The sequence below is a fragment of the Chiloscyllium plagiosum genome, unplaced genomic scaffold, assembly GCF_037043375.1.
Source record: "Chiloscyllium plagiosum isolate Xiang-an unplaced genomic scaffold, Cpla_swu_hap1 HiC_scaffold_17, whole genome shotgun sequence".
NCBI lineage: Eukaryota > Metazoa > Chordata > Chondrichthyes > Orectolobiformes > Hemiscylliidae > Chiloscyllium > Chiloscyllium plagiosum.
Window position 1 is genome coordinate 77,681,246 of NW_028270155.1, and position 72,089 is coordinate 77,753,334.

Genomic DNA, 72,089 nt, shown 5'->3' on the forward strand with positions numbered 1-72,089 from the left:
ATTCAAGAACCAGCTACTGCAGGTCTTTGGTCAGTATATACCTAACAGGTAGGGAGGTAGTTTTCGAGAGAGGGAGCCATAGATTATTAAAGTCGTTGAAGCTCTTGTCAATTGGAAGAAGAAGGCTTGTGGGAGGCTGAGGCGTGAAGGCTCAGTTAGGGGGCTTGAGAATTATAAGTTAGCCAGAAAAGATCTAAAGATATGGCTAAGAAGAGCCAGGAGGGGACATGAGAAGTTGTTGGCAGATAGGATCAAGGAAAATCCGAAAAGGCCTTCTATAGGTACATCAGGAATCACTGTTCGACCAGTATTGCAATACACACAGGCATAAAGCTGCAGTTTCAAACTTGGAGCATCCATGACACACATTTACAACATAAATGAACTCAAGATTTTTGTACAAATTAATACAACATCTTTTCACAAATTAATGCACAAATGAATGCAAGTTTATTCCACAAGATCTTGAACAAGCGAACACAAGATGTCTGCATAAATGAACACTAAATTAGTACCCAACTGATTTTTGCACAAATTTAATGAAACTAAAACAAACACATGAAGTCAGCAAGCTTAATGGGTGTAAGATTTATACAAATGATGATAAATGCATTAAACAATTGAACACAAGACTCTTATACAAATGAACATAAATGTATCACAAAATTGAGCAGAAGCATATGATAGAATTGAACAGAAGAAGATTATTAAACAAACGTACTTCATTCCTAGCAACATATCAAGAAATATTACAAGGCTGTTCCACTTTTTCATCAACAGTTCGTCTCACAATGCTGGGAATCCTGATCAGGTGGGCCAATGGGCTGAGAAGTGGCAGGTGGAGTTTAATTTAGAAAAATGTTAAGTGCTGCATTTTGGAAAAGCAAACCTTAGCAGGACTTCTACACTTAATGGTAAGGCCCTATGGAGTGTTGCTGAACAAAGGGACCTTGGAGTGCAGGTTCATAGCTCCTTGAAAGTAGAATCGCAGGTAGATAGGATAGTGAAGAAGGCGTTTGGTATGTTTTCCTTTATTGGTTAGAGTATTGGGTAGAGTAATTGGGAGGTCATGTTGCGGCTGTACAGGACATTGATTAGGCCACTTTTGGAATATTGCATGCAATTCTGGTCTCCTTCCTATCGGAAAGATGTTGTGAAACTTGAAAGAGTTCAGAAAAGATTGACAAGGATGTTGCCAGGGTTGGATGATTTGAGCTATAGGGAGAGGTTGGATAGGCTAGGGGTGTTTTCCCTGGAGCGTCGGAGGCTGAGGGGTGACCTTATAGACGTTTATAAAATCATGAGGGGCATGGAGAGGGTAGTAGACAGACTATTTTCCCTGGGATAGTGGAGTCCAGAACTAAAGGGCATATGTTTAGGGTGAGAGGGGAAAGATATAAAAAAGACCTAAGGGGCAACTTTATCACACAGAGGATGGTACGTGTGTGGAATGAGCTGTCAGAAGAAGTGGTGGAGGCTAGTACAATTGCAATATTTAAAAGACATCTGGATGGGTATATGAATAGGAAGGGTTTGGATGGATATGGGCCAGATGCTGGCAGGTGGGACTAGATTGGGTTGGGATATCTGGTCAGCATGGATGGGTTGGACCGAAGGGTCTGTTTCGTGCTGTAACTCTCTGTGACTCTATGATTGTAAGTAGCTGCTCGATACAAATTGTGTTAAAGATGTTTAAACTCAAGGTGGTTTCAATTACGGCACACACACCACCAACAGCAATCTCCCCATGCTGGACTCTGTAAATATCATTCCCCCACACTCAGACAATCATAGAATGATCCCCCTCGACTGGGATCTGTAAATTATACATACACACTATGGCTGAATTCACTCTGTCTTGGTTCCTATTCTAAGTTTGTTCATATCATGTGTAGTGAAGGAATTGGCTGAAGAATTGTACCTGTGACGGGGAACTGTGGAGGTGGCTGAGATGTCTCATCCAGTCATTTCTGATTGAAGATTGTTGTAATAGGGGTAGATCATGCTGAAGAAGTGAGGAGGCTACAGAAGGACTTTGACAGGCTAGGAGAGTGGGCAATGCAATGGCAGATGGAATACAATGTGGGAAATTGTGATGTTGTGCACTTTGGCAAGAAGAATAGAGGCTTAGGTTACTTTACAAACGGGTAAAGGTTTTGGAATTCTGAAGCATAAAGGGTCTTGGAAGTTCTCATTCAAGGTTCTTTTAATGCTAACATGCAGGTTCAGGCAGTTGGAAGACAAATGCAATGTTAGCACTCATTTCAAAAAAGCTAGAATACAAGAGCAGTGATGTGCTGCTAAGGCTGCTTAAGGCTCTGGTCAGACTGTAGAGGGAATATTGTGTGCTGTTTGGGTTGCATAATCTAAGGAAGGATGTGCTGGTATATGAGGGAGTCCAGAGGAGAATTACAAGAATGATGCTTGCTATATGAGGAGCAGTTGAGGACTCTGGGTCTGTATTCGATGGAGTTTAGAATGATGAGCGAGGATCTAATTCAAATTGACGGTACACTGTCAGGCCTGGATAGAGTGAACATGGAGAAGATGTTTCTATGAGTACATAATGTGTCACATTATGTTCTGACATTTTTATGTTTCTTAATAAATGAAACGTGTTTTATAAAATTACATTTGTTTATTTTCTTACATGTCTTCTTCTTAAGTCACTAATACTATGTTGAAATTTTGAAATTCCTTCACAGCTGCTCACCAAATAATTTCCGTCCACAGATGCTGCCAGGTCTGCTGCAATTCTCTGAGCAATTTCTGTTTTTCTTTTGCTTTTAACAAATAATTCACTAGTTTTCCTTCAGCAGAATGAAACTCAATTCCTGAAGGCAGAAAAATTGTCATTAAATGCAAAAGAGCAGGAGCACCACTTCCCCATTTTCCTTGTTCCAGGACTGGGAAAGCAAAATCTAAACTGCAAATTGCATTTAAAATCCACTGCAAGCTACAGTGGGTGGCATGGTGGCACAGTTGTTAGCACTGCTGCCGCACAGTGCCAGAGGCCTGGGTTCAATTCAAGTCTGTGTGGAGTTTGCGCATTCTCCCTGTGTCTGCATGGGTTTCCTCCCACGGTCCAAAAATGTGCAGGTTAGGTGAATTGGCTATGCGAAATTGCCCATAGTGTTAGGTGAAGGAGTAAATGTAGGGGAATGGGTCTAGGTGGGTTGCGCTTCGGCGGGTCAGTGTGGACTTGTTGGGCCCAAGAGCCTGTTTCATACTGTAAGTAATCTAATAACAAGCAAATTACATTTCTACAAAGTAATATATTTCTACAGATCAACTGAAATGATTCAATAATCAGAATCCAATATGCCATGTTCTTAACATATTAAATACTTTAATTCGTATTTATTCAATACACTCCTAGCTCAAAATTAACATTTTGTTTTATTCATAATGACACAGGTGTTTCTGACAAAACCTGAAGTTTTTCGTCTATCACTAATTCAATCACTTAGTTGGATTTTTTTTTAGCCCAACCCATTGGTCTAAGTCTGGAGTCACACATAGATGACCAGGTTGGAACATGTGATACAGAACAATCATTACAAGAATCAATGATGCCTTTATGCCCATCCTTATTGAGATTAACTTTCAGTTGTAGATCTTACAAATTAAATTTAGGTTCCATAAGCTGCCAATTATGGATAATGAATCCATGGTCACTCACACGAATTTGGTTTTCTTGATTAAAAGAGACATGACCACTATGTCCTCATATATTTTACTTTTCTGATGATAGGTCAGATGTATGAAAGAGTTACACTGTTTTTCTTTACAAAGGTGTTACATAACCTCTGAGCATTTCCCCTCCCACAATCGCTTTATCATTTTCTGCTCTTATTTAAGTTTTTAAACATCTACAATGTTCTGTATTCCAACTGATATAAGTTAAAATTTATGTTAGTACAGGAGATAAATTTGTCTCATGATTTCACAATAAAGACATCAGGTCAGGATCTGCAGTCGGCATTGGAAGAAAGATTGTTGGCCTGTCTCAACAGGAGATGTTCTCAGGTTTTCGGACCAGATTATTTTCTTTTACAATATATCTGTTTTATCTATTAGTTATGTGATGTCAAGTTGATTTCCTGTTTATACAACCAACTGGGGACATAAATGCATTTTGTATACACTTTTACTTGTAAAATGTATAAATCTCAACATACAGCGTGAACAACTAGCTGGAGCAATCTAATTTTTATTTTCTGAAAAATAAAATACTATAGATTGATTTATGAATAATGCAAAAAATTTTAATGATTAAAGATGGGCTATTCATTTACTCAATCACATTAACACTTGTCTGGACAATAATTATCCAAAGACAGCCCAGAACTATATTGTTGATTGTTGATAAGGAGATAACAAGAACATAAAGCAAAATCGTGGTCAGCAAAATAGAAATTAGCGAGCTTAAGTTGCATTTCCTCAATTCTTTAACTTCTCTCTATGATTGGTTGAACCATTTGCAATGAACCTGACAGTTTTGAGTTCATAGCCCCTCCAGAAGTAATGTTCCAGCCAATGAGTAACCAAGAAATCTAAACATGGACAATTCAAGGGAAGCATTTTTTGGTCACTTAATTATATTTTGGCTTATGTTAATGCTTGTTTGGTTCACTTTTAAATTCCATATTCAATTTTTGAAATGAATAATAACAATGGCAGTTACAATGAATGTATAATCTGATATTGAATCCTGGAGGTAAAGTGAGAAGACATATTCAAAGCAATAAGGTAAAAACATAATTGCAATCTGAGACTATTTCCTAAATTCACTTTACATTCTGCAGGTCTGTAAAGTACACTACATTGTGATTTTAAATGAAATTACATTCACCAAGCTATTAGTGGGTGACTGTATTCAAGGCATATACCAAAGGATATGGTGAAGCTAAAAGAATTAAGAGACATGGAGATCATGTGTGAACATGTTGTTTCACTGTATCATGGGAAGGCAGATGGGAAAGTGAAGTTGAGACTATAACCAGATCAGTATGATCTTCACAAAGAGTGAATCAGTCTCAAACACCAAAAGGACGATTACTATTCCTAAATTCTGTATGCTTCTGGTCCTAGCATACCTGCTTTCTCTCCAAAGAAACTTATTTTACATCCATCCCCTGCATCCCTTTTATCTCAATAAGTCATAAGCTTCAAGTTTATAATTGAGGTTGCCATCTTGACAGAACACTGTGGGTTATGGAAGGTCAACATCTTCCCTAATCTAAAGTAGGCATTAATTTTCAGGTTTCCTGAAATCACATAAAGTTATCTGGCCAGACCTTTACCTGTAGTATTTGGAACCCTGTGGTGTCATTATGATCTGCTTCAATTATTTTTTTTTTGGAGCCGTTTTGTGTGTAGGACTAAGGAAAATCCGAAGGCAATCTATGCTTATGTGAGGAACAAGAGGATGAGTAGAGTGAGGGTAGGCCGATCATGGATAGTAGAGGGAACTTGCCCTGGCGTCGGAGGAGGTAGGGGAGGTCCTTGATTAATACTTTGCATCAGTATTCACCACTGAGAAGGACCTTGATGTTTCTGAGGACAGTGTGAAACAGACTGATATGTGAGAACAGGTTGGTATTAGTAAGGAGAATGTGCTGAAAATTTTGAAAATCGTGAGGATAGAGAAATCCCCTTGGCCTGACGGGATATACTCTTGGTTACTACAGGAAGTGAGGGAAGAGATTGCTGCATACTTGGTGATGATCTTTGCTTCCTCACTGTCCACTGAAGTAGTGCCAGATGATTGGAGGGTGGCAAATGTTATTCCCTTGTTGAAGAAAAAGAATAGGGATAATCCGAGGAATTACAGACCAGTCAGTCTTATGTCTGTGGTGGGCAAAGCATTGGAGAGGATTCTGAGAGACAAGATTTAAGATTACTTGGAAAACCATAGTTTGATTGGAGATAATCAGCATAGCTTTGTGAGGGACAGGTCATGCCTCACAAAACTTACTGAATTTTTTGAAGGTGTGACAAAACACATTGTTGAAGATCGAGTAGTGGAGGTAGTATACATAGATTTTAGCAAGGCAATTGATAACGTTCCCCATGGCAGGCTCATTCAGAAATAAGGAGACATGGGTTACAGGGAAATCTGGCTGCCTGGATACAGAATTGGCTGGCTCATAGAAGACAGAGGGTGGTGGTAGTTGGAAATTTTTCAGCCTGGAGCTTGGTGACCACTGGTGATCCACAGGGATCGGCTCTGGAACCTCTGCTCTTTGCGATTTTTATAAATGACTTGGATGAGGAAGTGGAAGGGTGGATTAGTAAGTTTGTCGATGACACAAAGGTTGGTGGTGTTGAGGATGGTGTGGAGGGCTGTTGTAGGTTGCAACAAGACATTGACATGATGCAGAACTGGGCTGATAAATGGCAGATGGAGTTCAACCTGGAAAAGTATGAAGTCATTCACTTTGCAAGATGGAATCTGAATGCAGAATACAGGATTCTTGGCAGTGTGGAGGAACAGAGGAATCTTGTGGTCCATGTCCATAGATCCTTCAAAGTTGCCACCCGAGTTGACATGTGGGACTTTATCAAGAACCACATATAATACATTAAAAGTCTTGCCCTCAGCTACACATCTGGTCACCTCCATAGAACACAGAACATGGAACATAGAACATAGAATATTACAACACAGTACAGACCCTTCGGCCCTTCATTTTGTGTCGACCTGTGAAACCAATCTAAAGCCCACGTAACAGACACTATTCCATTATCATCCATATGTTTATCAATGGCCTGTTTCAGGCAGGGAATTCCATGTCTTTACTATTCTATGAGTAAAGAACCTACCTCTGACACCTGTCCTATATCTATCACCCCTCAACTTAAAACTATGCCCCCTTGTGCTTGCCAACACCATCCAAGGAAAACACTCTCACTGTTCACCCCATATGGCTTTATTATGTCGCCACTCAATCTTCTTCTCTCTATCAAAAATAGTCTCAATTCCATCAGATTTTCCTCATAAGACCTTCCCTCCATTCCAGGCAACATCCTGGTAAAACCCCTCTGCACCCTTTTCAATGCTTCCACATCCTTCCTATAATGTGGCGACCAGAACAGTACGCAATACTCCAAGTGCACTCGCACCAGAGTTTTGTGTAGCAATGTGACCTCCTGGCTTCGAAACTCAATCCTTCTACCAATAAAAGCTAACACACCACATGCCTTATCATATCAACCTGGGTGGCAACTTTCAGGGATATATGGACATGGACACCACTTTGAAAATTTCAATCAAGTTGGTCAGACATGACCTCCCCTTCACAAAACCATGCAGGTTGTTCTTGATTAATCGCTGTCTCTCCAGTTGACATTAGTCCTTTCACTGAGAATGGCTCCCATTAGTTTTCCCACACTAAGGTCAGACTGACAGGTCTGTAGTTTCACAGTTTGCTCCTTTCTTGAGTAATGGTGGATTAAACTACTGCAGACGCTGGAATCTGTACTGAAAACCAAAATTGCTGGAAATCACAGGGGCTCAGGGCGCATCCATGGAGAGAGAGCAGCTAACAGTTCGAATTTTGATGACTCTTCATCAGAGCTGGTGTGAAGTGTGGAGAGGGCAGCATAAGTGCAATATTGGGGGAAGAGAGGATAGATTGCTGGAAGAGAAAGAATGTTGATAGTGCAGATTAAGTGCTGGGAATGTCAGAATGGCAGAACAATAATGTATCTAACTTCCAAACTGGAAAGAACAGACAATGTCTGGGGTGGGGGTGGGGGTGGGGCGGCAGTGAAGAGAGGCAATGGCAACTGAGAATGCAGCAAGGAAAGAATCATAGAATCCCTACAGTTTGGAAACAGGCCATTTGGCCCAACAAGCCCACAAAGAGTAACCCACACAGACTCATTCCATTCCCCAATTACTCTACATTTATCTCTGACGAATGCACCAAGCCTATATATCCCTCAACACTATGGGCAATTTAGCACAGCCAATTCACCAAACCTGCACATCTTTGGGTTGTGGGAGAAAACAGGAGCACCCAGAGGAAACCCACGCAGACACAGGGAGAATGCGCACACTCCATACTGGCAGTTGCCCAAGGCTGGAATTGAACATGGGTCCCTGGTACTATGAGGCAGCAGTGCTAACTACTGAGCCACTGTGCCCCCACAGTTAAAAGAAAGGGAAGGAATGGGAGTGGGTTTGTGATCAGAAGGTGTTAAGTTCAATATTAAGTCCTGAAGGTTGTAAAGTGCCTAGTCTGGAGATGAGATGTTGTTCCTCCAGTTTGCATTGTGATTTGCTGGAGCATTGTAGTCTGCCAACGACAGAAAAGTAAGCATGCAAGGGGAGTGCTATGTTAAAATGACTGGCTACAGGATGATCGAAGTCATACTTGCACACGATCCAGAGGTGTACTTCAAAGCTGTCACCCAGTCTTCTTTTGGTTTGCCCAATGTAGCGTATGCCACATTGGGTGCAGTGAATGCAATAGACCAGATTGCAGGAGCGAAAGGTGAAATGCTGCTTCACCTAGAAAGACTGCTTAGGCACTTGAATGATGAGCAGGGAGGAGGTAAAGGGACAAATGTTGCACGTTTGGTGGCTATGGGAAGGTAAAAACAATGACTGCAGATGCTGGAAACCAGATTCTGGATTAGAGTGGTGCTGGAAAAGCGGGTCAGGCAGCATCTGAGGAACAGGAAAGTCGACGTTTTGGGCAAAAGCCATTCATCAGATTACATGGGAAGGTGCTGTGGGAAAGGGGTGATGTTGTTGGTGCTAGAGGGATGGGCGAAGGTGTACTGGAAGAAATTTTCCCTGTGAAATGCAGATGGGGGAATGAGGGGAAGATATGATGGGTGATTAGATTAGATTAGATTACTTACAGTGTGGAAACAGGCCCTTCGGCCCAACAAGTCCACACCGACCCGCCGAAGCGCACCCACCCAGACCCATTCCCCTACATTTACCCCTGCACCTAACACTACAGCCAATTCATCTAACCTGCACATCTTTGGAGTGTGGGAGGAAACCGGAGCACCCGGAGGAAACCCACGCAGACACGGGGAGAATGTGCAAACTCCACACAGTCGGTCGCCTGAGGCAGGAATTGAACCCGGGTCTCTGGCGCTGTGAGGCAGCAGTGCTAACCACTGTGCCACCGTGCCGCCCACACGGTGGTGGCATTCTGCTGGAGTTGTCTGAAATTGCAGAGGATGATCCTTTAAATGCGGAGTCTGGTGGAATGAAAAGTGAGAATGGGGGTGGGGTGGGGGTCCAATCACATTGTTCTGAATGTTAGAAAAGGGCAAGGTTGGAAGCAATACTGATAGGTCAGATGTGGCTGAGTGCCCTGTCATAGAGTCATAGAGTCATAGAGATGTACAGCACGGAAACAGACCCTTTGGTCCAACCAGTCCATGCCGACCAGATATCCCAACCCAATCTAGTCCCACCTGCCAGCACCCAGCCCATATCCGGCCGAACCCTTCCTATTCGTATACCCATCCAAATGACTCTTAAATGTTGCTATTGTACCAGCCTCCCCCACTTCCTCTGGCAGCTCATTCCATACACGTACCACCTTCTGTGTGAAAACGTTGCACCGTAGGTCTCTTTTATATATTTCCCCTCTAACCTATGCCCTCCAGTTCTGGATTCCTCCACCCCAGGGAAAATACTTTGTCTATTTACCCTATCCATGCCACTCATAATTTTGTAAACCTCTATAAGGTCACCCCTCAGCCTCCGACGCTCCAGGGAAAACAGCCCCAGCCTGTTCCGCCTTTCCCCATAGCTCAAATCCTCCAACCCTGGCAACATCCTTGTAAATCTTTTCTGAACCATTTCCAGTTTCGCAACATCTTTCCGATAGGAAGGGGACCAGAATTGCACGCCTAACCAATGTCCTGTAGAGCCGCAAAATGACCTCCCAACTCATGTACTCAATACTCTGACCAATAAAGGAAAGCATACCAAACACCTTCTTCGCTATCCTATCTACCTGCGACTCCACTTTCAAGGAGCTATGCACCTGCACTCCAAGGTCTCTTTGTTCAGCAACACTCCCTAGGACATTACCATTAAGTATATAAGTCCTGCTAAGATTTGCTTTCCCAAAATGCAGCACTTCGCATTTATCTGAATTAAACTCCATCTGCCACTTCTCAGCCCATCGGCCCATCTGGTCCAGATCCTGTTGCAATCTGAGGTAACCCTCTTCGCTGTCCACTACACCTCCAATTTTGGTGTCATCTGCAAACTTACGAACTGTACCTCTTATCCTCACATCCAAATCATTTATGTAAATGACAAAAGGTAGAGGACCCAGCACTGGTCACAGGCCTCCAGTCTGAAAAACAATCCTCCACCACCATCCTCTGTCTTCTACCTTTGAACCAGTTCTGTATCCAAATGGCTAGTTGTCCCTGTATTCCGTGAGATCTAACCTTGCCTATCAGTCTCCCATGGGGAATCTTGTCGAACGCCTTACTGAAGTCCATATAGATCACATCTACTGCTCTGTCCTCATCAACCTTCTTTGTTACTTCTTCAAAAAAAACTCAATCAAGTTTGGGAGAAATGATTTCCCACGCACAAAACCATGTTGATTATCCCTAATCCTGTCCCTCAGGATTCCCTCCAACATCTTGCCCACCACTGAGGTCAGGCTCCCTGGTCTATAGTTCCCTGGCTTGTCCTTACCACCTTTCTTAAACAGTCAACCACAGTGAGTGGGAACCCATGGTTATGGAAGAAGGAAGCTTTGTCAACAGCATTGTTTTGGAAGGTGGTATCATCTAAACAGATATGACAAGGCAAAGGGACTGGGAGAATGGGATGGAATAATGTTACCACAGTTTTTGTCTTCAGTCCTCCAGATTCTCTCCTGTGCCCACAGAGGAATTTATTTTTTTCCAATTTTGTTCAGTTACTGATGGGTCCTGGGGATCATGGATTATATTCTATTGATCTTTCTCCCTTATTTCCCAACATCACTCACTCTCCTGCCTCACCCTGACTCATAGTTACTAGTCTCATTTGTCCAAGCGTGCACGTACACAGCTTTCATTGTCTGGTGACATTTCATTCTGTACCACTGGTAGCTCCCGTCCCAGATCGAGAACTAATGGAGAAGAGTTTGATCTCTTCTCCTTACCCAAGATTTTGCCTTTTGGGAACCCAAAATTGATCTTCATCCAACAATAAACCACCAAGGCTTCATCTTCCAAATAAAAAAGGCTGAGCCAGTGCATTGTGCTGTTACAGAAATTATTTTTATGTCATCATAAAACCACAGGAGTGACTGTGAATTGTACCTATTTATGAAATGCCCCTTGTTGAACCACATGATTCACAATAATCCTCAACAAATGAAATTGTCCTGGTCTTATGACAGTTGTTTTATTATTCTAGCATATATGCGACGAGAAAATAGTTATAATTCGGATAGCATAATTTCTGTTTTCTTTATTGGACTTCTATGCATTTATTGGAGAAAGTGAGGACTGCAGATGCTGGAGACCAGAGTTGAAAAGTGTGGTGCTGGAAAAGCGCAGCAGGCCAGGCAGCATCCTGGCCTGCTGCGCTTTTCCAGTACCACACTTTTCTATGCATTTATCGTCTAGTACCATTCAAAGAGCTTTACAAATTGTCACTGTTTGTCATCAATTACAATTAACCCGACACATTACCAACTTGTAATTAAAAGGAAAGTGCACAAGAATGTTGGAAATATTTACAAATCAGAAGAGTCAGTGGATGGAGGAGCTGTAGGAATACTTCAAGTCTATTTATTGTTATCAGAACCGAGAAGGACTTCGCGATATAATATGTTTTTAAACAAAACCCAGGAAGGGGAAGAGTGAGGTGGTGTGTAGGGAGGGGCATTGGGGCGTGAGGAGTGATGGCAATCGGTATCTGTGGAGAATAGGAATTTTAAAAAGGTTAATTATATTACAATATGAACCACAGAAACATAGAAGATAGGAACAGGAGGAGGCCATTCAGCCCTCTGAGCCTGCTCCACCATTCATCATCATCATACTTGATCATCCAACCCTATAGCCTGATCCTGCTTTCACCCCAAATCTTTGATCCCATTTGCCTCAAGTGCTATATCTAGCTACTTTTTGAGTGTATTCAATGCTTTGGCATCAACTACTTCCTGTGGTAATGAATTCCACGGACTTACCACTCTTTGGTGAAGAAATGGCTTCATATCTCCATCATAAATGGTCCACTCCGAATCCTCAGACTGTGACTGTTAGTTGATGCACTGATCGTTGGGAACATTCTCCCTCCATTTACCCTGTGTATTCCTGTTAGAATTTTACAAATCTCTATTCGATCCCCCCTCACTCGTCTGAACTCCAGGGAAAACAATTCTAACTTAGTCAATGTCTCCTCATGCGTCAGTCCCACCATTCCTGGAATCAGCCTGTTAAACCTTCACTGCACTCCCTCAAGAACAAGACCATCTTTCCTCCGAAAAGAAGACCAAAACTGCACATAATATTCCAGGTGTGGCCTTTTCAAGACCCCATATAAGTACAACAACACATTCCTGCTCTTGTACATGAAATCTTTCACAATGAAGGCCAACATGGCATTTGCCTTCATTGCCACCTGCTGCACCTACATGCTTAACTTCAGCAAAACCTTCTTGTTTTGCTTCCAAAGTGAATAACCTCACAATTATCCAATTTGCACTGTCTCTGCCATTGGATTGCCCACTCACCCAACCCGTCCAGATCATGCTGAAGGATCTCTGCATCCTCATCACAGTTCACCCTCCCACCCAACTTAGTATCATCAGCAAACTTTGAGATGTTACATTTTGTTCCCCATCCAAATCATTAATAGATATTGTGAATAACACGGGTCCTAGCATCGAGCCCTGTGGCACCCCACCAGTTACTGCCTGCCAATTTGAAATGGACCCATTAACTCCTACTCTTTACTTCCCCTCTGACAACTAAATTTTCATCCATTTCAAAACACTTCACCTCATGCCATGTGCTTCAGTCGTACACAATATGCTCTTCTGCGGGACTTTGTCAAGTGCTTTCTGAAAGTCCAAGTATACCACATTGACTGGCTATACCTTGAAAACGCTACTAGTTGCAAGTTTGCAGGATTTCAATAGTGGCTCAGTGGTTGGTACTGCTGCCTCACAGCGCCAGGAACCTGGGTTCGATTCCAGTCCATGGTGACTGCGTGGAGTATGCAATTCTTCCTGTGTCTGCTTGGCTTTATTTCGTTTGCTCTGGTTTCATACAACAGTCCAAAGATGTGCAGGTTAGGTGAATTGGCCATGCTAGATTGCCCATAGTGTTCAGGATGTGTAGGTTGGGTGTATTAGTTACAGATAAATACAGGGTAGGGGATGTGTTTGGTTGGGTTACTCTTTGGAAGGTCATTTTGGATTTGTTGGGCTGAAGGGCCTGTTTCCACATTGTAGGGATTCAATTCTATTCTACTTGTCAAGAATGACTTCCCCTTCATAAATCCATGCTGACTCTGATGCTTTCCATTTGCTCTGCAATATAGTCCTTGATAATGGATTCTCAATTTTCCTCACTACTGATGTTAGGCTTACCGGTCTAGTCATAGTCATAGACTATAATTTCTTGGTTTCTCTCTACCTCACTTTTAGAATGTTAGACTAACATTAGCTACCTTCCAATCTGCAGTAATGTAGCAGAGTCTTCAGTCTTAAATTGCAATTTAAGCAAAGTTATGACATGAAAATAGCATTTGAAGAATATCATCACTATGATGAAAACAGCTATACATTCATTACTTTCCACAGAGAATAACCATACCACAACACACAAAAGCAGATAAATAATAAAGCAGGTGAATCTTTACTTTATGCACATACAGAACAAAATAAGTGTAAAGTTCCAAAAATAATTTTTTAAATCGAGACCAGAAAAAGATAAAATAAAACATATTGTGCCAGAATACTGTCCGAATGAAACGCTAGTTTTATACAGCAGCCTTTTCTTCAGGGTCATACCTACTGCACATACCTTCTGTGTCATAAGAAAGTCGGGTTCTTTTTCCATAAAATAAAATAAATGGATCTCAGATGGGGAAATACAAACTACTGAGTCACTCTTTTTATCTAACAACAAAGACTACTGTAACTTAAGTAGAATCAACTTTCAGATTAGTTGCATGTTAATCTTGGAATTTAGTCTTAGTCGGAAGACGCAGCTACAAGCTTTGCGAAATTCAGTCACGAAAAATCTCATTTATTTACAGCAAAATTTGAAGCAACAAACGAAAAATCTGATTTGAGCCTTGTATATTTTTTAATTATTTCACACTCCTACATTTCATTTTTTTTTGACCAGGTGAGAGATTTTTTTTGTCTATACACCCACATTTTGCCATTTGGTGCTGCAATGTCGTTGCTTGTTTTCAATTTACATTTCCGCGGATTAGTTTGTTTTAATTTTCTGTGTTTGCAATATTCTTCCCTGTCCGGGTTGCGCTAACAAAAATAAAAATATTTCAGTTAATGTTTACAGGTTTTGGATTTAATCTCAAATCGGGTAATGTAAGCTGCCTTTAGGATATCTGTACACATTATGCATACTGTATATCGATGGACAAGCATTTCCAAGTTACATTTGAAGTTGTACACAAAGGTAAGTAAAAGAACTATCCTTGGATTTCTGGCTTGTATTTTTAAAGAAAGCGTACAAAGTGCACCAGGATCAATGCACTGATTAGATTAGATTAGATTAGATTACAGTGTGGAAACAGGCCCTTCGGCTCAACAAGTCCACACCGACCCGCCGAAGCGCAACCCACACATATCCCTACCCCTACATTTACATTTTCCCCCTTACTTAACACTACAGGGAGGAAACCGGAGTACCCGGAGGAAACCCACGCAGACACGGGGAGAACGTGCAAACTCCACACAGTCAGTCACCTGAGGCGCGAACTGAACCCGGGCCTCTGGCGCTGAGGCAGCAGTGCTAACCACTCTGCCACCGTGCCGCCCATTGGTACAGTATAAAAGGAGACCATTGATGCCATTGTCTGGACTGACTTTCGGAATGAACAACTCGCTAAGTGCAGTTCTTCCACTTCCAGTAACATCACACATCTGTTTCACAACTTTCACTTTTTAGCTATTTTGTTCATAATGCAGATATTCTTTTTTGTACAATTGTCAGCGAACATCCCCACTTCTGACGTTATGACAGAGGGAAGGTCATTGATGAATCAGCTGTAGATTTTTGGGCCTCGGACACTACCCTGAGGGTCGCCTGCAGAGATGTCCTGGAGTTGAGATGACTGACCATCCACGACAATAACCATTTTCCTTTGTGCCAGGTATGACTCTAACCAATGGAGTGTTTGCCCCCAATACCATTGATTCCAGTATGGCCAGGGCTCCTTGATGACATAATTGGTCAAATGCGGCCTTGATATCAAGGGATGTCACTCTCACCTCACCTCTGGAATTCAGCTCTTCTGCCGATGTTTAAACCAAGGCTGTAATGAGATCAGGAGCTGAGTGACCCTGGTGAAACCCAAACTGGGCAATACTGAGCAGGTTTTTGCTGAGTAGGTGTTGCTTGATAGCATTGTTGATGACCCCTTACTTCACTTAACTGCTGATGGAGAATAAACTAATTGGGCGGCAATTGGCCAGGTTGGATTTGTCCTGATTTTTGTGTACAGGACATACGTGGCAATTTTCCACATTGTCGGGTAGATGCCAGTGTTGTAACTGTACTGGAAGAGCTTGGCTAGGGGAGTGGCATGTCTTCAGTGTTGTTGCCGGATGTTATCAAGGCCCCTCGCCTTTGCAGTATACAGTACCTCCAGCTGTTTCTTGATATCACATTGAGTGAATCGAATTGGCTGGAGATTGATAACTGTGATGCTGGGGACCACTGGTCGAGTCCGAGATGGATCATCCACTTGGCATTTATGACTGAAGATTGTTGTGAACGTGTAAGCCTTATCTTTTGCACTGATCTGCTGAGCTCCTTCATCATTGAGGATGGGGATATTTGTGCAGACTCCTCCTGCAATGAGTTGTTTAATTGTCCACCACAATTCATCCACCACTGGATGTCGAAGGACTGCAGAGCTTAGATTTGATCTGTTGATTATGGGCTTGTTTAGCTCTGTCTATCAAATGCTATTTATGCCAATTGACATGCAACTAGTCCAGTTTGGTAACTTCACTAGTTTGACACCTCATTTTCAGGTATGCCTGATGCTGCTCCTGGCATGCCCTACTGCACACTCCATTGAACCAGAGTTGATCCCCTAGCTTGATGGTAATGGTTGAGTGAGGCATATGCCAGGCCATGAGGTTGCAAACTGTGCTGGAGTACAGTTCTGCTGCTGTTGATGACCCACAATGCCTCATGGATGCCCAGTCTCGAGCTGCTAGATTGGTTCAGTGTCTGTCCCATTTAGCACGATGATAGTGTCACGCAGCATAATGGAGGTTATTCTCAATGTGAAGGTGGGACTTCATCTCCACAAGGACAGTGTGGTGGTCAATTTTACCTAATTGTCATGGACAGATCCTTCAGAGCTGGCAGGTTAGTAAGGATGAGGATAAGTGTGTTTTTTTTTCTTCTTGTTGGTTCCTTTCCTAATGCTGCAGAACCAGTCTAGCCATTATATCCTTTACAGCCCGACCAGCTTGATCAGTAATGCTGCTGCCAAGCCACTCTTGGTGGTGGACATTGACTTCCCCACCCAGAGTACATTTTGTGCCCTTGCAACCCTCAGTGCTTCCTCCAAATGTTGTTCAACATGGAGGAGTACTGATTTATCAGCCAAAGGAGGACAGTACATGATAACCAGTAAAAGGTTTCCTTGCCCATATTTAACCCGAAGCCATGAATCTTAATGGGGTCCTGAGTCAAGGATTCCCAGGGCAACTCCCTACCAATAGTATTCCAACCTCTGCTGGGACTGGAGGACAGGACATAGCCAGCAATGATACTGGTGGTGTCTGGGGTGTTATCTGTAGGGTATCATTCCATGAGTATGATTATGTCAGACTCTTGGTTGACTGATCTGTGTGACAGATCTCCCAATTTCAGCACGAGCTCCCAGATATTGGTAAGGAGTACTTTGCAATAAGCCTTAATGATTATTTATTTTAAAACAGGTCATTAAATTTGCAATTTTGCTAAAGTTATCACAAATTCATAGGTTTGTGTTGTGGTTCTGTTCACCGAGCTGGGAATTTGTGTTGCAGACGTTTCGTCCCCTGTCTAAGTGACATCCTCAGTGTTTGGAAGTCTCCTGAGAAGCGCTTCTGTGATGCTTCTTCCGGCAACAAACCACTCTAAATGCCGGAGGAAACATCACAGATGTTGCCAGATGTCACCTAGACAGGGGACGAAACGTCTGCAACACAAATTCCCAGCTCGGTGTACAGAACCACAACAACAAGCACCCGAGCTACAAATCTTCTCACAAACTTTGAACATCATAGGTTTTTTAAAATAGAATTGAAATTAAATTTTAACATTAAAGACAGTGAGGCAATGAACAGAAAAAATGTTTGAACTATGATATGGAGGTGCTGGTGTTTCATAGGACAAAGTATTTGTAAAAGATCAAAGTGTCATACACCTGATGCGATGCTTGTGTTTTAGCTGTTGTCTTTTGTCCGGTTCCAAGGTCAGTGGTCTGTCTGGTTTCATTTCTTTGTTATGACTTTCCAGTGATTGAGACAACTGAGTGACTTGCTATGCTATTTCAGAGGGCAGTTGGGAGTCAAACACATTGCTGTGGCTCTGGAGTCACATGTAGGCCAGACCAGGTATTGATGGCAAATTTCCTTCCCTAAAGAACATTAGTGAACCAGATGAGTTTTTTTTTCCTGACAATTGACAACTTCTTTCAAGTCACAGCCCCAAGATAACTTAAGATTTTATGAAACAAAAGTGACGTCTCAGGTCAGACAATGCAATAAAGATGTGAGGTTAGAGTCTGTCTGCATCCCAAACTTGAGTCAGACTGGTTCTATTTCCATACTAGGAATTTATAAAATATCACATGGACAGACTGCCTACAGATTATGTGTTTATTGAACAAAATAGAATGTATCTGAAGTTATCTCTGGACTGTGACATGAAAGAAGTTCTGGGATTTACACATTAATCAATCAAAACCTGCATCCCCATTCTAAGTGATTAAAGACGTACCAGCAATCTAGGTTTGCTCAATACATCACATCAGTTGTGTGACATTTTGATCTTTTACAAAACATTCTGTGTCCCAAGGTCTTGCCACATTAGTTACCTGACAAAGGAGCAGTGTTCCGAAAGCTTGTACTTCCAACTAAACCTGTTGGACTAAAACCTGGTGCTCTGGGATTTTTAACTTTGTCCACCCCAGTCCAACACCAGCACCGCCACATCATAGTTCCTCAAGATGAAACATGTTTCTGTTTGTTAAAATTTAATAGAAGTTCCATTTTAAAATCTATGAAGTTTTGATAACTTCAGTAAAATTGCAAATTTAAGGATCTGATTTAAAATAAATCATCCTTAAGGCACATTTGTCTGTGTTCTCTGGCTTGTATTCCTCATATTAATGTAAAATAAATTGCACTATAAAATTTAGGAAAATATCACAACTATTCCACATGATTTCAGCAAATTGTTCGCAGAAACTGGTCTATTTTCTATGGATCTAAGTAAAATATAACTCAAGCGTAAAATACCATGCCTCATTAATGTAAGCTCCATCAATTTGCTCGTGTACTTATTGGAAGTTTTGATTTCACAAAGTGTAATATTTGCTTCAAAAACAGAAATTGCTGGAAAGGCTCAGCAGGTCTGGCAGCATCCGTGGAAAAAAATCAGAATTTACATTTTGGGTTCAGTGACTCATTTGGGTTCAGTGACTTATTTGGTTCTCATTTCTCTTGTCTGATGTTGCTCGACCTGCTAAGCTTTTCCATCAATTTCTGTTTTTGTTTCTGGTTTCCAGCATCTGCAGTTCTTTTGTTTTTTATGAAATACCTGCTTGCTTGTTTTCGATATATCTCCTTATGAATTTGATGAGGAGATATATACCTGCTGCAGAATAATTGATTTTACACGGGGAATATTATGAAAATGCTTACAAGCAGGTTTTAAATAGAATCTAAGAACTCGGTAATTGTACATTCCCTGCGCAATCAAGACATCCACTAAAAAGTATTATTTATCGAGGGATTTTAAAATTATTATTAATTTTCTCTGTATCGATTTGGTTGAACGTTTGAAACATATTCCTTTCTTTAGAGTGGAGGTTAGGCTGAGAATTGATTTCTAAAAGAATATCGGGATAAAAGTGATAATTATGTCAACTAAAAGCATCAGGTCAGAAGTCACAAAACACCAGGTTACAGTCCAACATGTTTATTTGAAATCACAAGCTTTCGAAGTGCCGCCCCTTCGCAGATAAACTGTGAAGGAGCAGGGCTGCCACAGCTTGTGATTTCAATTAAACTTGACTGACGATAACCTGGTGTTGTGTGACTTCTGACCTTGTCCACTTGAGTCTATTACCGACACCTCCACATCATAAAAGCCACCATAAAGAGGTAGAAGTGTGCGCCATATGGTCAATGAAATAAAGGTGAATGATCAGGCTAGACTGGCGAAATGATGTTGGTGGTAAAAGTGATTTTTTTAAATAATGCTACGGTGGGCATCGTTTTGGATTCAGGGATAATAATTAAATGGTAACAAATATTGCCAATGATGGTTTATCGCAGAAAACAAACCTTGGTGGCTAGAAGTAAATGAAAATATAGGTTAAGAATGCGGGGAAAGGTGGCATAGAAACAAATCCTCTGGCAAAGTCTGCTATTCAGAGAATTCGGAGTTAGGTGGATTAATTTGTGGAGGTGCAAGTGACAGGAAATGGCATGGGTGCAAATTCGGTTCCCCATTCAAAGCACCACACTGATATGACAGACTAAATGTGGGTCGATTGCCAAATTTGAGACAAGTTACAAAGTGAGTATCCGTGTGTTTAGTTTGGGAGTCACTTTGCGGTTACCACGCAGTTACAGTCTCTGTAGTTGGCGGGGCTTGCAATCTGCTGGAAGTTTCATATATTCTAAATTCTATAAGCTCAGCAATTTCGTTTATCCCAACTGTAAATCTTGTGATCGCCTCCAAACAAATGAAATTGTTCTTTACACGGCATCGAATTTGTGACCAACGAATGTCAAGCAAGAATGTTAGTCGATCATTTTCAGGGAGCTGACATTTTGTCTTCAGTGGAGTTTATGGATCTAAGAGCTACCGCATGGCAGATACGTTTAGTCAGAGAAAAAGTGAGGACTGCAGATGCTGGAGATCAGAGCTGAAAATGTGTTGCTGGAAAAGTGCAGCAGGTCAGGCAGCATCCAAGGAACAGGAGAATCGACGTTTCGGGCATAAGCCCTTCTTCAGGAATCTGATTCCTGAAGAAGGGCTTATGCTGAAACGTCGATTCTCCTGTTCCTTGGATGCTGCCTGACCTGCTGCACTTTTCCAGCAACACATTTTCAGATACGTTTAGTCACCCTAGTTTTTAATTTATCACAACTTCAGTGCCCAGGGTTTCAAATGTGCTTTAAAAAATACATAACAATCGCTTTGAGTATGTTATGAAAAGCCTGTTTAATCAGCATTTCCACAGACTATATTCTTAACTCAAAATTGAGCAATATATTTACAAATGGCAATTTCCTTTTGGGTCCTTCAGGACTCTCACTGATGATAAAGTCTTCACTTTGTAAACTTTGTAAAAGATTTTGTAAAAGACTTTGTCATGAATATCGCGAGTGCAATTTCGAGGTTCATGGATGAAAAACTATATTGTGATGACTGTGTAGTGGTCGACTGTGCCGAGTGCTGGAGGTGATGTTAAAGCCACACATCCTTAAAATTGCTGTTGATCGCAAATTGCGGATGGACTGCACATTTTGGCGAAACAACTGGGAGAGGCAATAAATTCTAAACGCATTATTCTGAGGCAAATAAGGTAGAACCTCGGGCAACTGTCTGTGTGGAGTTTGCACATTCTCCCCGTGTCTCCGTAGGGTTTCCCCGGGTGCTGCGGTTTCCTCCCACAGTCCAAAGATGTGCAAGTTAGGTGAATTGGCCATGCTAGATTGCCCATAGTGTTAGGTGCATTAGTCAGAGGGAAATGGGTCTGGGTGGGTTACTCTTCGGAGGGTCGGTGTGGACTTGTTGGGCCGAAGGGCCTATTTCTACACTGTTGGGAATGTAGTCTAATCTAATCTAACAAACCTCAAGATGCATATTCAGCTGTCTCTGCATTGTATAGTCGATCGTCTGTTGTTTGAGTAACTGTTTAGTTCTGGTGTAGTTTTTTTCTGCCATCTTAGTACCAAGTCAAAATGATATGCCTCGGATAAAAAGGAGATGCCGAGTATTTAAACAGCAAGACGATAGGGTGCTATTGTGATGTACCCGCCGACAATCATATTGAACAATAAAAGCAGAGTTATATGAAACGATTGAATATCACTCATTGGATCTCCATTGCAGTATTAAACCGAATTCTGGCTATCAGAGTTTAGCAATCGTGTCACAAGACCGTGAAGAAGATACAGAGAACATTTCCATGAATGCACGCCTTCAGGATTTAGGGAGATTGCAGAAGTTCGGGTTTTAATATGCTGGCGGAGGGAGGTTAGTGTACTCGAAAAGGAAACTGGAACTGCTTCATCTAAAGACCGCATATGTCGGCCAAAAGCATATGTTTACAATACTCTCAGGGCAAAAAGGAGAGAAAACCCATAAAACTACACACGGATTCTAGAAAAACTAAGAATTTGGATAGAAAATGTGGACAACAGACATTGAATATTTTCTTGAATTGTAGTCATTTATAAGTATAAATAACAAACTGCGGTAAAGGTCTAAACCACCGATCTCCAGCAATGAAACGGTTCTTGGATCCCGGTCTCAGTGTGCATTATTAAGGACATGGTTCCAGTAGGATTCTAAAACAGACAAGGTTGGGACCTCTTTCCCTGGAGATGAGGAGGTTGAGAGGTTATAAGTTTTTAAAAGCTTATAAAATAATGAGGGGTACAAATATGGTGAAGGGTCGTTGTCTTTTCCCGAGGATGGCTGATTTCAAGACTGTGGGGGGAGGGGGGCGCATTTTTAAGGTAAGAGGAGAGAGAATTTAAAAAGGCATGAGGGGCAATGCTTTTACACAGAAGTTGGTTCGCATGTGGAATAAACTTCCTGAGGAAGTGATGGACGTGGGGACTATTTCAACGTTTAAAACACATTTGGGGAAGTACATAAATGGGAAAGGTTTGGCGGGATTACGGACAAGAGCAGGCGGGCGCGACTAGTTTATTTTGGGATAATTTTCGGCATGGACTGGGTCGGACCTAAGGGCCCGTGCGGTATCATTCTATTGTATCACAGATTTGATGTGCGTTATTAATGATATGGTTCCAGTAGAATTCTTTTCCGGGCTGCCATTCGTTACGATGTGACTGACCGCGGCTGAACTTTGGAGGGGGCTGTGGGATACCATGCAGGTATAAACAGTTCTGGATCGGATTGCCTGTGTTTCTTCCAACCAGCTGGATGCTTCATATCGTCTGTTGCTCGAATGACTGTACTGATTCCTGTTGTAGTTTTACTGCCATCTTTGTACCAAGTAAAACTGGTATCCCTCGGGTAAAAGGGAGCTGTGGAGCATAAAACAGCAAGGGTCACGGATGGATCATTTCCAGGCTGCTGAGACAGAATATTCAGTGGAGTCGGTGGAACTAGGGGGAAGTGAACAGGAAGAAAAAGAAATTACCTCGACATCAGAAGAGGATTACAGCCCAATCTTCTGTTTCGGCCCATTGCTGGACAGTTACTGTCCAGTTGTGTGGAAGGTGCTCATGGTGGTGTGGGTTGGACAACGCGCGCTGTTGGTGCTGAGACTCGAACATAGAACAGTGTCAACGGGAATATTAACTCATCCCCGGACAAAGCGCGGGCAAGGAAATGTGGACCGCTGTTGTTACAGATCTCAGTTTTTCTGTTGGAAATAACTGTCGAGAGGCTCTGGAATTGGATTCATGATTTGCTATCGCCGGTGGTGCAATAAGGCAGCGGTGGAAACGACATAACAACAGAGGAGGTAAAGTAACTGATCCGTAACTGACCCGGAAGCCAACGGAGTCACTTACTTATTGCAAGGCAAAAGCATGTGGAATGTACAGGACGATGGCTCTAGCAGTTTTTAGATTTTAGAAATATCCGCTTTCAAAATTTTAATATTTACCCATTAAAATTACACCGGCAAAAAAATGAGCCCGGAGTGTGGTGCTGGAAAAGCACAGCAGGTCAGGCAGCATCCGAGGAGCAGGAGACTGGAAAAGAACAGCAGGTCAGGCAGCATTCCTGGTGAAGGGCATTTTGCCTGAAAAGTCGATTCTCCTGCCCTTTGGATACTGCCTGACCTGCTTTGCTTTTCCAGTCTCCTGCCCCTTGGATGGAGCCTGACCTGCTGTGCTTTTCCACTCTCCTGGGCCTCGAATACTGCCTGACCTGCTATGCTTTTCCAGAACCACACTCTTGATTCTAGATCCCAGCATCTGCAATCCTCGCTTTCGCCTAAAAAGATAAGCCCGTCAAGAAACGTAATCAACAAAAATGAACAGAAATTGCTGGAGAAACTCAACAGGTCTGGCAGCATCTGTGAAAAAGGCAGGATGGAAACTTGGGCACCAGGGAACCTTCTTTTCAACTATCAACTTTGAGCAAAGAAAATGTAAAAAATAAATCATCAAATATGATCAAATCTGTGTCACCCGCGACGGGCTATTGCTCTTAACCAATGTCGTTGAAATGTCGGAGCAAATTACTCCAGATACTGGAATCTGTACTGAAAGCAACAAATACTGGTGATCACAGCGGGTCAGGCAGCATCCATGGAGAGAGAGCGATTTAACGTTTGGATGACCCTTGATCAGAGCATGTATCTTTTCATCATATTGCAATAGTACTTGAGATTCCTGTTTATGTCCCACGGCTGTATAATTCAGGTAAAACTGCTGAGGCATCATTCTAAGCTATTGAGCACTGAACATGAAGTACAGCAGTCAGCGATGCAAGTTAAATGTGGGCATGTATCAGGAATTGTGGAGATGTCTCCAAGGAGCGCACGCACACCGGACCTGCTTGGACACTATGTCACTCAAAACAAACAGCAATGTTGCTGCCTCTCAACAACTCTCCCAACCGATCAAGGAAACCACTCAGTTCAAAGATAATTAAGGTTGGGCAAAAATGTTAACTTGCCATTGAAGAACGTACAACATCAAATACATTTTTAATAAATCCTGTCATGTCAGCTTTTCTAAGCACACTCTAGAATCGCTTAAGTTTTAATTTCATACATACCCCACACTGTTAAATTGGACCCTGTTCCGTTTCCAATCAATTTGCCTTGACGGACGAATGTGCAATAGTACATTCCTCTGTCCTGTGGCCAGTTACTTTTCGGTCACCTTGTTCCGCGTGTAGATAATGAGGATCACCTTGCTTCCACCAGGTTACCTTGACAGCTTGGCCAACTTCAAATAAAGTACTCAAGCAATGGAAGGACACATTTGCACCCACAGTTGTCGTCACGCTCCCTGGTAACTGGGTCACTTTATCCGAGATTACCTCAGAACCTACAGAAAGAGACAGTCACAAACAAACCAGCAAGATTAAATAAAAGAGTTAAAGAGTGGAGTTCAGTAATTGACTTAAACTGTCCAAAGAAGCATGAAGCATGATATATTAAATAAAGATTAAATAACATCTCCACTTTAATGCACAGGGCGTATATCAGTTTGCGTGGCGAGGGTGTGAGGTCGTGGCATGTCCACATCGCATTGTTTGGCTGTTGGCATCTGCAGATGTAATTGCAGGGATATCCTTTCTTGGCGAAGACATTGTAGAGGTGTTCTTCTCCGCAGGTCAGGAGGACTGCAGTGTGTTGTATCCCTTTGAACAGATTCCTGATGAAGGGCTATGGTCTGAAATGTCGATTCTCCTGCTCCTCGATGCTACCTGACCTGCTGTGCTTTTCCAACAACACACTCTCGGCCCTTTGAACAGGGTACTAGTGCAGCTTCTCTTGAGGGGTCACTGTTGTAGTTCAAGATCTGGTACCTATGTGTGACTTGTTCTTAAACCTTTGCTGTGCATTTATTCTTCTGTGTTCTTTCTACACGCACATCCAGGAATGGGAATTGGTTGTTGGTTTCCTCTTCTCTCATAAATTTGATCCCCGAGAGCGTGCTGTTGACAATCCAGTGTGTGTTCTCTGATAAAAGCAAATTACTGCGGATGCTGGAATCTGAAACCAAAAGAGCAAATGCTGGAAAATCTCAGCAGGTTTGGCAGCATCTGTAAGGAGAGAAAAGAGCTGACGTTTCGAGTCTAACTGACCCTTTGTGAAAGCTTTTCCAGTATTTTCTTGTTTGGTGTGTGCTCTGATCTCTGTTCTCTTAATTATTACAAATGTATCATCACGTATCTGATCCATCTCAAGGCTCATAGTAGAAGCAGTGTTGCAAAGACTGTAACAAACAGCCCTCCCACAAATCCAACTCAAACTCTGGATCAGATACATGGATGAAACTTCTGTAATAATTAAGAGTACAGAGATCACAGCAGCTTTTGCCTTTTGGGAACAGGAGGACGTATCTCCCTAAACATAAAAGCCTCCAATATTTCCTCTTCCAGATAGAAAGCGCTGAGCACAACGTGCGTGACCCATTGTAGAATTAGTTGCTTTTATTAACATCAGCATAAAACCACGAGAGTGCCAGTGAATTGTATCCACTTATTAAACGACTTCCCCGCCCCCGTCCCCACGACATGATTCATAATAACCCTCACCCTCATAAAAACCCTCATAATAAAATCAGGTGGTTACAGTCTTATCACAGCTTGTTTCATTATTCTCTTATATACAAGAGTACCAATTTAGTCTCAATTACAATGGCACAATTTATACTTTCTCTCATGAATTTTTAATGCATTCATAGTCCAGTCCCGTCTTATGTCACTTACACTGTTCATCATCAGTTGCAATAGATTGCAAATATTATCAACTTGTAATTAAAAGGAAAGTGTGCAAGAATGTTGGAAATATATATCTAGTCGGAAGGGTCTAGAACATAGAACAGTACAGCACAGACAGGCTCTTCGGCCCTCGATGTTGAACTGACCTTTTATCCTACTCTAAGATCTGACTAATCTACATATCCTTCACTTTACTATCATTCATGTGCCTATCTAAGAGTAGCTTAAATGTCCCTAATGTCTCTGACTCTACTACCACCGCTGGCAGTGCATTCCACGCACCCACCATACTCTGTGTAAAGAACCTACCTCTGACATGTCCCATAAACCTTCCCCCGTCACCTTAAAATTATGGTCCCTTTTGATAGCCATTTCTGCCCTAGGGAAAAAGTCTCTGATTATTCACTCTATCTCTGCCTTTCATTATCTTGCACACTTCAATCAAGTCACCTGTCATTTTTCTTTGTTCAAATGAGAAAAGCCCTAGCTCCCTTAACCTTTCTTCACTGCTGCGTATAGGCCAGGCAGCATCCTGGTAAATTGCCTCCGCACCCTCTCTAAAGCTTCCACATCCTTCCTATAACGAGGTGACCAGAACTTAACACAATATTGCAAGTGTGGTCTAACTAGGGCTCCACAGAACAGCAGCATAACCTCATGGCTCTTAAACTTAATCCTCCTGCAAACGAAAGAATCTTAACAGCTCTATCAACTTGCAGGCAACTTTGAGAGATCTGTGGACATGGATCCCAAGATTCCTCTGTTCCCCCACACTGCCAAGAGTCTTGCTTTTAACCCTATATTTTGTATTCAAATTCGACCTTCCAAACTGAATCACTTCACACTTTTCCAGGTTGAACTCCATCTGCCACTTAGCAGCCCAGTTCTGCATCTTGTCAATTTTCTGTTGCAACCTAGTATAGCCCTCCACACTATCCACAACTCCACCAACGTTTGTGTCATCGGCAAACTTACTAACCCACCCTTCCACTTCCTCATCCAAGTCCTTTATAAAAATCACAAACAGCAGAGGTCCTAGAACAGATCCCTGTGGAACACCACTGTTCACTGAGCTCCAGGCTGAATACTTTCCATCTCCTACCACCCTCTGTCTTCTATGGACCAGTCAATTCTGTATCCAGACAGCCAGATTTCCCTAAAGAGGTCTGGGGTGAGAGAAGATGTGGCACTTAGTACACTGCTATCAGAACTGAGAGGGACTTAGAGATACAATATGATATCAAGCAAATATCAAGAGAGGAAGAGTGGGGCGTGGATTGGGAGGGGCTATGGGGAGACATGGACTGAGATGAGGAGAATGGTATTGGGCATCGATGGAGAATAGGAGTTAAACATTGGCTAATCATGTTTTATGTGAAAAGCTAAAGTGAAATATTAAAGTGATTATTTACAGTGGAAAGGTGGGACTAAATGGCATAAGAAAACAAACCTTAACAGGAATTCAAAAACATTATGCATTCCTTCCAACAGACTATAGATAAGCTTGTAAATGCACCTGTACTTACAAAACGTGGACTTACAATAAATCAGCATCATGTGCCGGCAGGGGCGAACTGCTGATTTCAGATTGAATCAGAGGTGAATACATTTTTGAGGACAGGATATTTTTCCAAATCAGACAATGGAATTGCCAGAAGCAGCTCATAAGTTCTCAGAACATAGGATAACAGCTGGAGTAGCACGGGGGACAACATTGTGAATTTCCGGCTTCAAATAATTCGGACAGCTAAAATGGCTAATAAAGCTGGTCGACTTCCTCTAGTATTATGACACGTCGATCTGCTATTTACATGAATATTACTAAGCATTTCGTTAGCCATGGAAATTAAACCAATGGACGTAGAATGTGGCATTCACCACCTTTCATTCTCAAATCTTTTATTGTATCAAATGCAGCTTCAATCATACAGTTGAACATGTTGACAATGACTCACATTTTACAGAGCGGGGCTCACAAATCAATTTTTTAAATAGTTTGGAGGCGCCGGTCTTGGAATGGGGTGCACCCCATTAAAAATCACACAACACCAGGTTATAGTCCAATTGGTTTATTTGGAAGCACTAGCTTTCGGAGCGCTGCTCTTTCATCAGGTAGTTGTGGAGTATAAGATCATAAGATATAGAATTTAGAGCAAAGGTTTCAGTGTGATGCAACTGAAATTATATGTTGAAAAACAGCTGAATTATTTGTAAAGTCTCTCATCTTTGAGAATGACCATGTTGATTTCAGTTCTTTCATATGTAAATCCCAGAACCATTTCTTAAAAGTTACATTTTCAAGTGAACTTTAACAATAGATGCCATGTCAGCTCAGATTGAAGGTGTAAGGTTAAAGTCTGTCTGTCTGTGTCCCAATGCTCAGACGGGTTAAATTGTTAACTGGTTAATCTGTACAAAATTCACATGCAGAGCTTTATAAGTAAGTTTCCAAAGAAATAATAAAAAGCTAGACCAGTAAAATATTTTATATCGAACATTGTGCAAGAAAAATAACTGAATGAAATGCCAACTCACATCTCAAATAAGTTGGCAGAGCTTTAATTCCATAAAATACAAAAATTGGTTTTTCAGATGAACCACAAACTAATGAGTGTCTCCTTTAAACCAAACAATATAGACCACCATACTTTAAGTAGAATCTGCTTTCAATTGTAATTCTTCAAACACAGCAATGCACACAATCTTACATGTATTCATGCAGTTTTTGAGCAAAATAAGATTAATTCTGCAAGTACAAATTCACCCCACAAACTTCTATGTGTGTGCTTGCATGTAGGTGTGTGCTTGTGGGGGCTGTGAGTGTTTGTGAGACATTATGTCTGTGCTGTGTGATTTTTAACTTTTAACTGTTAGTTTAAGAAGCTCAGTTCAAACAGATAAGCTAAGACTATAACAAAATTGCTTTATGGTGGAAAAAGGGAGCATAGGAAGGAAATCACTTTGCAAGCAACAACTTTACTTTATATTAGTTGACACTATTAGAACTTATTGGGTGCTTTCAAAAGATCACAATTCAAGCAACGACATGATCTAAATACATGAAAACTGCACTTGAGGACTGTCATCACTATGATGAATGTAACAGTAAAGATGATGTTCACCATTTTTGACATGCAAAGGCAGATGAAAAGTAAAACTGATTAACTGATTAATCTGTACTAAATTCATGTGCAGAGCTACATAAGTGTAAGTTTCCAAATAAATAATAAAAAGCTAGACCAATAAAATATTTTATATAGTACATTGTGCAAGAAAAATAACTGAATTAAATGCCAATTCACACCTGCAAATAAGATGACAGAGCTTTAATTCCATAAAATATAAAAATTGGTTTTTCAGATGAACCACAAACTAATGAGTGTCTCCTTTGATCCAAACAATATAGACCACTATACTTTAAGCAGAATCTGCTTTCAGTTGTAATTGTTCAAAACACAGCAATGCACACAGGAAATTGCACTCACAACTTTATGGAAATCGAAACCAAATGAAATCTCATACAGTTACAGCAAGATTTGAAACAACAAAAGGTAAATTTGATGTACATTGTTTAAATTGGTTTTAAATGTTTTATTACTTCACATTGCTCCATTGTTTTTTCTGACTGAGGTTGACATATTTTGTGCATAAATCCATTTCTTTCACTGTTATGTGTTGCTGCACTGTCATAGTTTGTTCTCAACTTTTGTTTCCGCAGATCAACTTGTTCTATTTTTCCACATATGTATTATTACTTCCTGCACAGATTGTATAAGCAAAAATAATTAAAGTTCACAAGTTTTGGATTTAATTCTAAATCAGTCAATGTGTAACAACTTTCAATGCTGTACTGATGAATATTACATATTGATGAAATTAACTTCCCATTTTATGTTCAAAGTTCTGCAAACACGGAAAGTAAAATAATTGCCCTTGGATTTCTGCCTTAATTATTTCAGGAAAGCACACAGAGAACACCAGGATTAATGAATTTCAATATGTAAGAGGAGACCTTTAATGCCTTTGGCAGCACTTACTTTTGGAACAACCAAGTCACTTAGTGCAAATCTACTACTATCTGCCAGTAACACCACATGGTCTTTTTTCACAACTTCTATTGTATTTAGCTGATTAGATCATTATGCAGATATTCTTTTTTTAATCTGTCAGACTGATCAAAACAACATGTTGGAAGGTACAATGTTTGGAACCACCAAGGATCAGACAATGTTGAGGTATCAGGACAGGTAGATGAAGTGGTTAAGAAGGTATATGGGATACTTACCAATATTAGCTGTGCCATGGAGTTTAAGAACAGGGAAGCTGTGCTGAACATATATTAAATGATGATTTGGTCACAGCTAGAGTATTATGTGCAGTTCTGGAATCCACATAATAGGAAGGATAAGCTAGCACTGGAGAAAGTGCAGAGGGACCTTATTATGATGCTGTAAAGTCTGGATAGTTTCAGTTATGAAGAGAAATTGGAAAGACTGTGATTGATTTCCTTCAATCAGCATAGATTGAGTGGGGAAATATTAGTGATGGATAAAACTTCCCCATGATGGAGTGGTCAATGACCATGTGGACATAGATTTAACATAAAGGGCAGAATGTTTTGAGCGGATGTGAGGAGAATCTTTTTGGATATAAATAACACTTGAAGTGGTCAAATGTTCATGTCATCCTGCAAAGCCATCAGAAAAAAAAATCAAATCTACCACTCTGATGAGTCTAGAAGGATCTCAGTAAGGCCTTTGATAAGGCTTCATATGGTCGGCTGCGACGGAAGGTTGGATCACAGGGCAAGCTGACAAACTGAAAACAAAATTGGCCTGAGGGTAAGAAGCAGAGGGTGATAGTGGAAGGATGATTGTCGGACTGGAGGCCTGTGACTAGTGGAATGTCTTGGGGTTGCTGCCGGGCCCACTACTGTTTGTGATCTAGATCAATGATTTGGATGAGAATGTACAAGGCATGATTGGAAAGTTTACTGATGACACGGTATCATGGATACTGAGGAAGGTTATCAGAAATTGCAGCAGGACCTTGATCAGCTGGGGATGTGGGGTTTAATCTAGATCGGTATGAGGTCTTACATTTTGGAGAGGCAAATCAAGGTAGGAGTTTTATGGTGAATGGTAGGACTTAAGGAGTGTAGTGGGATGTTGAAGCTCAGATTCACAGTTCTCATGAATGTGAAGTCAAGGGTAGAGAAGAATGTTTTGGTACACTGGCCTTCATCAGTCAGGGCATTGAGTATAGAGGTTGGGAAGTTATGTTGTAGTTTTACAGAATGTTGGTGAGGCTGGATTTGAAATACTGTGTTCAGTTTTGGTCACCTTGTTATGAGAAGGATGTTATTAAACTGGAACAAGTGCAGAAGAAATTTACAAGGATGTTGCCTGAATTATAGGGAGAGGTTGGACAAGCTCGAGCAGGAGACTGAGCGGGGACCTTAAAGAGGTGTATAGGAACATGAGAGGCATGTATAGGCTGAATGCGTTGTCTTTTTTCCAGGGTTGAAGAATCGAGGACTAGAGGGTGTCCATTTAAGGTTACAGGGGAAAGAATAAAAGGGAACCTGAGGGGCAACCTTTTTACACAGAGAGTGGTACGTTTATGGATTGAGCTGCCAGCGGAAGTGGTTGAGGGGGATACATTAACAACATTTAAAAGGCATTTGGTCAAAAAATGGATAGGAAAGGCTTGGAAGGATATTGGTCAAATGCAGGGAAATGGGGTTAGCGTGGATGGACATTTTGGTCAGCATGAACCGGTTTGGGCCAAAGGACAGTTATAGGACTCTACGATTCTATGACTCAATGAAATCTACTGGCAACCTGAGAGAAAAAAAAATGTAAAGTCAGAACTATTTCAGAGTCAGATGTTCTGGAGGCAAATGAATGAAATGAAGAAACCAGGTTGGCTGCTGTAAAAATCTTGCATCCTTGCTCAGCATTGGATATGTTGAAATTTGCAAAACATCCATTTTAATTTACATTTTGCTAGATATTCTGCTCTGCATCCTCAATATCTCTTGCAATCCAATATTCACAGTATACCAATGGTGGGTTATTAAGTTTAGACGAAAAGCAGAAAATGATAGTCTGTAAGCATTACCTTTCACTTTAAGATGTTTAGCATAATCAGCAATGATAAGTGTCAGAGCGAGAATCATGAAGAAACCTAATATAAATTGAGGAATCAAAGGAATGTTGAACCTGTGGACTAAAATATAGGATTTAGAGTAGTCATTGAATTATTATAGATAGCATGCCCTAACTAAAATTCTATGAAACAAAAACATTCAATATTCAATAAACAATTGAAATAAATTGATCCATAATTTCAGTATCACTACCTGCAAAGTGACAAGCATCATGAATATTAGACTGGAGTCCATAGCTAAAAATTGTTCTGTGGATTGTTTTCTTTACTTTAAACAGGAAAAAAACCTTACAAAATTTAAGGATGTTTCATAACAAACAATTCTGCATGAACACAACAAATTCTTGATGGAAATTGATCTACTTTCAACTGAGCTAAGTAAAATATAATTGGAGAGCAAAGTGCAATAAATTATTAATTCAATCTCTTGCAAAAGAACAACATGGCATTGGGCAGCACGGTAGTTCAGTGGTTAGCACTACTGTCTCATAGTGCTAGGGACCTGAGTTCAATTCCCACTTGGGCAACTGTCTATGTGGCATTTGCATATTCTCCCTGTGTCTTTGTGGGCTTCCTCCCACAGTACAAAGATGTGCAGGTTAGGTGAATTGGCTATGCTAAATTGCCCGTAGTGTTGGGGGTGGGGGGTAGTGGAGGATCGCTTTTGGACTTGTTGGGCTGAAGGGCCTGTTTCCACACAGTAGGTAATCTAATCTTGTCCTGATTTGAAGTTTATCTCTTACATTGCTAATATGATAAATCTCCAGGCTAATTTGAACAACACAGCTGCAGAACAATTAATTTTATATGTGAAATATTTTGAAAGTGTCATAATCTACATATAATTTGTGGAGTTATCAGATCTTAAAGTCACCTGCACAATCAATACATCCATCACAAAATATTGTTCTTGAAGGGATTTTAATAATTAATTGATTTCATCTGAATGCATTAGATTGGAAATTTGAAAGATGTTTCTTTCTTTAGGTAGAGGACAATTAGCCCAGATAAAATGATTTTTCAAAAAAAAAAAATCAGCATCAAAATGACAGTCATGTTAATTAACAACAAGTAAAAAAAGTAGGAGCATTATGTGCATTACCATGAATACAATAAAGTTGAAGGTAAAATCATAGTGAAATTATAGTTGTGGTATGTAAGGAGTATTTTTAATCATGGTATGATAACCATCCTTTTGCATTGAAGGATAATAATCAAATACCAACATTGAACTGTAATTCCAAGGTGTAAAGATACTTTTCAGATATGCAAATACCAAAAAAGAGACTTGCCCATAGATTTTTGTATTTACGTACAGTAAAATGACAATAAATGTCTAATTAAGAAAATAAATGGTTATAATTATTGCCAAAGATGAATGGTTAAAGTCAATCTTCATAGTTAGAAGTAAGGAGAAAATGAGGACTGCAGATGCTGGAGATCAGAGCTGAAAAATGTGTTGCTGGAAAAGCGCAACACGTCAGGCAGCATCCAAGGAGCAGGAGAATCGACGTTTCGGGCATAAGCCCTTCTTCAGGTTAGAAGTAAGCTAAAACATAGGTTAAAGAGCATAAGTAAGCTACTATAGTAAGAAACCCTCTCGCAAAATCTACAATTCAGAGAATTCGGAAGTAGCTGAAGAAGGAAGTCTTGATTGAGAGGCAAACAACTATAAATGTTTCCGTAAAGATGTTTTTAAAGTCATAGATCCATGGGCAGTTAGATAATGAATGATTTTCTGACCGTATTTTTGATGCAGACATACATGCTGCATTGGACACCATAGTTTTCACTAGACATTCAGAAATTTCCAACGATAAAAAAAAGAAACCGAAAAATCATAATCTGTTGCGAGCTAGTTTCATATCACACAGTGTTACCTACACCACTTGCTCCAAGCCTACTTTTCTTATGCAGGTCAGAAATGTGTAATTGCAAGGATTTAAAAAAAATTGACATACGGTTAAATGTTTTAAAAATGACGGGAAGCCATGGACAGCTTTGAAAGGAGGCGCTTGCCATTCAATAGCATGTTTGTTAGCATCCTGTAAAAATAAATCATAAATAAAGGCTCACCTTTCCGATTTGAGACAAAGAAAGTGCTGCGGACTGGAATCGGAAGCGTGCGGTGAGTGACCTGACAGGTAATATTGTGGGCAGCACGGGTGACTTCCATGTAGCTGGTAAGTTCATAAAGTCCTTTGGAATTCAAGTGCTTCAGAGCCATTATCCCCTTGGTAACATGAAGGCCATCCTTGTACCAAGTTAGATTAATACTGTCTGGGTAAAAAGCAGCCGTTTTGCACAAGACAATTAAAGTTCCGGGAACACTGTTCTCAGGTGATTTGGAGATAATTTTCAATGGAATTGGAGGAACTGCAAAATAAAAACCGCAAAAGAAAATAACATCAGAAGCAGCCATCTGGCAATGTCCAGACGTTTCTTTTCACAGTGAAACACTGTAAAGACTGGGCGCTGGTAATTCAGTTGCACATGCGACGGCTCTCCCTGATAATCTGCATCAGGGTTGGCTTTAAATTAACCGTAAATTTGGACTAAACCCCTCACAGAATAACTGAGAAAAAATGACTAAGTCAGTGACCGTGCATCTCTTGAAAGCAATTCGGTTACCGTGGAAAATAACAGCCTCGAGTCTAAGCCACGAAATATTTACTTGCGCATTAAATCAGATTTAGGAAACAAGGCAGAATTAAGGGAAAAGGTAACGGAGGGCGGAAATGCAAATAACACGATTTGCATTGTTTTATTATTTTTGATAAAATAAGAATAATGAAATACTGAAGGAATGAGCCCCAATGTTATGTTTTTCTGTGCACCAGAAGGTGTCTGGTAAAACGGCTCTCAGTGCTGCCTCACACAGAGGCCTGGGTTGCATTCCGGCCATGTGTGTCTCTAAGGAGTTTGCACATTCTCCCCACATGGAGTCCCTCCAGCTGCTCGGTTTCCTCCCCAGTCCAAAGACGTGCAGATTCGGCGGACTGGCCAGTGACCTGCAGGATGGTTGGATTAGCCATGGTAAAAACGTAAGGGTTGGGGATGGGTCTTTGTAGGGACGCTCATTGGAAGGTGGGTACAGACGCGATGGGCTAAATAGCCTGCACGGTAGGTATTCCATGATTCTAAAACTCATCACAAGGCAGACACCAGCCTTACACTGAAATATCAAATCCTGATTGTAGTTGAGCGAGTTTAGTGGGCAACTTTGAGGTCACTACAACAACAAATAAACAAATACCGCCCCCCGAATTATTTAAATGGCAAGTGTCTCGATGAGGGGATGTGAATTGTGAGATCGAATCCTTGATTCCTCATTTCATCTCCATGTGCCGATTTTATAAATTATTCTCCAATATCCAAAACCTGGTGTTACCGTGCATCATAATCATCATCTGCACAGCGAAACCCAACTCGAAATGGTAAAGATTCATAGGAGCCTTCTGGATTGATAAAGAGAGACACAAATTAATGTTTTGCTTCAATACACTGGGAATACCATTTCCAAAGGTTGGTGAAAGTAATATTCGATTTTCACCGGACACATTACTGTAGATGCTTGGTTCAGGAATAATATTTTATACTTAATTAGATATTTCTTCACATTCGAATCTCAGTTGGATAGTGCTTTTTATGAAGCATTAAGAGAGCAATTTCTGTGAATTCACATCTATCCCTCAGCAAGGTCTTGAGCGATAGTGGAAAAGGGGTGAAAACAGTTGCTCATTATCCAACATTTCTCGTGGTACATTCGTGTTTTTGAGTGGAAATATATATCAGAAGGACACTTTCAATTTGTGATAACAGTGTCTACAATTTAAAGTAATTGCAGGGTTTATCGCAAGCGCTTCATCAATTGGGAGATGAAAGGGGTTACATTTCAGTTCTCGGTCAGTTTCTAGGTCAGTCAAAACGGTGTTTAATTTAAGAGATTATATCAGACGAATCTCCTGTTACACGTTTCTTGTGTGTCCTTTCTGTTATTCAGTGCATCATTTTCAATGACAGTGGATTTATTCAATATTTTTCAGACCGGAAAGCAGACGCCAATGTTCATGGATCATCTCATTTAAAATAAACGCTTAGTATTGTGTGCTGTTGATATCATGTGAAATAATTTGCTATACATTGTACTTACCATAGATAACAAGCCTTGACCCAGTTCCATTTACAATGGGGCCATCCGGATGTTTTACTCCACAGTAATAGACTCCAGAGTCATCGGCCTTGACGTTTAAGAGTTGCAGAGAGGCTTCACCTTTCTTCAAAGGGAGAAATCGTTTCCTGCCGTCAGATCCTGACTGCAGAAGTTCGGTATCGCCGAGTTTCCACCAACTGATAGTCACATTGGATTGATCGCGAAAAAGAGGGAATGCGCAGTAAAAGGTAAAGCTTTCACCTTCGACAGCGTATGCACTTTCGGGGGTTTGAGACACTTTCATCTGACCATTTGCGACAGCTGTTTGGAACAAAATGGAAACGCCAAATCGGTATATTACATAGCACCAAAGGCAAGGTTGAAATGAGAAAGGACAAATCTCCAGCGGGAGAGAATGAGAAATGTATACCTGCAGAAATAATGACAAAAATATTTACAACTGGAGACAACACAATGCCGGATACCATTGTGAACAATCAAAATATCAAATCTCAGTCAGGAACGACAGAGCGGATCTTGCTTGGAAATATCACATGGAAGGAACTGCCCAAAGTGATTTCATCTGCTGGATGTCAACTCGAGACAAAAATTACCAATGGCGGGATGGCAAACCCATCTCAACGTACATCGTCAGCATATTTGAATAATGCATGCATTGAGGCCAAGCTTTGTTATTGCATTGATCAATCTGACTTCCGACCTAGAGTCATAGAGATGTGCTGCACGGAGACAGTTCAACTGGCAATGGGGTACATTTAGGGGTATGCGTGGGTTGCGCTTCGGCGGGGCAGTGTGGACTTGTTGGGCCGAAGGGCCTGTTTTCACACTGTAAGTAATCTAATCTAATCTAATCTAATCTAATCTAAACTGACTATGCCGACCAGATATCCGAAATTCATCCAGTCCCATTGGCCCAGTAGACAGTTCCTATTCATATAGCTGTCCAGATGCCTTTCAAGTGTTACAGTTGTGCCAACCTCCACCACTTCCATGGCAGTGTATTCCATACATGTACCACCCTCTACATTAAAACGTTGCCCCTTAGGTCCTATTTAAATCTTTCCTCTCTCACCTTAAACCTATGCCCTCTAGTTTTGGACTCCCCCATTTTAGGGAATAGGCCTTGCCTATTTACTCTATCCTTACCCCTCATGGTTTTGTAAACTTCTGTAAGGTGCCCCTCAGTCTCCAATGCTCCACTGAAAACAGCCCCAGCTTATTCAGCCTCTTCCAATAGCTCAAACTCTCTAACCTTGGCAACACTCTTTAAATCTTTTCTGAACCCTTTAGAGTTTCACAACATCCTTCCTATAGCAGGGAGACCAGAATTACACAGTATTCAAAAAGTGGCCCAACCAATGTCCTGCACAGCTGCAACATGACCTTCCAACTCCTATACTCAATGCTGTGACCAGTAAAGGTGAGCATTCGAAACACCTTCTTCACTATCCTATCTGCCTGCGACTCCACTTTCAAGGATCTATGAATCTGCACTCCAAGGTCTCTCTGTTCAGTAGGATCTGTCGTTAGGTGTATAAGTCCTGTCTTGATTTGCCTTTTCAAAATGCAGCACCTTACATTGATCTCAATTAAACTCCATCGGCCAGTCCTCGGCCCATTGGCCCATCTGATCAAGATCCTGCTGTCCTCTAATGTAACCTTCTTCATTGTTCAGAACACCTCCAATTATGGTGTAGTCTGCAAACTTACTAACTGAACCTCCTATGATCACATCCAAATCATTTATATGAATGACAAAAAGCAGTGAACCCAGTACCGATCCTGTGGCACATTGCTGGTTGAATAATTAAAGGTATTGTCTTAATGTCACACGTGGTTTCATCACAGGCCTAACATTCTTTTGGAAATTAATGGCACTTTATAAGAATTTAAATATTCTTCATCTTTATCCTCGGTGATGGGTAATAAAGTGTGGTAGTATAGCAAATATACTGAGCTTTCAGGCAACAAATCGTATATAGAAAAATGATCTATATAATACAGTAACAAAACAGCTGGCTGGTCATTAGCAAGATGACTATGAGGTGAAGAGACTTTCTGTCTCTTCATAAGTTTATAAAATCCTCCTGAGATAAAAATTGACGGCAAGATCTTTTGCTTGTGTTAAAAAAATGAAAGAAGATAAAGTTGCTAAGCTGATGGACAAATGATAATGAAAAATAAGGAAATTCCCAAACCCTGAAATAATATTTTGCAATTCCCGTTATGGTCAATGGTATTAAAACGAATCCCAAGAATAATAAAAATCAAGTGTCAAAAGTCCGAGGGAACTTTGAGCAATCACTATCACTGAATTTAAAGCAAACATTACACTTCCTAGTGAAAGTGAGGATGAAAGGTCCCTTAAACCAATCCTTGAATCATATTGGAAATGATTACAGAAATAGAGGAGGCATGGGTTGCAATATTTAAAAATATGCTATTTTCTGGAAAGGATCCAATAAATTGGAACACAACAGATTAGATGGAAAGGAAGGAGACAACCATGAGGAAGCTATAGATCCCCAAGTCCGAGGTCTCTCAGTGGGAATATATTATAGTCCATTTTTAAAGTAGCAGCAGCAGGACATTTAGAAAACCATAGCATGATTATATAAAAGTGAGGAATGTATTGGAGTAGGTGAGGGAAGTATTGGAGCCAATGTACTCAAAAGGTCTTTTTTCCTGTTCTGTCATAACTTTATGATTCCATGAAATCGAGTAGGAATGCTGGCATGTAAAGGAAATAGTGTGAAATAGACACTATTTGTGTGAAAAGCAACAATGTGAACAGGGGGAGACTGTCAAGACAGCGAACTTGGACTTTGAAAGATAATCAGTGTAATGCGTCAGATTAAAAAAAAAATTAGCAAAGTACATCATTGCATTGATAGGGGATTGACTAACAGGAAGCAGAGTGTTATTTTGTGGCTTGACATTAACATCTGAGATGTCAAAAGGTTAAAGGCTTAAATTATTTAGAATAAATAATACTGTATTAAGTGAATGGCAAGTTTATTTTTATCAGAATTTGTTGTTGCACAGTCACAGATACAAAAATAATTTGTGAGAAGAATGCAAACCCCTAACAAAATATTAGACCAAGAAGTGAATGAGTCAAAAATGGCAGAAGGAGCATAATACGATAAATTGTGGAGTTGACCACATTAGTGAGGACAACAGAAAAACAGATTAGTTAAATGGACAGAGGTTGCTGAGTGCTGATGTGGTCCTATTACTCATGTGTTGAATTGCAAAAGGTTGGCATGACAAATAGTGTAATTAAAGACTCGATTGGCACATTAGCATTCAAAGGTGAATAGAAATATCCAGAAGAACTATTAGAAAGGCTTAGAACATTAGACTGAACACTTCTAGGCTAATATGTACAAATTTCCCACTAATATTTGAGGAGGAACAGTAGCAATAGTTCAGAGAAATTTAACTCAGTTGAGTCATGAGGTGCACATTTAGTCATTTAAGGAAGATTTGATTATGTTGGGCTAATGCTCATAGAAATGCCATGAACTTAGACTACCATTTTTATAAGAGCTCCAAATACCATAGTTACCTTGACTTCACCTTGTCACATCCTTCTTTCATCCTGTTCTCCGAGTTTCTTCATCTCTGTAGCATCTGTTTCAATGATGCCACCTTCCACTGGGCTGCCTCCTTTATGCCCTCCCTTTACATCAGCCATGGATTCACCCACCCCATTGTGATTGACATATCCTTTCAGCTGGTCAGAACTACCTCCCAACACTGCTGCCTTCACTCATTGCCCACCTCCCTGAGCAATGATAGGATTCCCCTCATGTCCTCACCTCCCAGCCCACTATTCTCTGCTTTCAAATGATTATTTCCAACACTTCTAGCAGTATGCCACCATTGTGGGCGGCACGGTGGCACAGTGGTTAGCACTGCTGCCTCGCAGCGCCAGAGACCCGGGTTCATTTCCCGCCTCAGGTGACTGACTGTGTGGAGTTTGCACATTCTCCCCGTGTCTGCGTGGGTTTCCTCCGGGTGCTCCGGTTTCCTCCCACAGTCCAAAGATGTGCAGGTCAGGTGAATTGGCCATGTTAAATTGTCCGTAGTGTTAGGTAAGGGGTAAATGTAGGGGTATGGGTGGGTTGCGCTTCGGCGGGTCGGTGTGGACTTGTTGGGCCGAAGGGCCTGTTTCCACACTGTAAAGTAATCTAATCTAATCTAATCTAATCAAACAAACCTTCATTTCCTCTCTCTTGTCAGCAATCCACAGGGACTGTTCCATGCTTGGCACCCCAGTCCACTCCTTTCACCACTCCTAGTGCTTCCTCACTCCCTCATGGCACACTCCTAGATAATTGCAGAAGGTGTTGCACTTTCCCATTGACTTCTATTATCCCGAGTCTCCAAGGCACTAAATGCACCTGATAGGTGAATCAATATTTTACTTGCTTTTCTTTCAATCTAGTCTACTGCATTTCCTGCTCACTTCTTTACCTGGAACTCCCAGTTGCTTGCTATTTCAATAAACCACCTCAGTCACATGGTAACATTTAGTACTGTCCCAGGTGCAACATTCCAATGAAGTACAATGGAAGCTCAATGAACAGCATCCCATTTTTCACTTTGCCACTTGACAGCCTTGACTTCTCAATATTGACTTCAATAAGATCTGAAACTGATCTGTCATCTATTTTCATTACATTCTCTCACCTCCCCCATCTTACACACCTTATTTGAGTCTGGTTTACTTTGCCCTTATTATAAACGACCTGCTTCCTCTCTTTCGCACTTAAACTTACCCATTTTGCAACACTTTCCCTCCTCCAATGTTAAAGCCTCCTTTCTATTTTATATTGGACCTCTACCTCTGGCAACAGTATAACAAAAGTCCATTTTCCTTTCAGTTCTGAAGAAGAGTCATGTCAGACTCGACAGGTTAACTCTGCTTCTGTCTCCATGATTGCTGCTAGACCTACTGCGTTTCTCCAGCATTCTCTGAGTTTCTATCAGATTCCCAGAAACCTCAGATATTTACCTTTCTTTCACCATTTTGAATGGCATGACTGTGGGAGAGCTGACCAGTTTCTGTTATGATATCAGAACATCACACTATGATAAAGCTTGATTCGGGACTAGCATATTCTAATTTAACATTAGAAAGAAATGTCATATCCAGATATTTACTTGGAGATGAAGACTCAACATTTCATGATTTTGAAACAAAAAGACAGTACTTTACTGTACAAGTTGGAACAGTAATGCAATCTACAGGACATGTATAACATATTACTAACAGCAGGAATTAGCATATGATAAATATAATGTAATACCTGTTATATCACCCCAAGGAATACATTAAATGTTAAATGAGACCTGGACGGGCACTGTGGATTTCTCAGTATTTCCTCTCAGATGCTGAAGCATAATGGGATATTATATTTCATTGTATTTCATATTGGACTGCAATTCTTTACTTGTATGAACTACTGTTGAAACCATTTCTCACAGTTTGCCCCACTAAACTCTGCTTCAAATATTGCTCTTGTTTTGGTTGTTTGACCTCCTGTCCTGAGTTCACGATCCAGTGGATTCTGAAAAACACTCTGGAGTACCCCTTCACCTGGAATGAGTGAATTGCCTTTTGAGGAAAGGCTACACAGGCAAGGCTATTTTCCTCTGGAATTTAGAATAATCAGAGGTGAATTAACTGAAGCATACAAGATCCTGAGAGGCTTGACTGGGTGGATATTGAAAGGATGTTTTCTACTGTGGGTGGATCTCGAATTAGTGGTCATAATTAGAAAATAAGGGGGCGTTCATTTAAAACAGAAATGGTTTGTGAGTATTTGGAATTCCATTCATCAAAAGGAAGTGGATGCAGAATCTTTAAATATTTTTAAGCAGAGGTAGATAGATCCTTGATTATTAAGAGACCATGCATGAATGTAGAGTTGAGGCTAAAATCAGGTCAGACTATTGTTGTTACTGTTCATGTATTCATATGCTCACTGGCACAACTCCAGAAGGTGTACCCTAAAATATATCTGGATGGATATATGAATAGGAAGGGTTCAGAGGGATGTGGGTCAAGTGCTGGCAAAAAGGACTAGATAGTTTAGGATATCTGGTCAGCATTGATGAGTTCGACCAAAGGGTCTGTTTCCATGCTGTACTTAGAGTCAAAGAGTCATAGAGATGTACAGCATGGAAACAGACCTTCGGTCCAACCAATCCATGCTGACGAGATATCCCAAACCAATCTAGTCCCACCTATAAGCACCTGGCCCATATCCGTCCAAACCCTTCCTATTCATATACCCATCCAAATGCCTCTGAAATGTTGCAATTGTACCAGCCTCCATCAATTCCTCTGGCAGCTCATTCCATACATGTACCAATCTCTGTGTGAAAAAGTTGCCCCTTATGTCTCTTTTATATCTTTCCCCTCTCACCCTAAACCTATACCCTCTCATTCTGGACTCCCCAACCCCAGGGAAAAGGCTCTGCCTATTTACCCTATCCATGCCACTCATAATTTTGTAAACCTCTGTAAGGTCACCCCTTGGCCTCCGACGCTCCAGAGAAAACAGCCCCAGCCTGTTCAGCCTCTCTCTATAGCTCAAATCCTCCAACCCTGGCAACATCGTTTCTGAACCCATTCAAGTTTCACAACATCTTTCCGATAGGAAGGAGACCAGAATTGCACGCAATATTCCAACAGTGGCCTAACCAATGTCCTGTACAGCTGCAACATGACCTCCCAACTCCTGTACTCAATACTCTGACCAATAAAGGAAAGCATACCAAATGCCTTCATCACTCTCCTATCTACCTGTGACTCCACTTTCAAGGAGTTATGAACCTGCACTCCAAGATCTGTTTGTTCAGCAACACTCCCTAGGACCTTACCATTAAGTGTATAATTCCTGCTAGCATTTGCTTGCCCATATGCAGCACCTCGCATTTATCTGAATTAAACTCCATCTGCCACTTCTCAGCCCTTTGACCCATCAGGTCAAGATCCTGTTGTAATCTGAGGTAACCCTCTTCGCTGTCCACGACACCTCTAATTTTGGTGTCATCTGCAAACTTACTAACTGTACCTCTTATGCTCACATCCAAATCATTTATGTAAATGACAGAAAATGGAGGGCCCAGCACCGATCCTTATGGCACTCCACTGGTCACAGGCCTCCAGTCTGAAAAACAACCCTCCACCACCACCCTCTGTCTTCTATCTTTGAGCCAATTCTGTATTCAAATGGCTGGTTCTGCCTTTATTCCATGAGATCTAACCTTGCTAATCAGTCTCCCATGGGGAACCTTGTCGAACGCCTTACTGAAGTCCATATAGATCACATCTACTGCTCTGCACTCATCAATCTTCTTTGTTACTTCTTCAAAAAACTCAATCAAGTTTGGGAGACATGATTTCCCACGCACAAAGCCATGTTGACTATCCCTAATCAATCCTTGTCTTTCTAAATACATGCTCATCCTGTCCCACAGGATTCCCTCCAACAACTTGCCCACCACTGAGGTCAGGCTCACCGGTCTATAGTTCCCTGGCTTGTCTTTACCACCCTTCTTAAACAGTGGCACTACGTTTGCCAACCTCCAGTCTTCCGGAACCTCACCTGTGACTATCGATGATACAAATATGTCAGCAAGAGGCCCAGCAATCACTTCTCTAGCTTCCCACAGAGATCTAGGGTACACCTGATCAGGTCCTGGGGATTTATCCACCTTTCTACATTTCAAGACATCTAGCACTTCCTCCTCTGTAATCTGGACATTTCACAATATGTCACCATCCATTTCCCTACAGTCTATATCTTCCATATCCTTTTCCACAGTAAATATTTATGCAAAATATTCATTTAGTATCTCCCCATTTTCTGTGGCTCCACACAAAGGTCACCTTGCTGATCCTTGAGGGGCCCTATTCTCTCCCTAGTTACCCTTCTGTCCTTAATGTATTTGTAAAAACCCTTTGGATTCTCCTTAGCTCTATTTGCCAAAGCTATCTCATGTCCGCCTTTTGCCCTCCTGATTTCCCTCTTAAGTAAACTCCTTCCGCCTTTATACTCTTCTAAGAATTCACTCGATCTATCCTGTCTATACCTTACAAATGCTTCCTTCTTTTTCTTAATGAAACCCTCAATTTCTTTTGTCATCCAGCATTCCCTGTACCTACCAGCCTTGCCTTTCACCCTAACTGGGATATACTTTCCCTGGATTCTTGTTATTTCAGTTCTGAAGGCTTCCCATTTTCCAGCCATCCCTTTACCTGCAAACATCTGCTCCCAATCAGTTTTGAGATTTCTTGCCTAATACCATCAAAATTGGCCTTTCTCCAATTTAGAACTTCAACTTTTAGATCTGGTCTATCCTTTTCTATCATTATTTTAAATCTAATAGAATTATGGTCGCTGGCCCCAAAGTGCTACCCCACTGACACCTCAGTTACCTACCCTGCCTTATTTCCCAAGAGTAGGTCAAGTTTTGCACCTTCTCTAGTAGGTACATCCACATACTGAATCAGAAAATTATCTTGTGCGCACTTAACAAATTCCTCTCCATCTAAACCCTTAACACTCTGGCAGTCCTAGTCTATGTTTGGTAAGTTAAAATCCCCTACCATAATCACCCTATTATTCTTACAGTTAGCTGATATCTCCTTACAATTTTGTTTCTCAATTTCCCTCTGACTATTACGGGGTCTATAATACAATCTCAATAAGGTGATCATCCCTTTCTTGTTTCTCAGTTCCACCCAAATAACTTCCCTGGATGTATTTCTGGGAATATCCTCTCTCAGCACAGCTGTCATGCTATCCCTTATCAAAAATGCCACTCCCCCTCCTCTCTTGCCTCCCTTTCTATCCTTTCGGTAGCATTTGTATCCTGGAACATTAAGCTGCCAGTCCTGCCCATCCCTGAGCCATGTTTCTGTAATTGCTATGATATCCCAGTCCCATGTTCCTAAGCATGCCTTGAGTTCATCTGCCTTCCCTGTTAGGCCCCTTGCATTGAAATAAATGCAGTTTAATTTATTTGTCCTACCTTTTCCCTGGCTGCCCTGATTGTTTGACTCACTTATGTTCTCAACTGGACCAGTCTCAGATTGATCTCTTTCCTCACTATCTCCCTGGGTCTCATCCCACTACCTTGCTAGTTTAAATCCTCCTGAGCAGCTCGAGCAAATTTCCCTGCCAGTATATTAGTCCCCTTCCAATTTAGGTGCAATCCGTCCTTCTTGTACAGGTCACTTCTACCCCAAAAGAGATTTCAATGATCCAAAAATGTGAATCCTTTTCCAATACACCAGCCCCTCAGCCATGCATTCATCTGCTCTATCCTCCAATTCCTGCCCTCACTAGCTCGTAGCACCGGGAGTAATCCAGATATTACTACTCCTGAGAACCAGCTTTTAAAATTTCTGCCTAACTCTCTGTAATCTCCCTTCAGAATCTCAACCTTTCCCCTTCCTATGTCGTTAGTTCCAATGTGGACAATGACCTCTTGCTGGCCCCTCTCCCCTGTGAGAACATTCTGCACCCTCTCTGAGACAACCTTGATCCCGGTACCAGGGAAGCAACACACCATTCTGATTTTTAGCTGCTGGGCACAGAAATGTCCGTCTGTACCTCGGACTAGAGATTCTCCAAGACTTTATGACTCTACGACTCTAAACCAATCTGAAGCTGTTCCTGAATTCTCACTGAGCTCTAATTCGATCGATTTTTGGACTAAAGTATTATTTATGGCTTTTATACCACACTGTCAGCTGTTCTGGCCTGTTGGTGGCACAAGGCTTCCTGGGAATCACAACCCTGTCCTGGACATTTCCTAAACAGGCACATCCTCTCCCACTTTACTGAACTATCTGGCTTACCCAACTCTCAGGTTTGCACTGAATTTCATCAGCAGTAATCTTCTTTCTGGCTGCACAAAGTAACCGTGCACTTAAAGCTAATTGGGTGTACAGGAACCACATCCAATCATTCTACCATGCCTCATGGTAGTTAAAGGGTCAGGGTAGTTTCGGACGGTCAGGGATGATCAGATGGTTGGTGATATTCAGTGCAGAATGGACCGTATCAGGTCAGATAGTAAGGGTATTCTTGGTTTATGGTTGTTCACTAAGAAGTTTGAAGACATACTTGGGGTTGTGGTCCTGTGTTTCGAGGTGCACTGGAAGTGCACTGGAAGTGTCCATATCTGTGAATCCAGAGACCTGAGTTCAAATCCTATGTGGTCCAGAAGTGTGTATTAACACCTTTGAATAGGTTCAGCAGGAAAGTATCATTATCCAGGAATAAGTGAAGATTTCAGTCTGTCTAATATTTCCTGATTAACTATGCAGGGAAGTGATTGTCCTAATTGTCTGACTCCAGTTCAGATTTGGAGATCTTTGTGAGTGTCCCAAGAAGCTGTAAAATTACACCTCAGAATGTAAATCTTCCAGGCAATTCCCACAAATGTCATCATGTTCGGACTCCCTCAATGACCCTATGTGCAACTTTGTCTGATGATTTGGAGGCCAGATAATTTCATGCTTTAATTGTACCTATCTTGCAGCAATTGGATTGCTGTTGTACTTGTGAATGTTCCCGAATCAATTCTGCATTCCAATTTTGTCAGGTCATTCAATTTGGCTTTCCACGAAATGGGCAGGACTGTGTCTTTGGCAAGCTATATCAGAGTTGATCAGCATGGTGGAATATAGGATACATTCCATTTTTATGGCACTCACTGTCAAATGACAAATGCAAATCCCTATTCTCTCAATGATACGGAAAGGATGAAGAGCTGCTGGTTGTGTGGCATTGAAGGGGGGTAGGATTTATGGCTAGGTGAATGTGTAAGTAGGTTGGCTTTTCAATGTAGTTGGAAGTAAGTTGGCAAGTGGGTAGAGTGGATGGAATATGCGCATGGGAAATTAGAGTAGTTGCTAACTTGATAAGAATGCATAGAGTATGTCAGTGGATTAGTTTCACGAGACAAGAGATTAATTGTATAGGTGTTTCAGGTTAACAAGTGAGTCGGTGGGTGGGGTAGATGACTGGGAATGGTGGAGGTGGACAGGATTAATACCACATGAAAACAAACAATACAGTTTGGCTCGCATGGTCAAACCAGGTGGGAACCAGAACGTGAGCCCAAATTGGAACAGTAGCTCTCATTGATGAGCAGTATGACCATTCCTGATTGGAAACAATCAACACAGTTTGTGAATGATCAACTATCATCAGTTGGAAACTATCGTCACACGAAAACTTTACCTTCCCAAGAAAAGCAGTCATATTTAGTTTTCATTTTTACTTTAATCTTATTGTTATTATTTTTATTATCACTCTATTTGAATGAGATCTGTGTTAAATGTATTAGCATGTCAGCCACTAATGAATCAAGCCCATATAAATGGGCATGATTTGTGCAATCTTCAAAAAAGCTAAGTACAAATAAAAAGTAAAGAAAAGCCTTTACCTGGATGTTTCAAAAGTTTGTTTGGGAAGTGTTGGGTAACAGCTTAATTAAATGTCACGTAACCTGTACAAAGAATTAGTTTTCTTTTGCTTTTGTTTAAAATTTGCAATGATCTCCAGGAAATATGCTGCTGTTGGCATATTGTGTTTAATTTGGATAGTTTGCTGTTTGTCTTGTTTAGTTGTTTAGTCATATTCACTGAAATTCGATGCTGGCTGAGCAGGTCCGGGATAAAGCATTTTGGGGGAATAGAGAAGAAAACAATTTGACAAATTTCCACAGAATTCTGGCAGAAAAGCAGAAAATATGCTCCAAAATGTTACAGAATAATTTCAATTAAACATAAATAAATCAATCAAGCAGAAGCAAAGCTGTCTGGTAAATGGATGATTTCCAGCACCATGCCATTTTACATCACAACACAGATTTTTGCAATAATTATTTCCTTAGAGTGCCCAGCAACTGCATACTTTACATCTCAATGGATTCTAGCTTATTGATTTCATGCATAAATCTCTACATTTTTCTCTCTCCTGGGGCAGCAATACTGCACGTTCTTTACAGGTTGGAAAATGAAACAAACTACCTCGGTTCATGTCGTTTGTGAGGGTCAATCTGTTCTCAGCCTCACTGAAAGACAACAAAACAGAAGGTAGCCGAGGTAAAAACTTGGATTTCAGCTGGAGGCTGAGGTCAAGAACTGGCACCAACAGTACAAACAACCCAAGAGGTTTCTGGATAAGGAACCAAAGTGGAAATAGACATCCACAGTCAGAACCATCTTTGCCTCACAGCCATCAGCCAGTAAGTATAAAAATGTTCTCACGTAGGTGTTTACCTCCACCTACTGGTGTTATCGTGAAAACTTGTCTCACACTCTCCTCTTCCATGGTCGCTACGTCCTGGAGTGATTGTAATGATGTCATCCAGGTGGATCTCAAACAATATGGGGCTGTCAATCTGGTCCAGTCAGGAATCCCTGGCTGACAGATAAAAACAGGAGTGTTGGGATTTAAGGTTTGTCCTCATTCATCTGAAAACTGGTTGAATGGTAGGGTTTGGGGCCGCCCTCCCATCCCCCTTGTAAATTGCTGTTTCTCTGTATACAGCTGTTAATGTTAATTGTTTGCACACTGTGTACTGTTTAATAAAATAAATAAATAGGAGTGTCAAAAAAAAATAAACAGGAGTGTCCGAAGTTCTGTTCACCCTGAGAACTGGCTCTGAGGAAGCTGGACCAGTGTCAAGTACAATGCAGGTGTAAATAAAGGGTGACTTGGTGACAGGATTCTGACCTTTGTGGAGTGACCTCAGTGATGACAAGAGTGAGATTAATGATGTAACCATTCAAAAGTGCCTTCTTGCTGAAGCTCAGGTACAACAACTGGCTTTGTCACGAGAAACTACAGCAAGTAGAGCAAATGAGTTCCAGGGTATTCCGATGGGAGTGGACACCCTCACCAGCTGGCTGAGCTTGTGGGACACTGCTTGAGTGAAGGCAATTGCACAGCCTCACCCAGGACATATCCTGTACTGACGGACTCTACGTCAGCCCACAGCGAAACCTCAAAACAAAGCCAAGCCTCGACCAAACGGGGAACATTTTCTTTAGGATCCGGGCTGGCAAACCATTGTAGTTCCTGCCAAAATGTGGACCTGAGATGGCAACAAAAGTCCCACTTGGTCTGACGTGAGTAAGAGAGCTCATAGTTCGGTATTCAGGAAAGTGCACACACTGGAAAGCCCACCTTTTGGAACAGTTAAATTGCTGAGCAACATTTAATCAGAAACAATCAAAATAAACAGCTGGTTAAATGGTCACCCAGTTCTAATGGAGGTTGGTACCAGTGTGGCTGTATCTGTGATTGCAGAATCAGTCTTTAACAAAATTCACTCTGGACTCCAACCCATAAGTTTGTGTAAGAATTCGGTTCGACTGAGAACTTATACTGGTGAACCTTTATAGATGAAGGGTACACCTTTGGTTCCGGTCATGTATGTGAAGCAGCTAGTTCAGTTACAACTGATTGTAGTGAAAGGCTCCAGCCCAAGCCTGATGGGAGAGATTGGTTGAGAAAGAGTCACGTTGATTGGCTCAACATTTCTCAATTTGAAAATGGATGCCCAAGTGAAGGCCTAATTAAATACTAGAAGGTTTTCAGGATGGTCTAAGGACTGTCAAAGGAGCCAAGGTCACCTTGCATGTTGACCAGGAAGCAGTTTAACAGTTCTGCAAGGCCTGTCCAGTGCGATTTGCCTTACATGTGAAAGTAGCAGCAGAAAGCAGATGGCTGGAAAGTGAAGGAATCAATGAACCAGTAGGGTTTGCAGAATGAGCAGCATCGGTCATACCAATTGTGAAGCCCGGTGTGTCAGTTTGCCTTTGTGCAAATTTTAAACAAAAAGTGAACCACTTCTTGCAGTTGGATAAACACCCAATCCCTTGCATGGAGGACTTATACGCAAAGCTGGTGAGGCTCTGCTCTCATGAAGCTGGACATGTGCCTTGCGTATCTGCAATTGTGATTAGGTGAGAATTCCCAGAAGGCTGCTACAAGTAGTACCCATAAGGCTTTGCACCAATATACGAGACTGCCGTTTGGAATATTATCAGCTTGTGCCATTTTTCAGCGGCTGATGGAGAATATTTTACAAGGTCTACATCAGGTCGCCATTTATCTGGATGATGTGCTAATAACACGGGACATCAATAAAGTGCGATTAAAGAACTTGAACATAGTCTTTAGACATTTCTTCCAGGCGGGTGTACACTTTAGAAGGGAAAAATGTGTATTCCAGGAACACAAAGTGACCTACTGAGGCTACAGAGTTGAAAAGACCGGGTTACACCCTTTGGAAGATAAAGTGAGGACGATTAAAGGTGCCCTGGCTGCTACGTCTGTACCAGAGCTTAAGTCTTTCCTTGGACTGGAGCATTTTTGTAGAAAGTTCAGATGTAATCTGGCCTCCATATTGGCACTCTTATATCTGCCAGTGAAAAAGGGCAGACTTGGAAATAATCTCGGAGCCTAGATGTAGCCTTTAGGGAAATGAAGAAGCAGCAATCATCGTCAAAGGTGTTGGTACACTATGTTCCCAAGCAAGTCTGGTGCTGACATCCCTCCCCATATGGTATTGGCTTAATGTTGGCTCACAGGTGGCCCAATGGAGAGGAGCCCTCAATAGGTATGCTTCCCATCCTTGGCTGATGCAGAGAGCAAACATGTCCATTTAGAGAAGGAAAGTTTGGTGTGAGAAAGTTCCACCACTACCTTTATGGACGTAAATTTGTAATAGTAACAGACCGTACACCCCTGCTAGGGCTATTCAAAGAGAACAAGGCCGTGCTACCCATTGCTTCAGGTCAAATCCAGCGGTGTGCTCTTATTCTGAGTGCATATAATTACAGGTTGGAACACCTTTCGGGAAGCCAAGCAGCAAATATGGAAGCTTTGAGCCATCTCCAGCTCGCAGATACGCCACCGGTGGTGCTGCCACGGGAAGAGTCCATTCTAGTTTTGAGCTCTCTGGGCACCCTTCCCATCACCGCTGACAACATCAGGCTGTGGATGGAAAAAGATCCAGTTCTGGCAAAATTAAAACAGCTGGCGTTGATGGGGGAAATGAAAGTGCCAACAAGAAAGTATTAAAATCTTTCTGAACCAGGCAAGACCAGATCACTGCACGGCACAGCGTATTGTAAGATTAAATTGTTTACAGCGTGGGAACAGGCCCTTTGGCCCAACAAGTCCACACCGACCCTCCAAAGAACAACCCACTTCCCTATATTTACCCAACACGACAGGCAATTTAGCATGGCCAATTCACCTAACCTGCACATATTTTGGACTGTGGGAGGAAACCGGAGCAAACCCACGCAGACACAGGGCGAATGTGCAAACTCCACACAGACAGTTGCCAGAGGTGGGAATTGAACGCGGGTCTCTGGCACTGTGAGGCAGCAGTGCTCATCCCTGTGCCACTGTGCCATCCACAAAGGTGAGCAAGCAAAGGTTACCACTAGATACTGGCTGTACTCCACCAGGGACATCCAGGAGTTTTCAAAATGTAGATGTTCACGAGAGGTTATGTATGGTGGCCAGGATTAGATGCAGATATAGCTGAGCAAATGTCCCATAGTGCCATCAGGGACCAAAATTGCTACCAGCAGCACCCCCACATTTGTGGGAATAGCAAGGTAAAGCCTGGTCTTGGTTATATGTTGACTACGTCGGCCCTTTCATGGGCTCAACGTTCTTAGTCATTGTGAGGCCCACTCAAAGTAGTTGGACATGCATAGAGTTCATTCATCAAACAGGAGGTTGACGATAGGAAAGCTACAAACATCTTTTGCAAAACATGGGCTCCCGGAAGCGTTGGTCACAGACAACAGGCCATCATTTATTGGGAGGGAGTTTGAGTATTTCCTAAAGGGGCAGTCAGCATATAATGAATGCTGCATACCATTTATCATCTTATCAAAGGCTTATGGTGGGACAACAACATACAAACATAGAAAAAAGCTGCAGCAAAATAGGTAAAACCCACGAGGAATGCCCTAAAGAGCAAAACACGAGTAGACTAGTCAGAAGAAGAATAAAGAGCAAAGAGTGATATGAATATGGCGACAAACCGGGTAGATACATAGCATTTCTTGCAAAGAAAAAAAAGGCCCCTCAGACTATTATGTCTATCAAGGAAAGTACGGGTATTTTGACTCATGATCATAAAAAGATTAATGCGACCTTTAGAGAATTCTATTCTGAGTTATATAAATCACAGGATTGTGAAGATAGGACGAAGAGGATGCAGTCATTTTTTAAAAATTTGACTTTTCCAGACCTAACTCCGGAACAAGTATCGGTCCTAAATGCTCCTCTTACACCCCAAGAAATAGTTGATGCAATTAGGCACCTTCAAAATGGTAAGGCGCCGGGCCCAGATGGCTTTCAAGCTGAATTCTATAAAGAATTTACAGAAATATTGGCTGGTCCACTGATGGACATGTATAACTATGCATATAGTCAGGGCTGTCTCCCGCCTTCGCTGAAAGAGGCAAATATCTCTCTTATCCTTAAAAAAGGAAAGGACCTAGAAGATTGTACATCATACAGACCAATATTCTTGCTAAATGTAGATTTTAAAATCCTCTCTAAAACGTTAGCACTGAGACTAGAAAGGATACTGCCACATATTATAAAGGAGGATCAGACGGGGTTTATTAAGGGCCGTAGATCATCCAATAATGTTAGAAGGGTTCTGAATATGATTCAAGCTTGTCATCAGGGAAAGATACCAGGAGTAGTGGTTTCATTAGATGCGGAAAAGGCATTTGATAGGGTCGAATGGTCATATTTGTTTTACACATTGGAGAGGTTTGGCGTTGGACAGGTGTTTACCAAATGGGTCTCAACATTGTATAGTGATCCCAAAGCAGTTGTGGTTACCAATGGATTAGGCTCGGATAGCTTCAGTGTGGGTAGGGGCTGCCGTCAGGGATGTCCCCTCTCGCCATTGTTATTCACGCTAATAATTGAACCACTAGCAGAAGCTATACGAGCTGATCCTAATATAGTGGCCCCAAGGATTGGTACAGGTCAACATAAAATTGCCCTTTATGCAGATGATGTTCTTCTATTCCTCGGTAACCCTTTGATGTCTATACCTCGCTTAATCCAAGTTATTAATACATTTAGTGCATTCTCAGGCTATAAAATTATTTTTTCAAAATCGGAGGCTATGCCAATGGGTGGCCTTGCTGTGATACCCCGCTTAGCGGACGGTTCCCTTTTTCCCTTTCGCTGGTCCCTGGAGGGTTTCTTATATTTAGGCATTTTTATTACTCCAGTATTTGGTCAGTTGTATAAGACTAATTTTGTGTATTTATTGGAAAGGATAAGGCAGGACCTCCAGCGATGGGGAGACCTGCCAATTTCCTGGTTGGGTAGAATAGCATTAATCAAAATGAATATCCTGCCCCGTCTCCTATATCCTATGAGAATGCTTCCGGTGATGCTGCCGAGGACGGCTTTATGTAAATTATACGGCTGGCTGAGTTCCTTTATCTGGAATCATAGGCGGCCCCTCATTAAGCTGAAGAAGCTACAGCTTCCACAGGCAAGGGGTGGATTGGACTTCCCAGATTTTAGGAAATATCAGTTAAGTTCCCTATTAAGTTACATAGCTGATTGGGTCTTGTCTGATCCACAATCAATCTGGTTGGACATCGAGGCTTCTCAAGTAAAATACCCACTTATTAACCTTTTATTCTCAGACAAGAGGAAAATCATTACAGATCACTGTAAAAACCCTATAATACTAAATACAATCAAGGCATGGAATATAATGCGGCAAAATGAGGGTAATTCACATAAAACATCCCCCTATGCACCGATAGTGGGAGCATGGGGATTCCAACCGGGGTTAACAGATGCCACTTTTAAACTCTGGAGATCCAGGGGTATCTCATGTCTCGGGGATTTATTTAAAGATGGGGTCCTGATGTCTTTCGGACAGCTGCGTCAGAAATTCGGATTACCCAATGGAGACCTCTTTCGAAACTTCCAAATTCGAGATTATATACAGAAGAAGACTACGTTATTAGATAGTCTTTATAAATCCGATAGAGAATGTAGTGTCCTACGACCAGTGGGGGTATCTTCCGTCAGTAATATTTATCATTTATTACATGATGAAGTATCGGGAGATATGGATAATCTGCTTAAAACATGGGATCAGGATCTGGGACTAGAAATCTCCACAGAAACGTGGAATGATATCTGGGAAAATGCTAGAAGAATTACTATTTGTAACAGAACCCAGGCTATCCAGCTGAAGATACTTCATAGGGCCCATATAGCACCGGTTCGATTGGCAAAATTTAAGGCAGGAGCATCTCCAATGTGTCCTAAATGCAAAATAGAGGTGGGCACTCTTGTACATTGCTTATGGACCTGTCATAAGATCCGTAGATATTGGACTAAAGTAGCAAGTACCCTGACAGAAATTTTAGGAACGGAAATAAAAGTGGACCCCGTATCTCTCCTCTTGGGCTTTTCGAACTTTCCCTCCCTGGACACGTACGGGAAGAGACTATTTTCTATTCTTTCTTTCTGTGCAAGGAAAAATATTTTGGTGAACTGGGCGGCGGAGGGCCCCCCTGGTCTTTCAAATTGGCACAGACTAATTATGGAATGTATTCCCCTTGACTTCCTTACAAATATGGTGCACCGAAAGACCGAATTATTTTATAAAATATGGCAGCCCTTTTTGAATTACATAAATACAGATATTTCGGCTATCCTAACAAGGGCTTTTATTTAATTTAATTGAGATTACAAACCTGGCTGGTCCGCGGCCCCTCGGGGGAGGAATCCTGCACGAATACGGGTTTTATTATATCTGATGCTAACACATCCCGAGCATGTAAGAGACTTAAATGTACACCCTGGTTAGTTGTAGGTTAGATTAGTAGATAGTTGAGTTTTGTTTGTTTGTTTGTTTTTCTTTTCGGTTTTTTTTGTTGTTTTGGGTTTTTTTTGTCAAATTTTGGCTATTGTATATTTGAGCTAATTGTATATCAATGTTTATATCTGAGAGTTTTGTTTATTTTTGTAAACTTGTAAAAATGTTAAATTTCTAATAAAAATATCTATTAAAAAAAAAGAGCAAAGAGTGATACTGGTCATCACCATTCTGCAAATACGTAAACAAATTAATGCTAACATTCAATAAGAGAAAGAAAGAAACTGCAACTCAGCAGCTGCAGCAAGCAATGAAACAAATAATAAATGTATGAGAAGTTAATTCAAGGAATTTAGTGGAGAAAACATCTAGGTGGGTGATGAAGCCAGGTTCACCCAATTTATTGAATCACCACTTGCATTTGAATTTGAGAAGCTTAGAAGCAGCAGTTTTAGATTTTAACTAAAGTTGTATTATTTAATGCTAACTTAAGGAAGGATATAAGTTCATTAGAGACTGAAAAGTGCCATTTCCCAAATTGATATATGGAATAAGTGGATTGCGTTACGAGCATAGACTTGACAAGCTGGACTTGTTTCCATGCAGTTTCGAAGAGTGACGGGTAACCTGATTGAAATTTATAAAATCCTGAAAAACCTTGACAAGGTGGACATGGAAACAATGCTTCCTTTCCTGGGTCAGCCAGATCAAGAGGATGCTGTTCAAAAATTAGGTCTCGTCCTTTTAGGACCAAATTGAGGAGATTTATTTTCTCTCGCAGGACTTTGAGGTTTATCTCTAAGGGTGGTGCAGGTTGGCCAGTAAATATTTTCTTGTTAGACACTGGAATCAAATATCATCAGGAGATGGGAATGTAGTATTCGAAAGACAGGCAGACCTGCTGTGATCATATTGAATGGTGCAGCAGCTTCGGGAAGACAAATTTTACTTTTGCTTCTATGTCATATGTTCCCATATATCATCAGATGCCATTGTGATGTTTTGGTTCAAATATCAAACAAAGTAATAACAATGGGATAGTTTCATTTGTTTACTGTTTCAGATGTGATCTCACCAATGCCGTAACAGGTTAAGAGCAGAATATTAGCCAACACACTGAAAGAACCTACTATTCTAATTGTAACGTGGAATAGTTTACTATCAAAAGAACAAACATGAGCTGGTTGCTTTCTTATCTCAAATGAAGTGATATAACACAGCAGTGATCCTGACAACTGAAATGACAGTGCAGCCCAAGTCCATCAGTTAAATGCAGGAATATTTCGGGAATTCTGGATCTGAAAATTATTTACAAGTTTCCTTGCTCAATTTGAAACATGCAGGAGTGGGTCAGTGTAAAAACAGGTCAGAAATATAAATGATCATAAACAGCCATTTGCTTATTCCATGAAGTCGTATCAGATATTTGATTTTATGGCATTATGGAAAACTGTTCTGAATTCTACACATAATTATTCCACGAAAAGATGCCATGAGGTCCACTACCAAGACGTTATGAACTGTAAATGCATTCACTACATCGTTTGAATAATGAAACATCTATTTACATGTTTAAATAATTATTCTTCTCCAACTCACTTTCTATTGCAAACAATATTGTGTCTGACCAGCCAATTCTCTTTTAAGATTATGCTGTAACATATTTTCTGAATGTTACTTAACTAGTCAATGATAGATAAAATTGGCAATTTTATTTTATATCATACATTTTATGACCAGACGTTTTAGCATCAATATTTTTAAAAGGTGAAGAATTTTCTTGTGGCTCTACAGTAAATGTGAAATATCAAAGTGTTAAACTTAACAATTGTCACCAACAATATAAAAAGTAGAACATAATAGAGAGCTTATTTATATAAAATTATATGTGTATATAGACTACTGATAATATTGGGTTCACATAATTCAAATTGAGCATTTTACACAATTTTCCAATGATCTAGTAATCTTTACAACCTGGTCAGAGTTATAGTGATACATATGGTTTTAAAAAGGTACACTGATTACTGATTGATCATTATCAATTGTGCACAGAAAACATTTCTTTTATATCTTGTAATGAATATTCAAAGGGACAAGTTTCAAAACATTCATGAACATACTTAAATCAGACACCAATCACTTTAACCTGACAGCAAATATTTTCAGTGATTCATTGAACCTGGAAAGATTCTCATTAATTCCATCAACTATAATGATACTCACCATGGGCAGCAAGTGTTGTTCCAGTTCTGTTAATCATAATATCTCTGTTGTTGGACTCCACAATAATAAACACCAGCATCTTGAAGACCAATATCAAAAGAGCTTGAAGGTGCTTTGACCTTTTCTCTTAAAGTATTGTCTTCTGGAGTTGGAGGTAAGATGCACAAATACACTGTTACCCAGTCTCCACCAGAAAATATCAATATCTGAATCATCTTATAGAAGATTGAACACACAAGTGAGGCTTATATTTGAACCCAAATTCGCAGTCATGCATCAGGGCCTCTGTAACACTGGGAACCCTGCAAAACCAAAACCTTTTAAAGATGGAACAATGAAATCCATCAATTAAAATGCCAGACCTGACTTGCTATTGCTGATGTAATGTAGTCAAGCAGGAATAAACACAAAGGTTTAAAATTAGAAATTGTGAAACAAACCTATGTATATTGTCCCTAGGATGACCATACACTTAAGTACAGTGTGGGCAGTCATTTTGAACAAAGAAATATCCGTTTTTCACCAATATTCAGAAGATCTACTAATTTCTCACTTCACCACTCTCAGTTGACCTACTAATCTAGTTGACCTATTCTCAATATGAAAAGATCATGTGATGCTGCACATTTTCATGTGTAACGAACCTATGTTGCTTTCTGTGTGCTTTGAAATATTTGAAACATTATGACCAGGATAATTTATATGTATTTAAAAGAAAGATCACATTGTTCTATCAGGTATATCCAGTATAACCATTAAAAATGCTACGCAATGCATGTGGTCCAAGCAGCTAATTAAGGATATGTTCGGGTGTTTCAGCATGATCCTGGTGTGGAATGACAACAAAAACCATTATGAAGAAGCTGGCTAAAGAAGTACTGTCAAAGAACGTAGTGCAAAAAAAAATGCAAATTATTGGGAATGCTGGGAATTTGAAATAAAGTCATGAAATGTTTTAAAGGCAGTATCCATTAAATAAGTTCTTCCTCTGCAGAGCCAACTGCACATTAAATGTGATATGGATTGCCTTCTGTTGAAATAATTGTGGAAACTGTACTTTGGTCACTTACTTATTGCTTGACATTTTATTTATTGAGTGTAAATTTATGCTCTCTCTCCACCCCCCCCCCCCCCCCCCACCACCACCACCACCACCACCCCTGCCACTTGGGAATGTGTTATGTATCTACTTTCTAAGTGACCTTGAATATACTTCTCAATTTGGTCAGTCGTTTTGAACATTAGAATACAGCAAGTTGAAAAACAACTGATCAGTTTGGCTCCTTGAACCAAGACCACAACTCAGTAAGCTTTTGGATACTCTCATTTTGGCTTGACTCCACTTTAGTATAGTTCTACCATGCACTTCACATCCCTCTCCAACTTCTTATTCCCTTGACTCTTCAAGATCTACCTCAGCCACAAATAAACTATTTAATTGCACAACCACTTTAACATTCTAAGGGACAACATTCCAAAATATAACAATTGCTTGTGAAAATGAAACCTTACTTTGAAACAATTTTTCCACATTCTAATATTAAACAAAGAACTGCATGATGTTGGAAATCTGAAATAACAAAGGAATTGCTGGTGAATTTTGCAGATCTGGCAGCGTCTGTGGAGAGAGAACAAAGTTAATGTTTAGAGTTGTGAGAAACAAGACTCACTCACAAATCACCTGAGACAAAGCCTTGGAAGCAAGAACAATTTATTACAGCCTTGCAAGTACCAGATGCCTCTGCAATCAAGCAAAAGTGCATGCGTAACAAAGCATGTAAACTTTCTTTGTTCAGTTTGCAAGTTGCTGAATCACGCCTCCCTTTTCTCATTGGTCTAATTTCATCCAATCATAAGCTGGTTACCTCACTTGCTTTTCTCTAATTTTCCTTATCTGACTACCCTGCTGTCCTTGTCCTTGTCTGTTACAGCTTGTCTGTTATTTTATCCAATTTTCGAGGAGAAAGTGAGGTCTGCAGATGCTGGAGATCAAAGTTGAAACTTTATTGCTGGAACAGCACAGCAGGTCAGGCAGCATCCAGGGAACAGGAGATTCGACGTTTCGGGCACAGGCCCTTCTTCAGGAATGAGCAGAGAGTGTTCAGCAGGAGAAGATAAAAGGTAGGGAGGAGGGACTTGGAGGAGGGGAGTTGGAAATGTGATAGGTGGAAAGAGGTCAAGGTGAGGGTGATAGGTCGGAGTAGGATGGAGGCGGAGAGGTCAAGAAGAAGACTGCAGGTCAGGAAGGCGGTGCCGGGCTGGAGGGATCCGGCTGAGACAAGGTGGGGGGAGGGGGGATGAAGAAACTGGTGAAGTCCAAGTTCATCCCCTGCGGTTGGAGGGTTCCCAGTCGGAAGATAAGACGCTCCTCCTCCGACCGTCGGGTTGTTGTGGTTTGGCGGTGGATGAGTCCAATGACCTGCATATCCTCGGTGGAGTGGGAGGGGGAGTTGAAATGCTGTGCCACAGGTTGGTTGGGTTGGTTCGTCCGGGTGGCCCAGAGGTGCTCTCTGAATCGCTCCGCAAGTAGGCGGCCTGTCTCCCCAATATAGAGGAGGCCACACCGGCTGCAGCGGATGCAGTAGATGATGTGGGTGGAGGTGCAGGTGAATCTGTGGCGGATATGGAAGTTTCCCTTGGGGCCTTGGAGAGAAGTGAGGGGGGAGGTGTGGGCGCAAGTGTTGCACCTCCTGCGGTTGCAAGGGAAGGTGCCGGGAGTGGTGGTTGGGTCGGTGGGGGGTGTGGATCTGACAAGGGAGTCGCGGAGGGAGTGGTCTCTACGGAAAGCTGATAGGGGAGGGGAGGGAAATATATCCTTGGTGCTGGGGTCTGTTTGGAGGTGGCGGAAGTGACGGCGGATGATGCGCTGTACATGGAGATTGGTGGGGTGGTAGGTGAGGACCAGTGGGGTTCTGTCCTGGTGGCGGTTGGAGGGGCGGGGCTCAAGGGCAGAGGAGCGGGAAGTGGAGGAGATGCGGTGGAGGGCACCGTCGACCACGTCGGGGGGGAAATTGCGGTCCTTGAAGAAGGAGGCCATCTGTGTTGTACGTATTTTGAACTGGTCCTCCTGGGAGCAGATGCGGCGGAGACGAAGGAATTGGGAGAATGGGATGGCGTTTTTACAGGGGGCAGGATGGGAGGAGGTGTAGTCCAGGTAGCTGTGGGAGTCGGTAGGTTTGTAGTAGATGTCCGTGTTGATTCGGTCGCCTGAGATAGAAACAGAAAGGTCTAGGAAGGGGAGGGAGGAGTCCGAGACTGTCCAGGTGAATTTGAGGTCGGGGTGGAAGGTGTTAGTGTAGTGGATGAACTGTTCAACCTCCTCGTGGGAGCACGAGGTAGCGCCGATACAGTCATCAATGTAGCGAAGAAAAAGATGGGGGGTGGGGCCAGTGTAGTTGCGGAAGATGGATTGTTCCACATACCCTACGAAGAGGCAGGCATAGCTGGGGCCCACCCGCATGGGCCTCAGCTATGCCTGCCTCTTCGTAGGGTATGTGGAACAATCCATCTTCCGCAACTACACTGGCCCCACCCCCCATCTTTTTCTTCGCTACATTGATGACTGTATCGGCGCTACCTCGTGCTCCCACGAGGAGGTTGAACAGTTCATCCACTACACTAACACCTTCCACCCCGACCTCAAATTCACCTGGACAGTCTCGGACTCCTCCCTCCCCTTCCTAGACCTTTCTGTTTCTATCTCAGGCGACCGAATCAACACGGACATCTACTACAAACCTACCGACTCCCACAGCTACCTGGACTACACCTCCTCCCATCCTGCCCCCTGTAAAAACGCCATCCCATTCTCCCAATTCCTTCGTCTCCGCCGCATCTGCTCCCAGGAGGACCAGTTCAAAATACGTACAACACAGATGGCCTCCTTCTTCAAGGACCGCAATTTCCCCCCCGACGTGGTCGACGGTGCCCTCCACCGCATCTCCTCCACTTCCCGCTCCTCCGCCCTTGAGCCCCGCCCCTCCAACCGCCACCAGGACAGAACCCCACTGGTCCTCACCTACCACCCCACCAATCTCCATGTACAGCGCATCATCCGCCGTCACTTCCGCCACCTCCAAACAGACCCCAGCACCAAGGATATATTTCCCTCCCCTCCCCTATCAGCTTTCCGTAGAGACCACTCCCTCCGCGACTCCCTTGTCAGATCCACACCCCCCACCGACCCAACCACCACTCCCGGCACCTTCCCTTGCAACCGCAGGAGGTGCAACACTTGCGCCCACACCTCCCCCCTCACTTCTCTCCAAGGCCCCAAGGGAAACTTCCATATCCGCCACAGATTCACCTGCACCTCCACCCACATCATCTACTGCATCCGCTGCAGCCGGTGTGGCCTCCTCTATATTGGGGAGACAGGCCGCCTACTTGCGGAGCGATTCAGAGAGCACCTCTGGGCCACCCGGACGAACCAACCCAACCAACCTGTGGCACAGCATTTCAACTCCCCCTCCCACTCCACCGAGGATATGCAGGTCATTGGACTCATCCACCGCCAAACCACAACAACCCGACGGTCGGAGGAGGAGCGTCTTATCTTCCGACTGGGAACCCTCCAACCGCAGGGGATGAACTTGGACTTCACCAGTTTCTTCATCCCCCCTCGCCCCACCTTGTCTCAGCCGGATCCCTCCAGCCCGGCACCGCCTTCCTGACCTGCAGTCTTCTTCTTGACCTCTCCGCCTCCAACCTACTCCGACCTATCACCCTCACCTTGACCTCTTTCCACCTATCACATTTCCAACTCCCCTCCTCCAAGTCCCTCCTCCCTACCTTTTATCTTCTCCTGCTGAACACTCTCTGCTCATTCCTGAAGAAGGGCCTGTGCCCGAAACGTCGAATCTCCTGTTCCCTGGATGCTGCCTGACCTGCTGTGCTGTTCCAGCAATAAAGTTTCAAATTTTACCCAATTTCCCTTATCATACTGTAAGCTTATTGTGAAATGCCCCTACTGCTTCTTTTGTGGTCAGCTACAACACTTTAAAGTTAATTCTTAGTTTAAAATTATTTCTTAAACAAAAACCTCTATATTCATTAAAATCTTAGCCTTAAGTATGCTGCAAGAATCCCGCGACCGTTTGTGTAATGTTCCCCTTCCCCTCCCCCACAACACCCCTTCACCCATCTGCAAAAACAACATCTCTAACCACCACCACTTGCAGAAACTACATTTCTAATCTCCCCCAGAGTTCAGTGACCTTTCTTTAGAAGAATGATTTGAGTCTGGTATGAAGCTTGAGTTCGGAAAAAGAGTCATACCAGACTGAAACGTTTATTCCATTTTCTCCCACAGATGGCGCCAGACCTGTAGAGTTTCTCCAGTGCATTCTGTTTGTTCCAATATGCAGAATTTTGGCTTGTATGAGAAAATCCTTCAGAAATTCAAACAAGTGAACAGTCTTTGAACTCACAAGAACAAGTAATATCCCTCTTCATGTAAGGATATTAAAACTTTATGACTAAGTAAACTTTACCAGCTAAACACAACCTCATCAATGCACTATACAGTTTTAGAAAGAATCCTACATTTTGACAGTCCATCCTTTTGCACTACAGGTTAATATTCCATTATCTTTCTATTTCTTCTTGCATCTTATTGTATACCTGGCCGGTAATGGTTCATGATTCATGTCAGAGAATAACTACATCCCTTTGTCACATTCCACACTCTGTGGTCAAATAATTTTCTGATTTTCTGGCTCTCTCACTAAAGTGGACAACCTCTCATTTTCCTACACAGTACTCCATCTGCAGAATTTCTGCAGTCACTGAACCCCAACCAGACACTTTGCATATTCTAATGCGGTACTCACATTTTGCTTTTCACTAATGGTTGTATCATCAACAAATTTGACAACAATACAATTCAAAGTCTATTCAGAAAATCTATAAATCATAATTTTCCCTTTATAAAACTGTGTTTGCTCTGTATTATCAAAATGTCATTTTCAAAATGTTACCTGCTGTTGCTATCCACTATTCTGAAGTCTGGAATTTGAAAATATATAATCAATTCATCTGATTGATTGTATGGAAAATGAAGAGCATGAAAGCATGGGGAGGGTTAAAGGATGAAGATCTGTTGCAAGGGGTCTGTGGAATGCTACACTAGTCAAAAGGTCACTGTGGCAGGATTCAGCCTCGCCTGCTAAATATCATCATGGCAGGTTTGGAATAGGTTGTAATAATAAGTATTTGGGATATGTAATCATGACATTAGGAAAATATTAAGTAGGGTCTGGAATGAAAGACCATTGTGCAGAGTTGACAATAAAATGTCTAATCGTGACATCATTAAGGAGAATGTAGGAAAAACTATTGTGGCACAACTAAGGAGAAAATGGGAACTAACATCACTGGTTTATTGTGTAGCTAGAGTGAGGTACTTTTGACTAACATAGTTGGACATGCTGATAAGCTAACAAAAACATGATAAAAAAGATATTAAGAAAAACACCGACCCTGAGGTTCGTGGACATTCAATAATCTGCTTTCTGAGTGTCATGCTTTTTTGTTTGCAAATAAAAGACCTACTTCTCGTGTCTCCTGATGACGCTCTACATTTTCTCCACAACAATTGCAATTAGAACTTAATTATATCACTGCACTACTGAAAACAGAGAAGTGAGTTTGATTCTGCTGCTCCATGAGAACAATTGATTTCCACACAACGTGATGAACGCAATACATACTATTTTCATGAGTTGCAAGTATTTAGTTCCATATTTTATGATTTTTTTTTGTTGCCACATTTAAGTCTAGCTGCAGAGAATGCAAAATGTGCAATTGAAGTACAGGAAAGTCAAGAACACTTAAAATATTGGAAACATATTGCTTAAGTGATTAACAAGTTAAAAAGTGAGAATCAGAAATAACGTGTGTGTGCTGAGTTGGAGACATGGTGTCTGGATTATTTGCTGTAATTAGAGACAAAAAAAACTGCAGGTGCTGGAATCAGACATGCAGGAGGCTGGAAGAACACAGCAAGCCAGGCAGCATCAGGAGGTGCTGGCGTCGACGTTTCAGGTGTTACCCTTCTTCAGGACTGTAACGACAGTCCAGAGACATTGTTGTTTTGAGGGGGTTAATGCAAAATTATTCGAAGTCTTTCGTGAACACTAAATGGCAGAAAAAAATTAGGCATTCTCAAGCAAAAAGACTGGTAAAGGATAGTTCAGGGTGCATTATTCATCAGGGAGATGGTGAGATTAAGAGTCTCTGGTTTCAGTTTGTCTTTATTGTGTAAGTGGTGTTTGGAGCTATAGCTTAAATTCTCCAACCCTGGCAACACCCTTGTCAACTTTTTCTGAACCCTTTCATGTTTCACAACACCCTTCCGATAGGAGGGAGACCAGAATTGCACGCAATAGTCCAAAAGTGGCCTAACCAATGTACTGCACAGCCGCAACATGACCTCTCCAACTCCTACACTCTGACCAATAAAGGAAAGCATACCAAACGCCTTCTTCACTATCCTATCTACCTGCGACTGCATTATTTTGAAAATCTATCTAAATTTTCTGGGGCTGTATGTTTTGAAGGACTGCCAAGTATGTTCTTCATCTTATTCCACCCAATTCAATTGCTGCTTTAATATGCAGAATTATTAAACATTATGTATGATAATAATAAAGTATTCATATTGCAACTTTATGAAGTGATACTAACACTGAGATGTATTCAAAGAGGCCATGCTTGCATTTATCAATATAACTTTACATCATTTCAACAATGAATTATGTTTTAAACTTTCTTCAAGATTGCATACTATATTTTGTGAGGCAATTAGGTTGATTCTGCACTGAACACTATCATGGAAAGGTGTGGGATATAAATGAATTAATGTTATTTCTGCAAGTATAAATTCTGATACAGAATAGGAATGAGAAATACATATTCAGCAAAAAGAAAGGATATGTTAGCATGAGACGTGAATACAGAACAATGGTGGATATATGGGCAAACAGGAAAGCATCTGTTTCCCCCTTACACGGGGACACAGGAACAAACCCTAATCAAAGAGGTCAAAGTGGCCTCTGGATGGAAATAGATGCTGATAGAAGAAAAGATATGCCTAATCAATAACCTATGGTAGACTGACGTCAAACACCCTTATGGGAGTCAGAGATAAGAGTTTGTCACGGACAAGACAGGATAAACAGAAGTTGTGGGATCAGTCTTAAGGAAACCTGTGACGTAAGCGAAGCAGGGAACAAACAATGGAATAAGGAAAAATATGGGGATTCAAACTGTATAAATTTCGAGAGTTTGTTGGATTTGGTGTGCATTTTGTCATTACCTTACCAGGTAATTAGACAAAGCACCCATCTATAGGTGTACAAATAAATGGCTGATCAGAAATTAGTCTCGGACTGAAATTATTAAAGTGAGTGAGCTTTTGTTTCTCACAACTGGGGGCTCGTGTCCGGGATTTTCTTCCATCACCGGGGGGAGTGGCTGGCCTTGGACACTGGGAAGACGCGTCCTGTTCCCCATTGAGGAACGGTCTCGTGTCCTGGTTTGGTCTGCTCCCTTGGGTGACTGATGTGAATCCTATAAGAGAGACATCTGAATCAGACAGTGATAGGAGCTCGATAGAAAATACGGTGACAAAAGGGGCCAGGCAACTCTGTGCACAGACCAAGGTAAGAAAATTGACTTTTAAGTATTGCCTTGGTGGCCGGGATTGAGTTTTAGTAGTTAATAAGGGACTAACGAAGGAACTCACTATGGTTTGCGCTTTGGGTAAGGAAAAAGCCTCCGGGGAAACAAAGTAAGGAAACGGCAATGGAAATGGAGGCGGGGTCCCTTACAACATTCCTCCGGAAAGTCCTTTGGGCAGGATGTTGTGGAAATTGGCAAAATAATACTTGTACAAGGGAGAAAGATGATTAAATATTGTTGCTTTGTATGGACTAAGGACTCCATTCTTCGTCCCGCTGTCTTCTGGCCAAAGTACAGATCGGACGAAGACTGGGTTTGTGAATATCTGAGTTTATATGTCCATGTGCGAGAGAGAGAGAGAGAGAGAGACAATGAAAAGAGCTGTACAGCTGGTAGGAAGTTTAACCCTTTGTGATTTGGTTTGAGTGAACATTTGTTTGTTGGTGATTGAATGTTTGTGTTTTATTCCCTGGAGCTTGTGTTCCAGGACTGTTTTGAATCTGATTTTGTTATGGAAACTTAACATGATTTCTTTTAAGGTTAAGGATTCTATTGAGATTAAAAAAAAAAGGAATGATAACTCCTGTTCTTTTTACAGATCATGACTGCCTTACTATCAGTTTCTAACTAATCTCTTTTATCTTTACATAACAGCGATTTATGGAGGACAGTTGATGTTTCAGTTCAACATTAGATTGTGGTAAAAGCAAAATTCTATGGTTAATATCTGTGACCTTGGATTCAGCCATTGTTCATGCATTAGAAGTTTTTTTTTAAAAAACTTGAGTAGACAAATTCTTTTAAGGCAAGCTCTGATTATTTTACGACTTATAGTATTGTAATTGAGCAATGATTGGTCAGGACTATATAAGAAAACTAATTTTGGATCTAAATTAAAGGACTAAAACTGGGTAATTACAGTGAATTGCAAAATTGGGAACTGTATGCATTTTGCATTTTGACTATTAAATACTGAAGAAATGAACGTAAATATATATAAATATATTTATAAGTTAGGAACAGGCTTTGAAGGTTAGTCAAGCATGAATTGATGAATTGGTGTTTGAAGTTATGGGGAGCTAGAAATATTGCAATATTTCTTTTAAAAAAAAAGATAAAGGGGAAAAACGTATCGACTTATCCCCTTTGGGAGGTACCCATAGGGGACAAAGAGATTGGGTTTGTAAGTGCCCCCCTCACCAGTGGGGAGGTCAGAACATTTAAAAAGGAAATGGAGGTCCTGGTTGAGGATCCGGTGGTGTTGTCTGAACAAATTGATCAATTTTTGGGGCCCAGTCTGTATACCTGGGCTGATTTAATGTCTATTTTGAATATATTATTTACTGGGGAGGAAAGGGAACTTATACGAGGAACTGCCATTAAAATATGGGACAGGGAACACCCGATTGGAGATGGGGATGCTGGACAGGGAGAGGTGAAGTTTCCCCTCAGAGACCCCCAGTGGGAAAACCAAAACCCGGAGCATAGAGAAGAAATGAGGGAATTGAAAGACCTGATTCTAAAAGGAATAAGAGAGGCAGTTCCGAAGTCACAGAATTTGATTAAAGCCTTTGAAATTAGACAGGAGAAAGATGAGACTCCCTCAGCTTTCTTGCAAAGATTAAGGGACTCAATGCGGAACTACTCTGGAATGAACCCTGAGGACCCAGTGGCACAGGGTCTTTTGAAAGTACATTTTGTGACAAGAGCATGGCCAGACATACAGAGAAAGATACAGAAGATAGAAGGATGGAGCGAAAAACCATTAGATGAATTGTTGAGAGAGGCACAGAAAGTGTTTGTAAAGAGGGAGGATGAGAGACAAAAACAGAAGGTGAAAATGATGGTAGCTATGGTTGATGGGGTAATTAAGGGGAGAATGGAACCGATAGTGGGCAACCGGAGCGGCGGGAGGCAGCATGTAGGACAGAGAGGAAAGGGGAGAGGGAGAGGACAAGGGGGAACATTTGATAGAGGGTTTGAGCGACAGGGGCAGAGATGGAAGTCGCTACAGGCAGGATGCTATTATTGTGGAAAGATAGGGCATTTTAAGCGGGAGTATCCTGATCTACAAAGGGAAGAAAAGGCAATTCCACTTATGAATTATGATGAAGAATAGGGGTGTCAGGGGTTCCTGCCCTCAGGGGCCCACCAGGAACCCTTGATAAACTTGAAGGTGGGACCGTGTAGGGAGGAGGTAATCTCCCTAGTAGATACGGGGCAGCACGGTCATCGCCGAATTTTAAACCAAAGAAAGTAGAAATGTTTACACGGTCAATTACTGTTTCGGGGGTGAAAGGGGAAGGATTTACTGTTCCAGTATTTGAACCTATGATGATAGAAGGTCCTAAAGGTAGGGTTACAGGGGAACTGCTGTATATCCCTGATATAGGAAGTAACTTACTGGGGAGAGACTTAATTATCCTTTTAGGACTGGAGATTGGAATTTAGGAAAGAGAATTAGTTGTACAACTGGCGATGTTGACAGAGGATACAGAGAGAAAGATAGACCCTATTGTATGGGCTAGAGAAGGGAATCGTGGAAAACTACAGATCCCTCCCCTTACAATAAATTTAAAACGAAAAGGAGACGTTATCTGTGAACGACAATATCCTATTTCCATAGAAGGTAAACGAGGACTGCAGCCAGTAATTGAGGGACTGATTAGAGATGGTTTGTTGGAGCCATGTATGTCTCCTTATAATACCCCAATTCTACCAGTGCGGAAATCTGATGGAACTTATCAATTGGTGCAGGATTTGAGAACATTAAATCGGATAGTACAGGTCAGGCACCCAGCGGTGCCAAACCCCTACACATTATTAAGTAAGATCCCTCATGATCACAAATGGTTTAGTGTGATAGATTTAAAGGATGCCTTTTGGGCTTGTCCCTTGGCGGAGGAAAGGTGGAATTTGTTCACCTTTGAATGGGAAGACCCTAAGACAGGACGGAAATAGCAATACCGGTGGACTGTGCTCCCCCAGGGGTTTACGGAATCTCCGAATTTATTTGGACAGATGTTAGAACACATATTGGAGAAATTTAGCAGCCCCAAGGGGACTACCCTGTTGCAGTATGTAGATGACCTCTTAGAATCAGGAATAAGAAGAGAAAGAGTAGTAGAAGCCGCTAACAAATTATTGAATTTCCTGGGCCAGCAAGGACTGTGAGTATCTAAAAACAAATTACAATATGTGGAGCAGGAAGTAAAATACTTGGGACATTTAGTGAGTGAGGGTAAGCGAAAGATATGCCCGGAACGGATAGAGGGAATAGTGGGGATGCCACTGCCCAGCACTAAACGGGAGTTACGCAAATGTTTGGGTCTAACGGGATATTGCAGATTGTGGATAGATTCCGATGCTCAGAAGACTAGGAAATTATATCTTAAACTATTAGAGGGGGAGCCAAAATGTTTAAATTGGGATGATGAGGAAAAACTAGTTGAGAATCTCAAAAGAGATTTGATTCATGCCCCCGTGTTAGCCTTACCTTCCCTCTTTGCCACCGTAGATAAGGGAGCGGCTTTGGGGGTATTAACCCAGAGGTGGGGAGGGATGAAACAACCAGTAGCATATCTTTCAAAGCTATTGGATCCAGTATGCCGAGGGTGGCCTGCGTGTGTGCAGGCCGTGGCTGCCACTGCACTGTTGGCAGAGGAAAGCAGAAAGCTTACGTTTTGGGGGAGCCCTAATAGTAAGCACCCCACACCAAGTGAGAACAATCTTAAACCAAAAAGCTGGGCGATGGTTGACAGACTCGCAGATTCTGAAATATGAGGCGATATTAATAGAAAAGGATGATCTAGTGTTGGTCACTGACAATTGTTTAAATCCAGCTGCCTTTCTTTGGAAAGGGGAAGGAGACTCTCCTTAGAATCCAGGGCATGACTGCCTTGACATTATTGAATACCAAACTAAGGTCCGCATGGACCTGAGAGATGTTCCACTTCATGCAGGGGCTAGACTTTTTATAGACGGATCATCCCGGGTGACTGAAGGGAAAAGACATAATGGGTATGCAGTTGTAGATGGGAAAAAAGGTAGTGTGGTGGAGGCAGGAAGGTTGCCGAATGGGTGGTCAGCTCAGACCTGCGAACTCTATGCATTGGAGAGAGCCCTTAGGGCATTAGAAAATAAAGAGGGAACAGTATACAATGACTCTAAATATGCATTTGGTGTTGTGCACACTTTTGGAAAGATATGGCAGGAAAGTGGACTGATCAATAGCTGGGGGAAGGAATTAGTTCATGAAGAATTGATTAAACGGGTCTTGGAATCTCTATTACTCCCCCGAGAGATAGCCGTAGTGCACGTAAATGGTCATCAGAAAGGAAATTAACCAGAGGTTAGGGGAAATAGATTAGCTGATGAAGTGGCTAGGGAAGCCGCCCTGAACCCACAAGAAGTGGTGATTCATTCCCTAATACCTACTGTCCCAGGTCCGAGGGAAACTCCTGTATTTACTGAAAGTGAAGAAAAAGAATTGAGAGATTTAGGGGCTACAAAAACAGCAGACGGGCATTGGAGGTTACCTGATGGAAGGGAAATGTTAAACAAAATGATGATGCGGGAGATTATGGCTATCCTACACCAAGGCAGTCACTGGGGAGTACAAGCAATGTGTGATTTAGTTCTTAGGGAATATGGATGTAAAGGAATATATACCATTGCTAAGCAAATATGTGAGGGATGCATAATATGCAGAAAGGTAAATAAAAAAGTCTTGAGAAAACAGGCCCGGGAGGAAGAGACCCAGGATTGAGACCCTTCTAGAGTATACAAGTAGATTATACTGAACTACCCAGAGTAGGAAGACTAAAATATATGTTGGTCATAGTAGATCATCTATCTGGTTGGGTTGAGGCATACCCCCTAGCTACCGCCACTGCGAATGGGGTGTCTAAAACAATATTAGAGCACATAATTCCCCGATATGGGTTAGTGAACCGTATAGATTCTGACCAAGGAACTCATTTTACCTCTAAAGTGTTACAGGGGGTAATGAAGGGGTTGGGGATTTCCTGGGAGTTCCACACTCCATGGCACCCGCCATCATCAGGAAGAGTTGAGAGAATGAACCAAACACTCAAACGACAGCTCTCTAAATTGATAATAGAAACAGACTCCCTTGGACCAAATGTTTACCTATAGCTCTCTTGCGAGTACGAACAGCCCCAAGGAAAGATTTGGGACTATCCCCCTATGAAATCTTATTTGGATTACCTTATCTGGGAACGAATGGAGAATTGCCAATTCCCGAAACTAAAGATTTGTTTTTAATGAAGTATATACTGGGCTTGACCTCCTCTTTATCTTTCCTCAGAAAACAGGGTCTATTGGCACAGACTCTGCCCCTTGAATTCACCGTTCACCCCAACCGGCCAGGAGATTGGGTCTAAGTAAAATCATGGACAGAGACTAAATTGTAGCCGGACTGGGAAGGGCCGTACCAGACTCTTTTGACTACCGAAACGGCAATAAGGACGGCGGAAAAAGGCTGGATTCATTACACTCGGATCAAAGGGCCTGTGGACCCTCCAGTTGAGGAAGAAGTCTGGACAGCCGAATCAACGCAAGACCTGCTAAAACTCAGACTAAAGAGACTTTGAGTAACTGACTATACAGTGGCGGCGCGAGCGCGGGATTATTTCTGTAGGATTGTATATTAAGCCTTTTTGTGCTTCAGCATGATGATTAGAATGCTGGGAATGTTTAGAGTTATGATGCTAGCCCTCTTCGTATTGGGATTTTGTCACATATCATTTTCATATGTATTATTAAC

General features: G+C 41.6%; 2 protein-coding genes across 5 annotated transcripts; both read right to left on the reverse strand.

The window, feature by feature from the left end:
* Positions 1 to 20,639: 20,639 nt before the first annotated feature.
* LOC122558699 (uncharacterized) lies at positions 20,640 to 27,660 on the reverse strand. Its single transcript, XM_087996129.1, has 4 exons — positions 27,645 to 27,660; positions 24,583 to 24,701; positions 24,427 to 24,508; positions 20,640 to 22,799 (listed from the first exon to the last, which is right to left on the reverse strand). Exons 1-4 carry the CDS (start codon positions 27,658 to 27,660, stop codon positions 22,510 to 22,512), a joined length of 507 nt encoding a protein of 168 aa, XP_087852255.1. The 3' UTR covers positions 20,640 to 22,509.
* Positions 27,661 to 28,614: 954 nt separating this feature from the next.
* LOC122558610 (natural cytotoxicity triggering receptor 3 ligand 1-like) lies at positions 28,615 to 37,024 on the reverse strand. 4 transcript variants are annotated; one of them, XM_043707390.2, is made up of 5 exons: positions 36,858 to 37,022; positions 36,428 to 36,748; positions 34,351 to 34,650; positions 32,227 to 32,292; positions 28,615 to 29,861 (listed from the first exon to the last, which is right to left on the reverse strand). In XM_043707390.2, exons 1-5 carry the CDS (start codon positions 36,913 to 36,915, stop codon positions 29,833 to 29,835), a joined length of 774 nt encoding a protein of 257 aa, XP_043563325.2. In that variant the 5' UTR covers positions 36,916 to 37,022; the 3' UTR covers positions 28,615 to 29,832. The 4 variants fall into 4 exon arrangements, 3 of the variants coding, with proteins under 3 accessions (XP_043563325.2, XP_043563324.2, XP_043563327.2); XM_043707389.2 differs by having other exon boundaries at positions 32,227 to 32,334; positions 36,858 to 37,016; XM_043707392.2 differs by lacking the exon at positions 36,858 to 37,022 and adding an exon at positions 35,666 to 35,732 and having other exon boundaries at positions 32,227 to 32,334; positions 36,428 to 36,537.
* Positions 37,025 to 72,089: the final 35,065 nt, after the last annotated feature.

Excerpts from the sequence above, each read along its gene's own strand:
- LOC122558699 (XM_087996129.1), bottom strand. Across the intron at positions 24,509-24,582 it reads AAGTTGGCCAAGCTGTCAAG|GACAGAGGAATGTACTATTG; the intron begins GTAACCTGGTGG and ends AACTGGCCACAG. Across the intron at positions 22,800-24,426 it reads GTCCAATTTAACAGTGTGGG|TTCCACCGACTCCACTGAAT; the intron begins GTATGTATGAAA and ends ACTTCCCCCTAG.
- LOC122558610 (XM_043707389.2), bottom strand. The coding sequence starts at position 36,915 with ATGGTATCCGGCATTGTGTTGTCTCCAGTTGTAAATATTTTTGTCATT. Across the intron at positions 36,749-36,857 it reads TTTTGTCATTATTTCTGCAG|CTGTCGCAAATGGTCAGATG; the intron begins GTATACATTTCT and ends TGTTCCAAACAG. Across the intron at positions 34,651-36,427 it reads GTCAAGGCTTGTTATCTATG|TTCCTCCAATTCCATTGAAA; the intron begins GTAAGTACAATG and ends TTTATTTTGCAG.